The sequence below is a fragment of the Poecile atricapillus genome, chromosome 15 (genome assembly GCF_030490865.1).
Source record: "Poecile atricapillus isolate bPoeAtr1 chromosome 15, bPoeAtr1.hap1, whole genome shotgun sequence".
In the NCBI taxonomy this organism is placed as follows: domain Eukaryota; kingdom Metazoa; phylum Chordata; class Aves; order Passeriformes; family Paridae; genus Poecile; species Poecile atricapillus.
The window spans coordinates 5,409,363-5,466,719 of NC_081263.1; the positions used below are offsets into that span (position 1 = coordinate 5,409,363).

Genomic DNA, 57,357 nt, shown 5'->3' on the forward strand with positions numbered 1-57,357 from the left:
ATTCTGCTTTTGGGAAAAAAAAACACCAAAGATCTATTCTTCCTTCCTGGAGATTTGCTGCCTGTTTTGCAACAGGAGATGTGAACCATGGAAGTATTTATAACAGCAGTATTAGGAAATGATCATTTGGGCACCAGAAATCCATATGAGATATTATGGCTTTAAATAAATTGTTTATTGCTGTGGTAATCTAATCTTGTAAATACATGCACACTTAACTATATTAAAAATGTAAATGTTCCCAGACCTGGATTTCACATGATGAATAAATAACTCCCCTATTTTGCCTTGTCAGCTCTGTGGGTGTGGGAAAAACAAGATTTGATGGACATTGAAAAAGTTGATGTCTGCACAGATTTAGCCAAAATATTGTCACGATCATCTCATGGCCCACGTGGCTCACAGGACTGAACTTGAAGAAACCTCTTTCAACATCTGCTCATGACAGAGCGATTCCAGCTCCAGGAGTGCCTCCAGCCAGTGACTTCCCTTCCGTGGCACTGAATTTGCATTCATTAAACCCAAAGTTTTAATGATTTATGGAGATTTATAAAAAATGGCAGCCCAGAGCTGCTGACACTCCCAAAGCTTCTGACAGGAGTAGAACACATCATAAATCCATCCTGGTGTGAAATATTGAATGAAAACCGGTGCAGGCATATCTGCAAGTGTTAACATGACCCATAAAATCAGGGATTCAGGCTAACTAAAATTATCAGTACCCCAAACCTGAGGGGATAACATATAAAATAACAATAGTATAATAATTATAATGTTAGTAATAACACTACTAAGAGAGTTACCAGTCTCCTTGACATTGCTTATTATTGTCACTGCCTGGATAATTCTCAGCTCCAAGGATGGACAGAGGCACACAAGGCCCCATGTTTTGAGAAACAACCTCTGTGCTTTGGGAAACAAACTCCAGCTTCTCCTATCCCTTAATCACCTACCAAGATCTTTGGGACAAGCCTTGGGGAAGGCTCTGGAGGAGCTTTCTGCCACTCACACAGCAAGGTGTGCACTGGCTCATGCTGAGCCCCAGGGTTTGGAAAACTGGAGTTTAAACAAGCATGCCCCTGGGACAGACTCCTTTTTATTTACAAGTGAATCAGCAGAGATGACAAGACTGATTTGCAGTGCCTGCCCAGAACCTCTTAAAGATTTTAGTAGGAAACAGACTTCTTCCAGGTGACCTCTGTCCTTCCTTGCCACACCTTCCCCCTTGGAGACCTTATCACAGTTGCTATTAGCTCATGCAAATCCACAACACAAGCTCCTTATCTTTACATCTCCCTCACCCAAGAGGTAACCTACTTCGAGATGCTGAACAAAAAAAAAAAAAAAAAAAAAAAAAAAAAAAAAAAAAAAAAAAAAAAAATCACTAAAAACTAAGTGAAAAATTACTCTGCACCTCTGAGGACAATTTCAGCCAAGGCAGAATGGACCAAATACATGTGGAGAAGTGAGTTGAGCTGGGCTGAGGAGCAGGATGCATCCCTGCAGCCAGAGCCAATGATTCACTCAGCTCTGCACCGTGGAACAGGAAGCGTGGGGGGATTCCCCAGCTCGGATGCCTTTGACGCACTGCTTCACCTTTGCACATCTGTTGTCCTTTCCACCCTGTTTATTTAGAATAAAAAGGGTTGGAAACAGAGCCTTATTCATCAGTCACTGCACAGCACCAGCCAAAACAATAGCCCAGCTTTGTTGTGCAGAAAATGATTTGTATATGATAAAGCAGTATTAGTTTGTATACATGGAGCAAATGTTTCCCGGTGTTCCTGGCCACAGCCTGTTGTAAACAACAGGCTCTCCTGCACTTCATTTTACTTTAAAAGCACATTCAACAGCTCCCAATTTAACCAAACCCCACAAGAACCTCATCTACCCCCAGCTCCAAGGGAAGCAAGGATGGCACCAAGAGGCAGTGCCTTCCATCTCCGTTTTGGAGCCACAGAGGATGAGGAAGAGGCAGTGATGTGAGCAGCACATCACCACAGCCCAAGCTGAGCTTTGATGAGCTGCTGGGTCTGCTCCTGCCTCAGCCTCTGCCCCAGCTCTTGGTTCCCTGTGTGTCCCTGAGCTCTGGCAGCAGCTGTGGTGCCACGCTGCTGTCCCTGCACTGCGCAGAGAGGGGATGGCAGCTGGATGGCAGATGTCTGCCCACGTCTTTGCCCTCCTCTCTGCCTCCTGCAGAGTTAGCTGGGCTTTTCCATTAGCCAGGTTATCCTGTGCACTCCGGGAAATGGAGCACTGATTGCACTTCAGGAGCTAAACATGCAGGGCCTGAATTATTTATCTGTGAGCCTGCAGAAACGAGCCAAATCCCCGAGTGATGTGGAACGGCTCTCAGAACACAAAAGGGGGTGCAAGGGCTGCACGGGTGGGCATGAGGAGCTGCACGGTCAGAGCCACACGGGCACATCCCATCTGCTGGGACCCTTCCTGCCCAGGTGGATTGTGGACTGGAGGGTGTGGAGTGCTCTGGTGTGGGTTCTGATCCAGAGACTCTTCTGTGAAACTGCTCAAGAGCCACCTTTGCGCCTCAAATCAACCACTGTGACGGCGAGACCCTAAAAAGCAAAGAAAAACGCCCAAACAAATGTGTGAATGCAAATGCGGGGGGTTTGGGGTGTCCCACAGCTTTTCTGCTCAGTTCCCTCAACTCGGAGGGCTTGTGCATCCTCTGCAATCATTAACTCAGCCGTGCCCAGCCTGACAGTGCCCGGCACGGTACCGCACCAGATAGGGCTTCGATAGCCGTGTTTGCATCTCGGGTTCGATAATGCCCCTGCACCTGCTCCTCCACTTTCCTTTTCCTTGAGCCAGCTCAGCTCCAGCGATAGCTGGAGGAAAGACCAAAGTCCTGTCGCTGCTCTCTGCCACCCCAGACGCGGATGCAGCTCCTCCAGCACTGTTTCCCCCTCGGTCTGGCGCAGGGATGTATCCCCGAATGTCTCCGGGGGTGCAGGGAGGCTGAGATACCCCGGACGAGGGTGGGCAGCCCAAGCCTGGGGGCTGCGAGGCTGCAGGTGCGCAGGGGCCGGGAAATAGGGCGGGTTTGGTGCGGTGTCTAAGTCCTCACCCCTATCCCTACCCCTCCTCTCGCCTTACCCCCCTTCCTCTCGCTCCACCATCCCTCCCCCATTTTTCCTGCCCCCATACACGCACAGGACCCTCTCCCTGCCCATCCTCTCCCGCTCCCCAGCTCCCATCCCCGTCCCTCCCTTCGCCCGCATCCTCTGCCTCTCCCCGCTTTCACTTCGGCCTCAGTTTCCCCTCATTGGCCCGGCCGGCGGCGGCGTCCCCGACGATTGGAGGAGGTGTCGGTCTGTCAGGGCGCTGCCCGCCCCGGCCCCGGCCCCGGCTCCGGCCCCGCGCCGAGAACCGAGCGCCCAGCACCCAGCACCGAGCACCGAGCATCGCGCACCGGAGCCGGCCCCGCGCCGAGCACCGAGCACCGCGCACCGCGCACCGAGCGGAGCCGGCGGGGCGCGGGCGGCCGCGGCAGCGGGTACCGGGCGGTGGGTACCGGGTACCGGGTACCGGCTATCGGGTACCGGGCGGTGGGTACCGGGTACCGGCTATCGGGTACCTGGATGTGGGTACTGGGTATCGGGCAGTTGGTACCGGGTACCGGGCGGTGGGTACCGGGCGGTGGGTACCGACTATCGGGTACCGGGCGGTGGGTACCGGGTACCGGCTATCGGGTACCGGGCGGTGGGTACCGGCTATCGGGTACCTGGATGTGGGTACTGGGTATCGGGCAGTGGGTACCGGGTACCGGGCGGTGGGTACCGGGTATGGGGCACTGGGTACCTGGCAGCAAGTACCGGGTATCGGGTACCGGGTATCGGGCGGTGGGTACCGGGTATGGGGTACCGGGTATCGGATACCGGGCAGGGGCTGCGGGGAGGGATGCGACACCGCGGGATGCCCGGGAGAGCCTCCCCAGCCCCGGCAGGAGCTGCCGGGCGGTGCCCGCGGGGGAGCCCCGAGGGGATGCGGAGCTCACGGGGGGCTCGGCCCTGCCGTGGGGGCTTTCGGTGGCCGCAGCGCGGGGTCCGGGACGGGAACAGCCGGGTGGATGTCACGGGGGGAAAGTCACCGAAATGGCCCGAGTCGCTGAGGTTTTGTGCCTTGCGATGCTGTGCGAGGATGCTGCAAGGCTGCGTTGCTGCCTGGAACTGTGTTGGGGCTGAATCACCGCGGTTTGGGGTTTTCCTTGTAGCGTGACCGTGTCTCTGTATCGAAAATTTAAAAGATGCTGAGAAAAGACAGAAAGTAAGGAAAGGTAATAAAAGGTAATGGCAGGATCCTTACAACAAGAAGAAAAAATGTTACATTAATGCTAAAATAATCCCTGTTTCACAGGAGCAGAACTGAAGTTAGTAGCGGGCAGGATGCTGGGTGGAATCGGAGCACTTTAGTTACTTGCTCTATATTACTCTTATAACCCATTTGTTCAGATGATGCAAATCAAAAGCTGCTATAATAAAACCATGTTTTTTCAGCTCGGAGAGCCTAAAATGCACAAGTGGACCTTAACCACATGAGTTTGTTGCATTAACATTTTATTACCATTTTATAGGCTGCTTGATTTTACCAGGCAACACAATGCAAACCTGGAGTTATCCCTGCCTGGCACCTCCTTATATATATATGTTTCTGGGCTCCTACTTTCTCTAGTGCCACTTGGTAGTAAAACACACACATTAAAATAGCATTTGAGGCAGAAATGAACACAAAAGAGATCTTTAGAAAAGTGTGTCAGAGTGCTTGTAAACGTGAGAAAGGAAGAAACTGTGGGGGGAGCGGGTTACTCAAATAATGAAAAGGAAAAAAAAAATGTAGCTATTTATATGCAAAGAGGTCTGGTTTGCAAACTGCCAAAAGTGGTCGGAAACTGAAGCAGCAGCTCTGTGCACCGGGCAGGCTGGTGGGGACAGCAGAGCCACCAGGGCTCCATCAGAGCCCTGCAGTGAGTGGTGAGCGTGGTCAGGTGTCACAAGTGCCACCTGAAGCCCTGGGAAGTGGCCACTTCACTGATATTCCCTGAAATTCTCCTGCCCATGGGACAGACCTGCTCGGTGACAGTGGCAGAAACGTGAAGTGTGAGCCTGGGGTGAGAGGTGAGAGTGGGAAGCAGCGGTTCCTGCGAGGGTTGGATATTCTTGGCCAGTGAAACCAGGAGCTACCTGAGCAAGTACTTGCTCAGAAGTCTTTACAGAGATTAGAGATTTGCAGGCAAGGGGGAAGATGGGATCAACCACTAACAAAAGAAATACCCACGGGCTTAGGGAGATCAGCATCCAGCTGCTCGGTGCCTCATGACTGCAAACTCCTCCAGGCAGTTTTAATCTTTATTTTTGTGCATGTCTTTGCAGCACGGAGCATGCTGGGGAGGATCCTACCCTCCCATTTGGGGCTTTACACCCTGCACTAGCAGGGAATCATGGCTCTGTTTTATGCTGCTCATTTTGCTCAGTCCACCCCAAAAAGCATCACTGAACACTTGTTTTACTTTGCTTTATTTTAATTGGGTGTACCAAACCCAGAACGCTGCCTTTGCACAGATGAAGGTGCTCATATGCAGGACACCATTCTGCTTTACCATTTGGGATTTCTGTCTTCCTCACGTGGTTCCTTGAGGTGTTGCCTCTAAGTTGATTATTCAGAGCCTGGGACATTTGTATCTTGCATAATCACAGTGAATGGTGGAAAAGTTTTGCAAGACTCTGCAGCCACGGAACAGAGTTGGCAGCTTTTTGTTGGTGGGTGAGATGCTGGGTATAATTTCAGGGAAAATGTTCCCCCTTGGGATTTTGTTCTTAATGAACTGAGGTTGCTGTGTTGAGGCAACATGTAAGAGTTATCAACCACGCACAGGCTGTTAGGAGTGTGAGCATTGAAATGCATTGGCCTGGGTTTCTGTGGCCACCCTGAAGGTGCTGTGCTTCCCCAGCACAGTTAAAAACTCCATTGTCCTGGTCTGGTGAGGGGCTCATGGTTGTGCAGAGGAGCAGAATTTGGGATCTGTAGCAGCGCAGAGCAGGCACAGGCAGGCTCAGGGCTCTGTCCCCAGGGTGGGTGCCAGTGTGGCTCTCCTTGCACCTGTCCCCAGCTGTCCCAGCCCTCTCTAGCTGCAGGATCTCCTCTTCCTTTTCAAAACTGATTTACTGCTAGACCTCCCCACCACAGAATGAGTTTTGTTCCATCTTGGCCTTGGATGACCTCCTGGCGTGCGAGTGCGGGCGCTGAGCAGCGGGATTGGAGAACAAAGAGTTCCGGGGAAAATGCTCCGAGAGGTCAAAGACTTCATCTGGTTTATGAATCCCAGACAAAAGCATCCATCCTACTTCAGTAGATGGGATAAGTGATTGTAGACAAGTACTCAGAGAGGGCCACTAGCTTCAGTGGATTTTCTGTCAGAGCTCTCTCTAGTACAGAGAGCGTGTGATGAGGCACTGAAGTGTTTAATATTAGCAGAGTGTTGTTGTTCTAACCTTAAATCTCTCTTCAGGCTGAAGTACCCCTGAACCTGGGGTTGTGCAATGGTGCTGCTGCAAAAAAATAGTGTCATTCCACCTCTAGGTTGTAAATGAGCTTGAGCAGTGGGCATATGTTAGCACTGGGAAATATTCCCTTTATTCTGGTTCACCTCGTTCAGAAAAGTGCTGAGCTTTTCCAGCAGCTCTTGAAATTCCTGGAGTGGTGACATCCCCTTTCTTCTCTTGTGCTATTTCACTGACATCTGTAGAGTTACACTAAAACTGAATTGAATTGCTATTGTTAATGGCATATTGCTGTATGGCATCAATAATCTTCAGTCACTGGAACTCCCAGAGCTTGGCTTGGTTGCTTCAAGAAAGAAAGTGAAATGCTGACAAGCTTTTGTGGCTGATGGTTTGAAGAAGTTAGGGAGTCATTTTCATGTTGAGAAAGCAAGATCAAACACTTTTTTCCCTAAAAAAATACTTTGATTTTGTAATATTCTAGCTGAAAAAAAAAATCCAAGAAAAAGTACTTTTTGTCATTTTTATAGCTTCATTTTTGTCAGTTCAAGTGTTTGGGATATCCTCTGCGACAGGAGTTTATTTTTCTAGATGGGATTAAGAGATAAAATATATATTTAGAATTTTGATAAACGGCAGCAACCCATGACACAGAAATAAAAAGTCCCCAAAATATCTGAAGGACTTGTGCTCTTTTAGAACTTTTTCTCTCATAGCTTCTCCTTGAAAAACTGCATCAATCTTTTTAGCTTGCTGTATTCCAAATAAATCAGATTTGAAATTTTAATTCAATATTCTTTTGCTTTAAAAGCCCTGTAGGAATCAGAATCTCAGCCAGTCACAGCAGTGATGGGGCTTCTGTACCTTGCCTGGGCTGGGAGAGTTCACTCCCTGTGGAGCTGTGGAGCTTTATCTTAGCATAAAAATTCCCAGAAAAAAAAAAGGATTTCCTCCCAGTTCTTTCAGAGCTACTTCATGGTCTCCTTGCATTGCTGGAGTGAATTTAGTCGCTGAGGATTTAGATGTTTGAGCCAGATGTGTGTCTTGGTTATAGCAGAATCAGCCATTTCTGGAGTCCCCATATAACCCTGAGTAACCTGCAATATCTTTAGTGTTGCATATTCTCCTTTTATTTGGCAGTAAACCTTGGGAAGAGTTTAATTCAGAGAAACTGAATTAAAAGGAGTGAAAAGTAGGTAACCAAGCTGATAATACACTGATCACCTGTCTCAAATATTCTTTAAAATTTTAAATAACTTAAGTAATTTTAAAATAATTTAAATAATAGTTTTTAAATAACTCAAATTTTGCAATACTGCCTTTTTTCAAGAGGCAATAAAAAGAGTTTGCTTACTACCATGAACCAGCCAATTTTTGTTCCCCTGAGTTCCTCTTTTGCTTGCTTTGAGCCATCCTGAGGGCCCTGCTTGGATGCCTTGTGTGAACAAGCTCCACCCTGGTTTAGCAGCAATTGGCAGGATCAGGACCATCATTTTTTAAGGAACATGGATCAAACTGAGTCCTCAGTGACCCCCCTGAGCCCATGGCCAAGGACAAGGTTATTCTGCTGTGTCCATTCCTCCTGCTGGGGGGACTCTAGGATGTGAGCAGGTCCTTACCAAGGAAAGGGGAAAAGTTCCTGAGCCAGAAATGGAAACCACACTGCTGCTGTGTGGAGGTGGGAACCCCTTGAAGGCAATCTCCAGATTTCCAAGTAAATCCATCCTCCAGCAGCTGCTGTCTGAGGCTGTGGTTCCTGGTGCCTGAGAAAGGGGAGGGCACGAGGCAGAGCGTGGCTCCCCACTGCTCACGGACAGCAAACCCCTCCGAATCCAGCAGATGTTTGGGGTTGACAGTGAGAAAGTTACATGTCTGTTTATTCTTATATCTCAAGAATAAACACCATTTGGCACCAAGTTCCTCCCTGGTGGTTGGAATGAATTGCTGACCTGGTTGAGCACTGTCAGATGAAGGATGAGCCAGCCTGTGAGAGGGACAGCCTGCAGAACCTGTGGTGCTTGCAGGGAGTGTGCACTCACCTCTGAACACCTCCCTCTCTGTCCCTTAGTGTGGTTATTGATGTGTGTGTGTGTGGAATTGCTGTTTCATACTGAGCTGGGGTTCTCAGAGAGGTCTCTGAAGGATATGGCTCAGCATTTTTCCACCTCTCAAAAGAGTCAGTGGAGTCTCACCTCTTCTGATCAGGGGGGATTTATTATCTATTTATTTATTTAGAGGCATCCAGCCATGGGAGAAGCCAGGACAGCCAGGATGCACCTGCCCATTCACAACCCCTGTGCTTTGTGGCCACACCTGAGATTTTCAATGCTTTCTGCATGAGATGTTGCTGCACCCTCTGTTGGAACTTGCAGTACACAGAGTTGCCATTGGAATGCATCTGAGGTTTCTAAGGGAAGTAGAGTGCCAGGTTGGTTTCTTCCCCCCCATCCTTGGTGGCAGTGGTCAGCAGCCCTGCATGCTGCCACTGTGCTGATCTCATGCTCTGCCCCAATTCCCCTTTGGCCCTGAGTTCCTGCCCTTCACCTCATAGCTGCTCTCATTTTTGGTTGTGGTCCTGGTCTGGGATTTTGAGTCAGAGAACGAAGAGAAGTCATCCCCTTGAAAGTGTTCATCATTTCCTCTCGATGATACAGATAGGGATCTGCCTTCTTCAAAGAAATCCCCCAGTATACCCCAGCCTGTCAGGATCTAGGGTATTGCATGAGCAAATGCAAATTATCTGCAAGCTGACATGCTGTTCATATAAAAGTATGAAATAAAATGAAGTGTGATGCATGTTTAGCTCATCTTTAGGGGATGGATGGGGAGTATTTGGTATCAGGAAACTTAGAGGCTGCAAATGCTGTGTCAGAAGTCTTACAGCCATGTGAGCCTGTGCCAGTGCTGGACCAAATTTCCTGTGCTACACAGGTTTGTGCTGAATGGGTTAATTTTGCACCATCTGGCTTTGTGCTAGATCAAATATTGTTTCTGTTGTGGTAGCCAACATGAGGCCAGAATAAGCTCAGAGTAATATCCTCAGCTAATCCAACAGAAATACGATTATGTACCTGTTCTTTCTCCAGATCATATCTGCAATAATGGGTGATTTAGCAACACAAAATCATCCTTGTGGAGCCAGGGGAGAAGACTGAGGGTGGAGCACTCCTGCTGGGAATACAGGCTCTGACAGCTGGGGTTGTTCAGCCTGGAGAAAATATATCTCTGGGGAGACTTTAGAGCCCCTTCCAGCACCTAAAGGAAGCTGGAGAAGGAATTTTTACAGGGCCATGGAGTGACAGGACAAGTGGGGAATTGCTTCAAAATAAAAAAAAAGTGGTTTTAGGTTAGATGTAAAGAAGGAATTCTTCCCTGTGAGGGTGGGGAGGCCCTGGCACAGGTCACCCAGTCTCTGTGGCTGCCCCATCCCTGGAAGTGTCCAAGGCCAGGCTGGACAGGGCTTGGAGCAACCTGGGATAGTGGAAGGTGTCCCTGCCCATGGGCAGGAACTGGATGGTCTCTGAGGTCCCTTCCAACCCAAACCATTCTGTGATTCTGTGACTTGAGGGCTCTGGGTATCCTGAATGTGATGATCTCCTTGCACTTGGCAACAGAGACACAGTAGGAATGTCTAACTCAGATTAGGTACTTAGCTTTAAACAAGTCATTATGAGACAAAAATTTGCAGTCCTAGTCCAGAATGGCTTCCTAGGGAATCACCTGAGACACAGAAATGGAGGTGATTTAACTTTGCATTTTGCACGCTGCAGTGACCTCCAAGGTGTTAATCTGAGGTTAACCAAAGCAGAACAGCTGGAGTTCTACTGCATTTTGAAGTCCTGCACATTTCAAGCAGTGAGTTCATTTAAGTGCTGTCTGGGAGGCTCTGCTGTTCCCCTGCTTGGCAGGAATCTCAATACTAATACCTAAGAGGATTAGGGAGCATCGCTGGATGTTAAACAAGATCCAGGCTAAGCGGTGTGCACCGGTGAGCTCGTGCTCCTGGGGCTGTTTGGGGAAGCTGTTACTTGCTGATCTAGAAAAAACAAGTGGATTTGTGGGGAAATACCCTTCCCTCAGCTGAATCCTTGGTGTGTGTCTCATGCTCTCACCTGGCTCCGTGTTTCCTCCACCTGCCCATCTCCTGTTGTCCTGTGCTCACTGCAGTGGTGAGTGTTGCAGGAGATGCCGATGAACAGCAAGTTTCTTTTTCTGTGATGATTTTAGCTCTTCTAATGTGCTCCACTGAGCTCTGGGTAGCCTGGTTGGTCATGAATGAGTGGGCATCCAGCCCACCAACACAGGGCTGAGCTGGAGAGCTTGTCATAGAAAGCTCAAGCTAAAGTCTGTCCTTGGCTGGTAGAGCAAAATGACCTTGTGGTGCGTGATTTTCCCCAGAAAGTGCCCTCAGTGCAGAGAAGAGGCGTTGGAAGGCAGTTGTTTCTCAGGTAAAAGTGAAGCTTTAGGTAGTTTTATGGTAACATTCCATCTGTTTTTCCTTTTTGTTTCCACCTTCATATTGATCAAACCATAAGGATTAAAAAGTGTAAGTGGCTGTAAACCATGGTAGATGTCAATATTATTGAAATGCATCTGTTCTGAACACAGCATCCTCGGGTTGTGTAACGCAGGATGTTGCATTTTTTGCATTTTAGTGCTTCTATCTTTAGAAACACCAGAGAATCACATGCCTCACATTCTTTATTTGGGTTTTGCTCATTTTGTTTAATTTCTTACATCATAAAGGATTTGCCTGAGTCTGCATCTTCTGCTTGGAAACAAAGAGGAGACAGCTGTAGGAACTAACTGGTAATCCTTGGGAAGAGCTGACCAGCAGCTCATGCAGAAAGAGTGTGCTGAATACAGAACATTCTTTAATGGGTTGTAAGAATCCAAATGGTGGAAAATAACACCATGCAAGGCTAGGGGCTGGGAAAATGCTGGTGGTGTGCCTGGAAACACCCAGCTCCATTGGCACTGACAGGGATGGAGAGCACAGTGCTGTGCCAGCATGGAAACCTTCCCAGCAATGGCCAAATGTATGGGTAGGAAAAAGACATTAAAGCAAGAGTGACATTAGGGAGAGAGAGTTAGGAATTATGGCATAAAAGACTCTTTTGTCTGGTTAATCTGTGCTATGGCAAAAAGCAGTGCCCAGGTTAAATCTGCTCTGTACGTTGGCACTGCAAGTTTTTAAAGATGGTCTGAGGCAGCTGCAGCCAATTGTATTTGCACAGATAAGCTGGAACAAGTAAATAGACTCAGAAAATCTGGTTAAATTTATCTTCAAAGCATTTTCAAGCAGCTAATTGAAAATTATCCAAACCACCTTCCTGATTTCTTGCATATTATTGCAATTATTTCCCAACAAATGGAAAGCACTTGGAAAACATACATAGGGTTTGTGACTGCTAAGCTCTACTATTTGGAATTTATGTAATTATAAATATGTCCTTGCTCATGTGATAGTTCAAAGCCAGTTTCTGCTGCTCTCTTCCATGCTTCAGATTCCAGTAGGGCTAATCATGTAAAAGCAGGTCCCTGACATGAGGGGTGGCTCAGGGTATTCCTATTGCCCCCCATTCCTAGGACATCCCCCCTCATCCTCTGTCCCTGCAGCACTGCTGGTGAGCACAGCATTCAGTACACAGTCAGCTGGTTGCTCTCTGGGTGTGTTTCTCACTCCTGAAACTTTTCCATGTGTGCAGGACCCACAGGAACTGCTTATCAAAGGCTCCAGTCCGGTCCTGGTGCCAATCCCACAATAGCAGCATCCTCTTTATTGCTGATCCAAAGGGATGCTTTTTAAAAGTGAGCTAAAAATGTCAGGTTTACACTTGGTGTGAGCTGGGTGAAGTTCCTCTGCTGCCAGGAAAACAGTTCAGTGTTACTCAGAACAACTCGCTCGTCCCATACTTGCTTTTATCTGCCTTGCACTGAAGCAGTGCCCTAAGGACAAGCCCTGTTCACAGGACTGGGATGTGGATTTATCTCACTTCTGGGAGGCTTCCCCACTCCTAAAGCAGCCAGTGGATTACCCTTGATCCATATGGTGTTTATCAGCCATGACAGAAGGAGTGCTGCTAATCCTCTGAAGCCAAACTCTCCAAGGAAAATTCAGTGTGTGTTACCAAGAGAAGTTAAATGGACAAACCCAGATGAATTTATCCCTTGCTGCAGCAATATGAGCTCGGTACTTGGATGTGGACTTTCCCAGATTCTAGATACTTGTTACTTGTCAGTAAGTCCAGGCTCACTCACACATTGAGGAAAACAAAAATAGAGGAAGCCCAGAGGAAAATAAAGGAGACCAATCACAGCTACAGAAGCATCGCCTGGGGCTGCTCCTCTCCTGTTTGCAGTACACTTCCTGGTCATTTTTAATCCCTTACCCCTGTTCATTAGGAAATATCTCCGTGTATGCAATAGAATTGAAAAAATGCTAAGTCTACTCATAAACTGTACTCAGCTGTGGAAAGCAGAAATTATGTATAGATGTTATTTGCCACAATAATACCATATAAAAGTCAAAAACCGTAATGTGGAAGGGAAGATTAACTATTATTGGCCATGTTTCAGCAAATGGGATTATTTTGCATGTCAGTTATGAGTTAATTTGCAACATTAATCTCATCACAATCCTTGGCAGAAATACAAAATGTTTTTAATTGGTCCTGTGACTTTTTAAATGATCACCTGATGAAAAGCTTGTAAGTTTTACTATTGACTTAATGCTAAATATTATGTGGTGGGGGGGGGAAGTCTTTACAGATTTCATCAGGAAATACAAATCATATGCTTTCATTGCCTTGCTGCTTCTGCTGTGTTGACTCGATAATGTTGGCACTCTGGAACCAGCTGTACAGTGGAAAAAAAAAGGAGAAATCTTGCAGCAAAATGAGGAAATCTATGGCAGAGAGATAATAGCATTGGGTCTGATTCAGTGTAAGCAAGAAATCACCCGCTGAGTCATTAAAAACAGAGATGAATGGGAGGCAATAAATGGATGGCTCGGAAGAATATGAATGATTAGGAAGTGCATGAAGTTGCTTGGGTTTTTTTCCCTTGAAGATTATATTTTGTCCTCTAAAGTGGCATATGGCTCCCATGAAAGCTGATAGCCACAGTGAATGTGTCTCAGGCAGTTTATAAATACTTCAAGAGATGCCAAGCAGCTCGGGGGACAGCACAGAGCAGGAGTGGGCTCCCTGCCCACGGCACCTGGGCACGAGTCATTAGCCCAGGTCCACTGGGATGTGTACAGGAGGGGGATGTTGAGGCTGAGAAGCCTTCTGGGTGGGGGGAAACATCTGCTGCCTGGAGGAAAGGCTGGCTGCTTTCTTGGAAATGTTTCACCCTGTTTGCTGTTAACTCGCACTGACAGTGGCAGGAGTTGGAGGGGGGATGATGTGGTCACCTGGGTCTGGTGGCTCAGACTGGGAAATAAAAGCTTTGATGAAGAGCTGTAATCTCTTTCCTGATTTATGAAATACCAAAATATCAATATAAATTCATGAGGTATCAGAGGAGAGATCCCAGTGTTTAAGGGAGTCTTTCCTCCAGGGTGAAAGTTTGGGAGCTCGCGGCTCCTGCTTGCATATCAGGTAAGAACAGAGATGTGCTTTTTTTGTCTGCTGAAATCAGTGAGAGCAAAATCAATCCCCAGCCAAGAAACCTTCTTTACAAGTGCAGTCAAGTGTAACATCAGACATGAGTCTGATACAAGTTTGATAGGAGGAGGGTGCAGCTGCAGTCCTGGCTGCTGTGCAAGGAGGCGTTTGATTTACATGAGTATGAACCATTCCGCCCCTTAGAGCCTGATTCAGCGCCTAATAATCACTTCTGACTTTAACAGAGTGCTAAAGCAGGCTTATTTATTGCTTCCAATATTGCATCCAAAGATGAGAAGCAGATTTAGAGCTATAAGAGTCATAAGAACACTGGAGAGGCAAAAAAAGTGGAAAAAATAGAGCCTTGCACCAAGGCATAATTTTTTTTTTGTGCCAGCACATTACAACAGTCTGTCTCTGCAGCAAAATTTCAACCCCTGCACTCAGTTTTTTCATTTACACTTTACACATCAAAGTTACCTGGCTGTACTTGGCCAGCTAAGGTAGGAGTTACCTGGAGGAGTCCAGCGTGGAGCTGCAAAGCAGTGCCCTCCTGCCCACCAGGCTCACCTGCCCTGCACTGTCATCAAATCCCTGCTGGAATCTGGACCTTGGAATAGGAAATAGTCCATGCACTCTGCTCCCCAGACAGGGTAATTAAGATAAAATCATTTGCAAATGAAAGTTGGACCTCATTTGTTTAACCTACTTTGAGGACCAGACGTGTTGTAGCAGTACTGACGTGAATGTTTAGGATTTGGTAGCACACGTGGGATGTCCTCTGCCCTTCTGGGGTGGGAGCAGCACCTTCTGCTCACTCCTGCCTCAGTGCCTGCAAGACCTGCTGGTGCAGAGAATCACATCTGTTTAACAAATGTCAATCATTTTTTTATAGCAACACACAGATAAGTATTAAAGTCTTCACCAAAGGCTGCAATATTCCCAGGTTACAGACATCTGAACATAGCTCATTTTATCAGGGAAAAAAAATTCCCTTTTTCCCTCTTCCATACTGATGAGGCTGTCATCTCAGGGGGAACATTTTTGTGGGAACCTCTCAAACAGATATTGGCAAAATTATTGAGAAATACAAGATGCTTTCTAATAAAAGAGTTCTCGCCTAGCATTTGTTGCACATTTAAGACCAGTGTTCAAGGGAGAACCTTATTATTTTCATCATTTATAGTTCAGCCAAGGCATTTAAGGAAAAATACTCTTGGTTGCTGGCACGGTCAGGTGCTGCAATGCACAGGAACAGGGTGAAAGAAGGCAGTCTGCATCAGTAATCAGGTTAGAGTCAGCTGCCTCTGCCCTCCAGCCTGCTCTGAAATGGCATGTAGTCTAATTAGTTATAGAAAGGATTTTACTGAATAGTTGTAAACAGATCTGAGGGCTTGGAATAAAATCAATCTGACTGTGGAAACTTTTCAGGATAATTATAAACTGTTACTGGCAGAAAGAGAGACCAAAGGACTTCTAGCAGTGGGAAACTTGTAGCTGTGTGGGCTGTTCTCTGCCACACAGGGGGGAAGAAGGGGGGATGGAGGTGGTGGGGGTGTCACCAGGTTTTTATCAGAGGAGGGATAAGGGGCTTCAGTCAGTGAGGACACTGCCTTAGAGGTGCTCTTCTTTTAAGGCTCTTGAATTTCTTTTCTATGATGTTAGTGATGTCCTGACACCTGAATTACCAACACATCCCAAGGTGGAAAGCACATGACCAGGGGAACTGCACAGTGAAATGCTTATACTTGTTTACAGAAAAAAAAAAAAAAGAATATTTGAGGGGCTTGAGCATGGTTTTATATAAAGGCATGTAAAAATTCTCTTTGCACAGATCAGAATGGTCTTGGCTCAGACCTTCACCATCTCCCTACTGAAGTAAGTGCTGAAAATTGCATCTCCTGGACAGGCTGGTCCTCGCTGCCCCACAGAGCCACCCTGGCCACCAGCCCCCCTCAATCTACCGCTGGACTCCGCATTCCCATTCATGGCAATGCCCCAGAACTCCACCAGAGAAAATGGCTTTTGTTTCGCTCAGCCCCTCGACTTCTCCTGCCCGTGCCCCGGCCCTGGCGAGGCCGGCCGGCCGCTGGCTGCAGCTGCTGGCAGGGATGGCCACAGCACGGCCCTGAGCAATGGCATCACCTCCTCGGGGGCTGCCAGCCCCTCTGAATCCTGCTCCCAGCCCCTCTGCTCGCCCGCCCCGGCCGAGGAGGAGACGCCGCTGGAAGAAGGGATTAAATACGTGTCTGCCGAAGGGGAGGAACTGGCCTGCGGCTGGGGAGGCTTCACCCCCGCCTGCTTGCAGCTCTGCAACACGTCCAAAGGGGTCTTGTTCTTCCTCTGCGTGGCCTCTTTCCTGCAGGGCATGACGGTGAACGGCTTCATCAACACCGTCATCACCTCCATCGAGCGCCGCTTCGACCTGCGCAGTTACCAGAGCGGGCTGATCGCCAGCTCCTACGACATCGCGGCCTGCATCTGCCTGACCTTCGTCAGCTACTTCGGGGGGAACGGCCACAAGCCCCGCTGGCTGGGCTGGGGGGTGCTGCTCATGGGCCTGGGCTCCCTGCTCTTCGCCCTGCCCCACTTCACCACGGGGCAGTACGAGGCACGGTCAGCCGCCCAGGTGGGCGTCTGTGGGGACAACCAGAGCCTGCCCTGCTCCCAGGCTGCCTCCAGCCTCTCCGGCTACAGGTTTGTCTTCATGCTGGGGCAGTTCCTACACGGGATGGGCGCCACGCCGCTCTACACGCTCGGCGTCACCTACTTAGATGAGAACGTCAAGACCAACTACTCCCCTGTGTACATTGGTGAGTGGGGCTGAAGGGGCGGCTGCAGGGTGGTGGCACGGGGAGAGGTGATGGTCCCTCTGCCTTGGCCAGCCCACACTGGGAGCACCTCTCCCAACACTGCTCAGCCTTTTGTTCCTTTTGTGGGGAGAGGTGGAAATCAGGCAGCTGTGGATTAATTTTTATTTTTTTTTAATAGTTGTTTTGATTATTTACCAGGAGGAAAAGTGTGAGCTCTGTGAGTTGGGTGTAGATGGGGAGTGCCTCCTGCTCCTGGCACGGCACCAGCCCATTAGCATCACTGGCAGACAGCCATGAGGCCATACCCCCATCCCTGCAAGGGGGCATAGGATCACAGCGTGATTTGGGTGCAAAAGGACCTTTAAAGGTCATCTAGTCCAATGAGAAGGGACATTTGCAACTCGATCAGGTAGCTCAGAGACCCATCCAATCCAACCTTGAATGTTTCAAGGGATGGAACATCCACCACCTGTTTGGGCAGCCTATGCCAGTGTTCCATCACCATAATTTAACCCAGATCTTTAGATCATCATCCCTTCAGGCCTCAGCACGGCAGGGGTGGTCACTGGGATGCTGAACTGCTGCTGGTGGAAAGCACAGCCAAGAGAAGAGACTCGGCTCACTCCTCCGTGTCCCTGGTCACACAGCAGCTGCCAAACGCTCACAGTCCTCTTGGTGAAAGTGCCCAAAGGGTGATCTTTCAGCAGTTTGAAAATGTATCAGTCTGTCCAGGCTGTATCGGAAGGCTGTGTAGTGTGGGATGGAGATCACAGGAGATCATCAGCAAGTTGATGGTTTAAACAGCAAACTGAAATAAGTGCCAGTGGTGCTGTGTTTGGTGTAGACAGTCGTGTTGTCAGTGGGGAGGGAATCCTGCTGCTCACTGCTGTGGCTCAGGATGTGGCAGTGGGATCAGCTGCATCACTGCTAAATATGGTTTATTTCTGAACCAATTTTGCCTGCCCCATACTATAAAACTTTCCAGGTTGGAAGCAAAAGCTTCCCTAGAACAGAAGCATGAGAGGAAAATTCGTTGGAAGGATCTGGGTTTGTGTCTTGGTAGTTTAGGAGGAAGGGTGTGAGGCAGCCAGAGGCTGAGCATCCTGCATCCAGGAGGGAATCGGGCTGGGGATCCCTGGCTGATGTGTTGCTGGTTGTCTGACATGACTTGTTTTCCCTTTCAGCTGTTTTCTACACTGCTGCAATCCTTGGGCCTGCAGCGGGTTATCTGGTAGGAGGAATGTTTCTAAATATTTATACTGAAATTGGCAGAGAGTAAGTCGTTAAAAAATAATCTTGTTCCTTTTCCTTTCTGCTCTGTGTTTCCTTTGGGGTAGAAAAAAATAATAACAATGATCTGGAGCAATGAGCTGGTGGCTGGGTGGAACGGTGCCTGGGGTGTTGGGTGGTGTGTCTGCAGGAGGGGGAGGCTGGGAGGGTGGTTTGCATTAGTGCTGCTGCTGGAGGGAAATTGCTGACAAACCTGTCAGCTTAAATCCCTCCTCACGCTGCACTGCCTGTGCTAATGAGGCTGTGAGCAGCAGGTGAATTTTTTGAATGAGTTCCCTGATGAAGTAGTGCTCCCAGCAGTGCTGCTTGCCCTCCCAGTCATCCCACCAGGATGCTTTGTAATATTTGTAATTTATTCTTTACGCGCTCTTTGGTAGATCATAGAATCACAGAGTGCTTTGGGTTAGAAGGGACCTTAATGATCATCTAGTTCCAACCCCTCTGCCACAGGCAGGGACACCATTTACTAGACCAGATGAATGGATTAAAAAGGGGGAATGGCTTTCCAGGGGAAGAAATTGGTTATTTCCTCCACTTTTCTTGCAAAGGGTGTTTTTGGGGTGGAGCAAGGGTCTTGGAAACCCTCAAAGCACGGCTGAAAAGGAGTGAGGTGAATGTGCAAACCTGAGATTAAATGGGAATGAAATGCTGTGATTTCCTGGGCCTGTGTTGTGCTCCGGTGAGGCAGTGCTGTGCTGTGGCAGGAAGGATGGAGGACGTGGCATCCATCAGATCACTCAGTTTCCTCCACTGTCACCTGCCCATGTCCTCCTGTCCCCTGCCAGCCTCGGGCAGAGGCACACGGAGCTGCCCCGCTCCGTCTCCAACCTCCTCCTCTCTCCCTTGTGTCCCTTTGGCTTCGCTCCTTGCAGGATCGACATCGCCCCCGAGAACACGCTGTGGGTGGGGGCCTGGTGGATCGGTTTCCTGGGGGCTGGAGCCGCCTCCCTGCTCATCTCCATCCCCATCCTGGGCTACCCCCAGCGCCTCCCAGGTACGGAGCTGCTCCGCTCGGGGCTTGGGGCTGGGGCTGCGCCGTGCTCCCGCTGGCCCCGGGGCTTCCAGCCTCATGCACGTGTGGAGCAAAGGAAGAGCTTCCTGTGTTTTTAAATTGTAATTCCTAAATGGGTTTCACCCCTTTGGCTTTCCGTCTGCCTGTGTTACTGCTCCTCCCTCGCAGCTGTTGGTGGAAGGAGGATGTCACGTTGCGCTTTCCCCCTGCAAACCCACGGCTTCGGGAGCATCCCCATCCTGTGTCTGACAGGCTCCTCGTTCCCTTTGCCTCTCATTTTCAGGATCCCAGCGCTACATCGTTATGAGGGTGTCAGAGGCTCATCAGCTGAAAGATGGGAGCCACAAAAAAGCTTCGGATCCGGATTTTGGGAAAACAGTGAAAGATCTGCCTCGGTGAGAAAACCACCCCACACAGAGATTAGGGAGCCCTCTGAAGAGGAGAGAGGAATGAGCCCAAGCTGAGCTTCCCTTCAGCCCTGCCAGCTCAAAGGTTTTGCCCTTCCTCAATCAATGACCCTTTCTTGCAGAGGTATCGAGGTACCTGGTCCTGTCACGGTCGGGGAGCTCTTGGCAGAGAGGCTGAACAGAGCTGGTGCTGGGGAGCCCATGGGGGAGCAGGGGACACGTGGCAGGTCCCATCTGGGTTTTCAGAAGCTCGTGTCCACCTGCAGTGCTGTGCCACACACTGAGTTTCGCTGAGAGTGGGTTGATGCCAAGCTTTAGGTGATGGGAGATGCCCAGGCATTGCCAACTCCCTCCCTCTCCCCAGCAGCATTATTTCTGCCTGCCTGCTTCTGCCTGGCCTCACCTGGCCCAATTGCGTGTTTCCAGCAGCTCCTGCTCCCCAGCCCCTCGGGGCTCTATTCCTTTCCTCTATTTTTACTTGTCTTAGATGCCTGTGTTGTCATTTTTAATGAGATACGAGATTAAACAGGCCCTGTGATTCTCACAGCTCCATTCCAAACCCAGGGAACAAGATACAGCACACTGTAACTTTCAGTTCCCTCACTCTTTTATTCTTGGCTTCCTTTTTTTCTTTTTGCCTTCACATCTTCCAGCCACCTTTTATGTTTCACTACTTCTTATCTCTCCAGCAAGTCAGTGACACAGCAACTTGCTTAATCCTGAGCTGCTGCTCAGCTCTGTGGTGGGAACAAAGCAGGGGCAAAAATAAAATGTGATCTTTCAACCACAGATTTTTGTTATGGATTTTTAAAATATTTTATGATTTTATTTTGTTGTGTTGAGTTGTAGTTGAATGGAGGGCAGGGGGAGAGGTGCTGCTTTATTTATTGCTTGGGGTTAGCTGGCATGGAGGCTCTGGACGTTGTGGAAATACCTGGATATCGATTCCTTTTTGAGCTTGAAGTCAATAAGGGCATCTTCCTTTTTTCTTTTTTTATTATTTCTCCCAGGACCGTTTTTAGGGAGGAGATTTTATCCATGTGTGGTGGCTGCTCCCTGCAAAGGCAAACGGTGTTGCTAAATCCCAATTTCTGCCAGCAGTCACTTCTGAGCTTTAGTTGTGGTCTTTGTTGTGCTGGCAGGGGAGGATAGAAGCAGGTGCTCAGAACAGGAATTTTCAGCACCAGTTGAGCTGTGTTGTGTCAACACGACGACTCACACCCATCTGAAATTCTTGAAGGCTTCCTAGGAAGTTTACCAGGGGTTAAGACAGTTTTATGAAGAATATTACATTGAACAGATTTCAATGCTGTTATTAAATGGCATTCTTGACTGGGTGCCATTTTCCGAGGTCATGGCTTGTTCTCCTCACGGAAATTGAATTCAAAACCTGCATTTAAATAACGATAAGGCTGTGACTAAAACCAACACAAACAGGGCAGCAGAGAGGGATGAAATTCAGTGGTTGATGCTTTTCTTGCTTGTCTGGAACAAAGCTCCCACTGTTTCTGCTGTCTGGCAGCAGGAACAGAGACAATCCTCCTCCAGGAGCATCTTGCACACCTCGTTCCTGAATAACAAATACCCAGAGGTGGGAACTTGTATCAGACAATTCAGACCAATCCAGACCTCAGTGTGGTTTGAAAGCAGGAACCAAACAAACTCTTGTGGTTCCTGGTTTTGATTAATAAAAGGGAAGTGCCTTCAAGGCTTTCTGCTCTGGAAACTTGCATTAAAGAGGAGATCCCATCTGTGCAGGCAGCTCTTGAGGACACGTGTACCAGGCTGGAGAGTGAGGCCAAAGGACACTCACTGTTCCTTTTGTGCTAGCCAGGGATCGTGTGCCACACATTTTCTCACAGTATGGGCAGTAACAGTCTCACAAAGATAAGCAGAAATGCTGATGAAATAAAATACTGTTCCGTGCCATCAGGTCCTTTCTCAGTGTGGTTAATGAATTGCTGCATTCACAGCACTGCCTGAGAGCAGCAGGAGCTTACAGGAATGCAGCCCATACAGCCTAATCCTCTGCCCTGGAGACACTTCTGTCTTAACTCTTGGGTTGAAAAGGCCTGCTAAAATAGCATTTTCCTTTCTCTGCTTCCATATGATTGCTCTCTTGGAGTAACCCCTCCTGCCAGAGCAGAGACTCAAAGGGAGGGCGTGTAGAGCTGTACCAAGAGGAGGCTTTGTCCCTGCAAGCTGCAGCGTGGAGTTTGTGAGGATCACTCCCTGGCCTGGCAAGCTGTGGTCAGTATTTCACTGACCACTCCTGGATTTGTTTCATTTCATGGTTTTTCTGCAGCTTCCCCACATTGCAAAGGGAGGTTGGTTTATGTTCCTGTGGGATGCACGTGGTGCCCTCTGTTCCCTTGGTGCTGGCGACAGTGGGTGTTTTTTTGTGCTGGAAAAGCCCCCATTCCCATGCTGTGAAATTGTAGAAATATCCATATTAATGCCTCATTAGCTTGTGTCTGTACTCTGGTGTTGCAGCCTGCAACCTCAGGATCTTGTCCAGGGAAGCAGCAGGGTTCTGGGGACCAGCATGAAACACCAACGAGACGGGCTCCCGTTCATGAAACCATTTATTCAGCATGAGAACAAACTCAGGTCCAGAACAGAGAGCCCCGAACAGAGGCACAGCAGGGGTTTTTGAGGGACAGAACCGAGGGTTTACACCTTTGAGGGTGGAGTTCAGGGTCAGGGACCATTAGAAACACACCAAGGGAGAACCCCCCAGGGACTCAAACCCAATCAGAACTCCTGGGCCGCCCTTCACAAGGGGTTTGGGGTGGGACAATGTAACTCTTTGTCTCCCTGAGGCCGCTGCAACATCTGCTCCTTTTTTATTTTTTTTTTATTTTTTTTTTTTTTCTTTCAAATTTTAATTAGGAGCTTAAAACGTTTCCAAACATACACCTTAAAATCTCACCTCTTCCACAGAGCACCCACTTTGCTTTGTGGGACACCAATAGCTCAATAACAAAACACATTAAGCAAACAGAAAAAACAAAATTGAAAACAAACACTTAAATCTCGGACTACGCCGGGCAAATTAAACGGTGATGGTACTTAATGCAAACATAATTTTTTTTTTTTGTTCAGTCTCTTCCACTTTAGGATTCTCTGTTAGGAAGGGTGCAGCTCTTAGATCTCCTCTCACGAGGGGCAGAATTCTTCGATCTCCAGCTTCGGCTCCGGCTCCCATGTGGGCGTCGCCTCTTTAGATGATCTGGGTGAAACACTGGCTTTCGGAGCTCGGTTACAGTTTCGATTTCCCCAGAGGAGGTGTTGCCCACCATGGAACAGGCACAGCCCCCAGGGGTGGAGCACCGAACAAAGGGGTGGGAGTGAAGCAGGAGTTACTGGGAGGTTTGGGAAGGTTTGGGACCGGAAAAGAAGGAGCAAGGCGGGAAACAAGGGATCCCAGACCGCGTGGCCGGCGCCATCTTGGGATGGGGGGGGAGGCCGGGACAGGCTTTCCCGGACAGGGAACGGGGAATATGGAGAGACAGGGGGTGAAGGAGGACACGGAACGGCGGGCAGACGGCAGCAACCCCGAGCCATCTTAGCTTTTTTCACCCTTTGTCCTGCCCTTAGGAACAGAGGAAAGGGGAAGGTACAGGGAGGTATACACCAAAAAAAAAAAAGGAACTTCACAGAAGACAGAAACAGTCCACCGGAAGAGCCATACCGTCCATAATCGTCCATAATGTTAATATAATCGTCCATAATGTTGATATCGTCCATAATCGTCCATAGTGTTAATAGAATCGTCCATAATACGTCTCGTTGGGTGATGTTAGGTGCTTGTCCCAGCGTCTGGTCTCGGCTCCCCCACCTCCGTAATCCCTTTTCTTCCCCCATGCCCGAGGCACTCTCAACCCAGTCTCCCTGCCAGGTACTCTCGAGTCCTCCTTTCCAAGGCGGGGGTCTCGCCGGCTCTCAAGCCATCAGCCGGGGACTTACGAGGTGTCCATGGAGCCGCTCCTGCTGTTCTCCTGGATGCCACGCATTCTCTCACCATTTGTTGCAGCCTGCAACCTCAGGATCTTGTCCAGGGAAGCAGCAGGGTTCTGGGGACCAGCATGAAACACCAACGAGACGGGCTCCCGTTCATGAAACCATTTATTCAGCATGAGAACAAACTCAGGTCCAGAACAGAGAGCCCCGAACAGAGGCACAGCAGGGGTTTTTGAGGGACAGAACCGAGGGTTTACACCTTTGAGGGTGGAGTTCAGGGTCAGGGACCATTAGAAACACACCAAGGGAGAACCCCCCAGGGACTCAAACCCAATCAGAACTCCTGGGCCGCCCTTCACAAGGGGTTTGGGGTGGGACAATGTAACTCTTTGTCTCCCTGAGGCCGCTGCAACACTCTGGTACAGTCAGGGGTGTCCTGGGCATGCCAGTGTTTCTCAGAGGAGCAGGCTCTGATCATGCAGGTGGTCCCAACCTACTCAGATTATGTGAGAAAGAGTTCCTGTATGTGCCCATATCAGTAAAGCCTTGGAGGATCAGCTTTTTTAGGTGGTGGGATTCTTCTCTGTGCAGTGCTGGACCTGCTGAAATCCCTTTGGCAGAAAGAACTGAGCACTGCCAAGACTATTCAATAGTTAGGTGATTTCTGGCTGTGTTTAAAGTCCTACTGATGTAATAAAAAGGTTTGTGTTGTCTTTGGTAAGGTTTTTTTGTGCCATAGCTCCTCACAACTACATCTTACATCTTCAGACAGATTAAATTGAGTAAATCCTTATTCTTAGTACTGAAAGGAGTTCCCTTGCATTTTCCTGCTGGCAAGTCCAGGTTGTAACTTTTGGGCAGAGGGCACAAAGTCACACTAGTGCCAGGGAGCAACTCTTCTCCATAAAAAGGTGAAGGCACTGTCCATTTTCTGCCTCAGCCACAAGATCTACGAGTGCTTTCTCACTAAAATGTTAGGCTTTATGCTTCCAAATTAAGCACAGTCCAAAAGATCTGGAAAATAAAATAGTACATTAAACTAATCCCAAGAGTTAGGCAGTGTAAAGCCCTCTGTAATCAAAGTGTAGGAATGTGTGGTATTTCTGTCTTTCAGCTTCTTTGTTCTTTTGATGTAGTGAAATTCTCCATGTGAGTAAAGTTGCATAAAGCTGACTCTGAGCCTCAGCACGTCTCTCCCCTGCTTGTACCAAGGCAGGTTTTCTCTGATCTCACATCTCCTCCAGAGCAGGAGGTGGTGACTGTGCCCTCCTGCTCGGTGACCACCCCATGGCATCACCCTTGCAGGATTTGTGCCCATCCCAGAAATGGAATAACCCATGGCCCTGGCCTGGGCTTGGCTGGGGGAAGTCATGGGGCAGCATTTGAAGCTCGTTACAAAACATCCCCTGCAAAGCAATGTCAGTCCTCTCAGGCCAATATCCGAGATAGTGAGAGATAATTGAGACCATTCCCTGTGCCCGAGGGCCTTTCTGCATCTCAGGGATGGAATTGTTGCTGGATCTGCATGTAAATGACACATGGCAATTTTTCAGTCATATCTGCAGCTCTCTCCTGAATCCCAGCGGGTCGAAATAAAATGGAGTTACTCAATTTATACGTTAAGCTTCAAGTAAAACTGGGCTTAGATTGTGGCAGAAAGATTGCTTTCTGTTTCTCAGGTGTCTTGGAGGTGTTTCCTCCTTACAGAAAGGTTTGCTTGGTATTTCCCCTGAGTTACAAAACATCCATGGTTATCAGAGGTTGTTATTGTTCTGAGAGTGTGACTGCACAAGTAATGTGTGTTTGTGAGGATGTAGCACAAGTTGCTCTTGGTTGAGCCAGGAGTCCCAAGATATTTGCCAACAGGCACTAATAAAACCTTGAAATGATGGAGGTCAATGTCCTTTCTGTATTGCCCTGTTTAAAAAGAGGAAGTACTCAGCCTGACCCTAAATGTTGGAAAATTACTGCTGGAATCATCCATGTAGAAGTCCTGGGTGCCCTTACTGATTCACACACATACATTGTTTGTGTCACTGACTGGAAAAGCTCTTCCAATCCCTAATTAGCTTCCTTTTGGTGTTTTTCCTGTCAAAGAGTTGCAGGATGATGGGATGCTGCCTTGTCTTACATGTGATCCTTCTGACTTAGAAGGCCTGAAATCAAAATGTGCCTGAAATCAGTGATTCAATTCCAGTCTATTTGTCCTTCCCAGGTCAGTGCTGCTACTTCTGAAGAACCCCACCTTCATCTTCCTCTGCTTAGCAGGAGCAACCGAGGCGACCCTGATTGCTGGGATGTCCACGTTTGGACCCAAATTCCTGGAGTCTCAGTTCAGTTTAAGTGCCTCTGAAGCTGCCACTTTTTTTGGTAAGGAAACCATGTTTTTGCAATGTTTTCCCATTTTGCCAATAAATAGAAGAGCACTTTTAGCTCGTTTAGAGTGGAGACAGATGCTTTGCAGTTTAATTTATGGACTGGTTATCCTCTTCAGCTGTTAGATTTCCTATCAGCACACCTACACCCAGTGCATTTCCAGAGCTGCATCTACTGACATCAGGAGAAAACATGTCACTTCTGTAGCCATCTGTTACCCTCTAGAGGAAGGCAAAATAATTGTAATTCCTGCTAGTGTACCCCCAGGAAACACTGGCTAAACATTTCCTCTGAGGAGGGATGTCAGAGCTGCCGGGGATATTTTGTCAGCATCCCAAAACTGGGAGGATCCTCACCTAAGTGCCATAACATAGACCAAAGAATGGTGCCCAAGAAGCATCAGGACTCACAATGTGATCCTTCAAGAGTCAGTTTTAATATCTCTGGGTAGGAAAAGCTGCTGTACCAGCCTGATACCCTGGGCTGTTACAGAGGACCACCCACTACAGCAACATCCACTGAACTCCCACCAAGAAGCCACACAGAAAACAAGGGGTCATTTATATGCAAAATACATTGCAATTAATGTGCTCAAACCTGAAATCTCCTTGCTGACATTACTAAACTCACTTGTGGGTTTTTTCCTCTTGTTTTTCAGGTTATCTGGTCGTACCAGCCGGAGGGGGAGGCACATTCCTGGGAGGATTCCTCGTGAATAAATTTAAACTGCGCTGTTCAGGAATCATCAAGTTGTGTTTGCTTTGCACAGTGTCGAGTCTGCTGGCCATATTCATATTTTTTATCCACTGCCCTAACATGCCCATGGCAGGAGTAACCCAGATGTACGATGGAAGGTGACAACAACCACCCCGTCTGTCTGTCCTGAGGGGCTCTGGTCAGAATAGGATAGCTCAAGCACACAGTGCTGGTGCCAGTCATGTGTGGATGTGTTGGGGGAGAAAGTTGGTGTCTGATCAGTCCTACAGGCAGACACCGAGGGTGAGACACAGAAAATAGATGTCCTAAGTTTTTCAGTGAGATGGAGTTTATGGAAGAGATTCCCTAGTTAGTAAAAGAGGGAGGATCAGCAGCACCAGGACGGGAGATGCTCCACTCTACAGCTGCCTTTGCAGCAGCCCCCATCTCCATCCAGTGGCATAAACTGGACCAAAAGTGGGAATGTCCTCTTTGAATGGAAGTGTCACCCTAAGAGCTGGTCACTTAAAGTCTCTTGGTGGCTGTGGGAGAGACAGCTCCAGGGCATGGTTACAATTTGGTGGGATGAAAGCCTTCCCAAGCCTGGCTTTATGCTCCTTGGGGATCCATCACAACTCCCACTGTCCCCTCCTCTCCCCATTTCCTCCTGTAAAGTGCTGCTCACTGACTGCTCCTGTGTTTCCCTCAGTGCTTTGCCAGGAGGGCACCTCAACCTGACAGCAGCCTGCAATGCCCAGTGTGGCTGCTTGCAGGAGACCTACAGCCCTGTCTGTGGCACTGACCACATCATGTACTACTCTCCCTGCCATGCTGGCTGCAAAAGGGTGGCTGAAAACCTCAGGAATGGCAAGAAGGTAGGTCTGAAAGCACTGTGGATGAACATCTCTGGAGTGATTTGGCTAGCTCTGCAAAAGGTTTGAGCTTTGCTGCAAATCAGTGTAAAATCAGCCAGGGCTGGGTGGATGCTCCCAGGTACCACGTGAGATGAAGGCAAAAGGTGCTCTGAGGTCACCCTGCTTTGCTTCTCTCGTTGTATCCAATCCTCTTTGCCTCATTCTGGGACAAACTGCTGAAATCCATGGAGAAATCACCCAGGAAGGCAGGGAGCTTGGTAAGCACCTGATTTCTGTCCTGGTGCTCATTTTGGGTTTTGAATGAACATGATGCATCTCCTCATCCTTCCAGCATGTTGCTCATGGAGTCAGGCACAGGCTTAGGAAGGGTAGAGGTGATACTCAGCTGCCTGGCAGAGTTAATTTCCCTTCCTTGATTGACCTGTTTGGAAACAGAGGTGTGTCAAAAATGCAGCTTGATTTCCACTTCGTTCTGGGAGTCCAACCAGCTGCTTTCTGCCCTCCCTGAATTTCTTATTTTTAAAGCCTTGATGTCACCACGCTCTCCTCAGCAGAGCCCCCACCAGCCTTTCTTTCCCAGGTCTACCACGAGTGTAGCTGTGTTGACAAAGCCCTCCTGCCTGGCTCTGGCAAAGCTGAGGCAGGGAAATGCACCTCCTCCTGTGCAAAAAAGCCCTTGCTCCTTTGCTTCATGTTCGTGGTCATCCTCTTCACCTTCCTGAGCAGCATTCCTGCCCTGACTGCCACCCTGAGGTAAGCATGGGATGGCCTCGTCCTCTGCCAGCACTGCAGGAAGCCTCAATATCCTCCTCTCTGCTTTATCCATTGGATCAGGCATGGGAAAGGTGTGATGGGAACCACTGAGTTAGCGGCAGCCTGGAGACATCAGGACTAATTCCTGTCCCAGTCTTGCTGGGGAAGGAAATTCCAGCGTTAGAAGCTTTGTCCTGTGACAAGGGGTACACACATTTACAACAGGGGTGGAGGGAATTGCACTGGGGTGATCCTAAATCTCCAGCGGGAATGGAGGTCCCAGGCATGCTGGACTCAAGGACCTGGAAGCAGGGGGTGCAGCATTTTTAAACAAACCCCTTTTTTTCCCCAGGTGTGTCTCTGACAGACAAAGGTCCTTTGCACTCGGGATCCAGTGGATTGTGGTACGAACACTAGGTATGGAACAGAGGGAATTTGCACTCCAGAATGATCTGGTGGTTCTGGGAGGCGTGTGCCAAGCTGACACACTGGGTTGGAAAAGAAGGGAGTAGGACACACACTGCTGAAAAGGAAGATGCTTTCTTTTATTTGCTGTCATCCAGGACAACCAATTCCCTTTGCAGATTTGCAAACTGAATGGAGGGTTCTGTAAAACATCACAGGTGACAAAGGTTCAATGTCCTGCCAGTGTGCCCTTATTTTAAGGAAAAAAGAGGAGTTAACAGAGTCAACAGAGGTGTTGAAGCTCCTGTGAGTGTCTTTTGGCTCTTGTGCAACATGTAGGTCAGGATGGCCAAAAGACCTGCTGGGCTCTCAGATCTTGAAATTCAGCACATTTTTTGATACCTGGTGGCTCTGGATGCTGCAGGATGAGTTCTCTTAATCATGGTATCAGCAGAACCTGGTGCTTTTCTGCAAGGGCCGGTGTGTAGGTGCTGCCCAAACTGAAGGTGTCCTCTCTCTGCCCACAGGAGGCATCCCTGGCCCCATTGCCTTTGGATCCATGATTGATAAATCCTGCCTGCTCTGGCAGGACCAGTGTGGCGAGCAGGGCTCCTGCTACATTTACCAGAACTCAGCCATGAGCCGATACACCCTCATCGCTGGACTGGTCTACAAGGTGATGCTGCTGCTTCACTCCACTCCCTGATAAAGCAATCGGGTCTTTAGGGGACAACATTTTGCTCTGGGAAAGAATTTTACAAAATTGCATTACCCTGATCTGTCCCACCCCCAGATGAAATTAAATTTTCACACAAGAAATGTCTCAGGGAAGGCAAAAGCCCTGTTTGCTTCTCATCAGGTAATGGTGCTCCAGACACCAGCATTCTGTTAAATTCCCATTATTTTCTAGGCTTACAGCTTCTGTTGCACCATATGAAATACCTCCTTCCAACAGCAACCAAAGTGATTTTTGCTAGAAATGGAGTAAAATATCTAAGTGCAGTGTATTAGTGAGAGTGAGGGATGGCATTGTGGGCAGGCTGTAAATAACCATTCCCCAGCCACTGCTAGAAAATAAGAGAGCTTAGAGCTGTGGGTTTTATTTATTAGCAGAAAACCAGCATTTTAACTGCTCCCAAATAAGCACTTGCCCTAGATAGTAGTGTTTAGCAGCTGCTGTGATAAAGAGGTTTTCAAAAGCCTTCCAGCAAAAGGCTGAGGCAGTGTTGGCTCATGCAGCTCTGTGCTCCAGGTGTCTGTGTGGGGCTGAACTTTTCCAAATTCCCATTGCTATGGGGCTGGCTAAATTCAGATTTTTACCCCCTCTGTGTACTGCTCTGCTTCCCAGGCTGGCCAACATCTCCTCCTCCCCAAAGCTTGGTCAGCAGAGATGTGGGGTGGGCACCTGGATTTGGGGGAGAGCAGACAGTAATGGGGTGTCTCCATGGCTGCAGGTCCTCGGGACAACCTTCTTTATAGTGGCCTGTTTCCTCTACAAGCCCCCACCCCCAGAGTCAGCCCCAGGCAGCTCGGATGCATCCGAAAATGGCACCAGTGACCTCCAGGAGCACAAGCCTTCACTGCCAGCTGAAGAGGATTTATAGTGCTGTCCACATGCAAGCGACTTCCTCAGCCTCAGAAATACCACGAGAAGACATTATACAGTCTCCCAAGGGGTTTTTAAATCAACAGTAATATTTTAAATTTTTATTCTTTTTTTAGTTGGAGATAAATAATTTAATTAACCACTGGTGTGCTTTGCTATTTTCTTAACGGCAGAAGCACATTTAAAGTTGTGCGCCGGTGCCACGTGCAGTTATTTAATTTTATTTAAAGAAAGGGCTACTGTAGCTTTATTCTGTGTCTGTGACAAGCCAGGACCATGTTCTCCACTTGTGGAAGTAATCACTGGTAACTCCAATGGAGCATGTGGGGTTTAAAACACCAGAGGATCTGGGCCAACTGTATTGAATATCTCAATTGTAAAGCCAACTGTAGCAAAACTCCTGTTGGGACTCGCCAAGCCTGGGAGGAGCACTGCTGTCCTGCAGCCTGCACTGCAAAGGGATCAGCTGGCCCTTGAACTGCTGCATGCAAAGCACACAGCCCTGGCAGTGTCCTCCTCCTTCCTGTGATACACAGGATCACTCTGTTCAGGAGCAGCTTCTCTCGTTATGCAAGTTCCTATTGCTGGGAGAGGAGATTTGATTAGCAAATCCATCAGTACACTACGAGCAGCCATCCCCAGAGCTGCCTAGCACTGTACACTCACTGCCTCACTCATTGCAGGGTTTACACCGTGCTGACACTTCATTTTTTTTATTTGTGTTGTTTAAAAGTGATGCCTTTTGTAATGTACTGTGCAAAACTTGAACTTCTTGCTGTTTGCTGGGCATGGGAAGATGTGAGATACAGATCTATGCAATGTTTCTCTTGGGTTGTTCTGTAAAGACAGTGGGTTTGGGTAAATGGAAAGGTTGAAGTGAATTTAGTTTGTCTCTAGAGCAGTAGCCTGAGGGATGGTTCTGCCTTGTGGAAGGGGGATGCTGGCTTGTAAATGCCATGCTTGCAAGGAGAGAGGGCAGCGCTCCCAAAAGGACATTTGAATGTGCTCTTGCAGTATTGATCAGGGGGCAGAGCTGGAATGGGGGCACGTGTGATTCTGGCTTCCCTCAGAGTGCAGAGCAGGCCAGGTTAGTGCTTGGTGTGGCAGAGTTTGCACAGCCCCAGGGGAGGCTGTGGCCAGCCCTTGGCACCCTGCACTGCGGGCACAGGGCACGGGACCTTCATCCCTGAGCTGCAGAACTGGCACTGCCTGGGTGCCAGCTCCCACTCAGAATTACTTTGTAGATGTTTTTGTATATTTTGTGTATTTATGCTTTCACTAATGGACACAGGATGGGCATTTGCTTCCTTCATTAGGAAAGGAGTGACTCTCAGAGTGTTCCCGTTGCAGATGGGCATGGTGCTGCTGGGAGTGTGGTGGATATTCAGGTCATGGAGGAAAGCAGCTTCATCCATTCACAGATCCCCTTCCACCAAAGCCACGTGGTGACCTTCCTGCTTCCAAGGCCCTTGTTTCCCATCCCCTGTCGAGTGCTGGGACAGACTGTGCATCCCCTGCCCCATCCCTGGAAGTGCTCAGTGCCAGGCTGGGTGGGGTTTGGAGCAAAACTGTCCAGCTGAGGATATCTCTGCCAACAGCAGGGGATTGAAACAAAATGATCTTTAATGTCCCTCCTAACCCAACCCATTCCATGGTTCTGTTTCACTCTCTAGTAACTGCTGGAAAACCTAAAAGTGATAAGGGTGAGATGGATGGTGGCTTTTGGCTGCTTGTGGATGGGCAGCTGGTGCAGCTTTGATGGGGCACAGTGTGCAGGACAGCCCTGTTTTTCTAGGGAGGCAGGATTAGACCCACTGATTCAGGATTTAACCCCAACACCTTCAGCTGGGTTTGGATCCACCTGCAAACACAAACCTGTGTCCAGGCCTTGCCCCTCCCAGCTTAGACACTTTGGGTACAAGCAGGGATCTTAGATGGGGAAATGCATGAATGTATTTTGGGAGCATATTTTATGTATGATGTATTTATGAAAGTTGGAAGTTTATATATATATATATATATATATATATATATATGTATATGTGTATATACATATATATATATATGGATATTGCAATGCAATTTTAGTGTTTATAAAATGAGCTTTATCTGAGTGTGTCATTTCCAGAGATAAATAAAAGCTCATGGGATTCTGGGCATTTATTATGTTGCTGTGGGACTGGCAACTCAAGGATTTTAGTAAGCAGCAACATGGCATTCCTGTTCCATAAACAGGCTGTTTAGGTGTACAGGTAACTTAAAATACTTGGAAGTACGTTTCCCAGTCTGATATGAAGTATTTTATTGCTATAAAAGCATAGAAATATAAGCACTCTTTCACAGGTCCTTGTGTGTGTGTTTTTCCTCGGTTGTCACCCTTTCCCAGCTGCAGTTCTTGCCAGGGGTGTATCCATGGTGCCATTTGTTGCAAGGTCATCGTGGGATCTCCGAGGAGGAAGGTTGGAACTCAGGTTTGTGTGTAATTTGTGGCATTAATAAAGCCCCTCATGGCTACAGGAGCTTCAGGCATCAGGTGACATCGAGGCCCTGTGGGTTGGTGGCTCCTGCTGATTTACCCTCTCCTCCTGAGACAGAGGGTTGTTGCTTTGGAGGGCAAAAAGAGCTTTGTGGTGGCTGGGGAAGAAGAATTTCCCTTCTTCATTCACAGACCGACCCTGCTAAAGCCCTGGAGTGTCTGCCAGCCCTGCTCTGGGTAAAGAAGGACAGAGTTTTTGTCACCTGTGGTTTGCTCAGGGCGATTCACACTGCTGGGGACTGCGGGGAGTGAAACACAGGAGCGCCCAGAGGGAGGGCAGGCAGGAGGAACTGGATGTTGTTTATTGTGGGCAACATCCCAGGCAGTCCATGAGCTGTTTCTCTCTGCCGAGGAGTTTGTTTGGAAGCTTCCTGGAGGTTTTAAAATGCCAGTAAATAAAAGCTTTGAGCGACACGCAGATGGTTCTGCAGAGCTTCCCACCCTCCTCCTGCTGCCGCGGTCTCTCCTGTGCCTGGGTGTGCAGAAGAGCCTGGATTCCTCCCTGTCCCAGCAGCTGCAGCCCTTGGCTTCCCCTGCCCCATCCCTGCAGCCCTCTGCCTTGGTGCCAGAGACAGGACTGGCAGCAAACACCGACATTTCACTTTTTATACTCGGCTTCGTGTAACGCAGGAAGGGAAATACCCACCAACCAAACAGAACGTGACTGGCGTGATGTGATGTGAAGAGGAAGAACCCCCCTCTTTTTCCAAGGGTCAGGGTTGTGTGGGTCAGGGTTTTGTGCAGGCCCAGCTGGGACTGGGAAGGTGCCACTCGACTGGGGAAGGTGCCACTCGACTGGGAAGGTGCCACTAGATGGCAATGGAGCACGGTGCCATGGCCAGCACCTCCGTGTGCTGCTGGCAGCGGCCTCCTGATGCTTTAGGGAAATCAAATCAGTGCACTGGATTGCACCTTTGCAACGGCAAAACCACAAATAACGTTTTATGACATCCAAATAAGGTCCAAAATTAAAATTTTGGTGTCTAGTGATACATTATTTTGGGGAAAATACACAATTTGTAAGCAGAAAGCTGTGCAACAGGTAAGTGTTCAAACAGAGCAGCTTTATGATTTCTACAAAAGCTGGTAAATTCTTATTTGAAGTGTTCCCTTCCCAAGCAAGGATGGAGGGCTCTGATCTGTCATTCAAAGGGCAGTTTTTATATTTTGACTTTCTTTCTTCAGATGTTATAATTTGGGCTGCTGTTAACCTGATCCTTTCGCCTCACTCTGGGACAAGCCTGCCTGTATTCTCCTGGAGTTAAAAGGATGTTTGGTTTGGAGCACAGAAATAATCCCAGGTGCTCTGGCCCAGGTGGAACTCCATACTGAGCCCATTGGTCTCTAGGCCAGTCTCATAATTAATAATATATCTAACTTGCTTTAAAATCAAACAGAGGAAGAGGAGTGATAGGTTAAGGGAGATGTGTGTGTTTTACCAGCCAGGGCAGCCTAAACTCAGCAAATGTGAGGGTGCCAGGAGGTGTGAGGGGTGGCTGTGGCTCTGCAGTGGGAGCAGAGCTGGGTTTCCATCACAGTTGCAGGGGATTTGAGGAAGCATAATGTGCTGGCATTTTCTGTGGCCAGATAACTTTCTCCAGATCAGAATGAATGCCAGAATTTTCTTGTCTTCCTTCAAGTTTTCATATTGACCTGCAAGCAGCAATTTTAGAAGAGGAAAATGAGACCATTCTGCTCCTTCTAATGAGGTGCTCTATGTCTTCTCCAGCCAGGGACCTGCCATCCACTTTCTTAGAGATGCACAGAAGAACGAATCTCACATTAAATTTGAATTTTCTGTGGTGTTACATCTCGCCTGCTTCATTATCAAGTAACACTCTGTCAGCTAAGAGAGTCCTGAGAAACCTCCTGTAAGTGTGTAGAAAGGGATGAACCCACCACAAATTCTGTTACAAAACCTCTCTTTCTAGTAAGGGGGAAGCAGAGCTGCTGTAAAATGAATATTGCAGTAGTTCAGTGAAACACTGATGCACAAGTAACTATAGAAACTGTAGCTCCAGACATGAGTGTTCAACATACTAATGTGCCCTGCTTCAAACTAATGTGCAAAATGTGATCTCTTACTATTCTGGCTTTCTGATTTAAAAATACAAAATCTGTTCCAAGTGGAGCAATGCTCTGAAAGTTGATGAAATCACAGAAGCCTTGCACCTCAGCAAGGGGAAGAATTGAAAATCCTGAGCTACTCCAGCCTCTGTGGCATTGCAGATAAAATCTGCTCTGTAGTTCATAGAATCATGGAACCATCAAATGGTTTGGGTTTGAAGGGACCTCAAGGCTCATCTCATTCCACTCCTCTGCCATGGGCAGGGACAACTTCCACTGTCCCAGGCTGCTCCAAGCCCCATCCAGCCTGGTCTTGGACACTTCCAGGAATGGGACAGCCACAGCTGCTCTGGGCACCCTGTGCCAATTCCAACTGTGCACTTACCACCTAAACAGTAGCAATAAAAGGATTTTTAATAGAAAAAGTAAAGTACTTGTTGTCTCTGGATGCCTTCATTCCTAAGGATGGATTGGCAGAGGACTTGTCTTGGGAGATGCAGACACTAAGTTTTGTTTTTCTCTGTGATGAAGAAAAAAATCAGTAAGGTTGAGCTTGACACACCAAAAAAAAAGATAGATTTTTGTTTTTTTAACATCGAGGATTGTCCATCTAACTTTCCAGAAACTCCCATGCTTCTCCTGAGAGAGCCCAAGCTGCTGCAGAAAGCCATTCAGGGGCCTTCTGAGGTGTGGTTCATCCTTCTTTAACGAGATCTTAAAATCTTATTTTCATCTTTTTTTTTTTTTTTTTCAATTTTCTTTTTTAGATGTGGTAATTCCCAATTCCCCACCAGCAATCTGGGAAGATCATTTGTGCAATCCTTTTAACACTTCATTTGGATCTGCTCTAAGAATATTCCCCTCATTAAGACACTGCAGTGCCTTTCATTTTCTCTGTGCTGGGAGCTGGGCCCTCAGCAGTGTGCTACCTGCATCTGCATAAATCAGATAACTGGGAGGAAAAGTGATGAAGACCCAGTTTATCAGTGTTTTTCAGGGATCTCACACGTTGTGGGTCAGTGGAACTGTGAGTGCTCCTGGCACCTTATCTGCTTCTCGTCTTGCTCTAAATCTTATCTTGGAGATAAGGCTCCTCTCATTCTTCCACAGCTCGCTTATTTTGCTGTCCTGGAGATGCCAGGAGCTCCACGTGGGGTGGCTCCTGGGAGCTCCCAGTTGGGTTTGACATTCCTGGTGCATCCTGCGACCGCTGGAGAACATCTGCTCCTCCCTGAGCTCCGCTGGCACTCCAGCTGCATGGGTTGTGCTGCTCGGGGACCTGCTGAACCTCTGCCTTCGGCCCCAGGCACTTAAAAGCTGGAGGAAGAGCAGGAAATCTTCCCATTCTGCTCTCCTGCCCGTCCCCAGGGTGGGCACAAGGGCAGTGGATACAGGGGCTGTGGATACAGGAGAAGTGGGGACAGGAGCTGTGGGTACAGGAGCTGTGGATACAGGAGCTGTGGGTACAGGAGCTGTGGGTACAGGAGCTGTGGGTACAGGAGCTGTGGGTACAGGGACTGTGGGTGCGGGAGCTGTGGGTACAGGAGCAGTGGGCACAGGAGCAGTGGGTACAGGGACTGTGGATACAGGAGCTGTGGGTACAGGAGCAGTGGGTACAGGAGCAGTGGGTACAGGAGCAGTGGGTACAGGAGCAGTGGGTACAGGGGCTGCGGGTACAGGAGCTGTGGGTACAGGAGCAGTGGGTACAGGGGATGTGGATACAGGAGCTGTGGGTACAGGGGATGTGGGTACAGGGGCTGTGGGTACAGGGACTGTGGATACAGGAGCTGTGGGCACAGGAGCTGTGGGTACAGGAGCTGTGGATACAGGAGCAGTGGGCACAGGGGCTGTGGGTACAGGAGCAGTGGGTACAGGGGCTGCGGGTACAGGAGCTGTGGGTACAGGAGCAGTGGGTACAGGGGCTGTGGGTACAGGAGCTGTGGGTACAGGGGATGTGGTACAGGAGCTGTGGGCACAGGCTCCCGGCTCCGGGGAATCCGCTCCCTCCGGAGCATCCCGCGGCCAGATGGGCGCTGATCCCACAGCACAAACTGGAGAGCTGCAGGGGAGAAACCCAAGTGGCTGTGCTCGTGTTTTGCTAATCTAATTAGGCAAAAGAACATCATTAATACTCTGTGTGTCTAATTGATTAACATTCCCGCTCGGCGCAAGGCTGCTCTCATTAGCGGAGTTTGGGAGCCGCGAACGCCTCTTTGCCCGAAGTTGCCAATGTGTTGTGTTATCTCGAAGGCAGCGTCTCCTCTCTGCCTTTGTGAAGTACTTTGCATTTTTACAGGGCTATTAGTGATGAGGGGAAAGGGAGGAGATGCAGGAAAACCCCCGGGTACAGAACGGCAGAGGGTTTTGCACAATGAAGGTTTGTTATCTTTTGTGCCTCATTAACAGTGGAAGGCAGAAACATTCTTATTTTTTTTCAATCTTGTAACAATAACATCGTTTTTTTCTATCCCAAAACGTGACAACAAGATTTTACATTCTGCACAGGAAAACCTGGAACTGTTCTACTTGTTTCCATCGGAATGAATCAGACCTCTAAATTTTAATTTTGCAGATCTTCTTTCCTTCCCCCCCCCCCTTCTTTTTTTCCCTTTAGTTTCATAAATATCTGTATATCAGTGTTTGTTTACACCAGGAATTTTCAGTTTCTAAAAGGAGAAATGTGAGATGATTTATGTCTCTTGCCAGACACACACTGACCAGAGGGATTTCCCAGGCTCCAGCAGCTGATCTGGGTGTAGGAACAGAATTAAATTTCGACCATCAAATTATTCCTTTTGCAAGCAACTAAATGAAAATTCTGGTCGTGTTTTCCCTTTTTCTTATACTACTAGAGAGATAAAAGAAGTTATAAAAATATTAAGAGCTCCAGACTTTCTTAGGGAACTTACCAAGAGGCTGTTTTTTCAGACAGCTTTGCCCCTTTCCCAGAGGAAAAACTCTTTCCCGGGTTATTTTTCTCAGTTTTATTTACCTGGCCCAATTTTCCCCACCAGCAGAAATCAGTCTACAAGTTACAAACTGGTCCATCTGAGCCCATCCAGGGCAAACAAAAGCCCAGGGTGAGGCCAGTGCTACAAAACCTAAATGTGGATGGGCCTCTGCATTCCCTGGTCTCATTCTCCAGAGCGGTGACAAATCCCGTGTGAATCTGGGTCACACCAGGACAGTGACAAAGGAGCAGCACAGGCTGTGTGTGCTGCAGCTTCTGCTCAAGGACAGCCCCGCTCCAGCTGGGAAAAAATTGGTTTATTCTTTAGGAATGCACATTTAAAAAAAATTAAAAAAAAAAAATTGCAAAGCAGATTAATGCAACCAATTGAGTTTCGTGCTCATTTCCTATAGACTCATTGTGAAATTTTATTTCTGTTTGTTTCAGGGGAGAAAAAGGCACTTCCAAGAAGCAAATAATTGTATTTACAGAATTATTTTTATGTTCATGAGCTCTTGGGGGGAAGCAGTGGGAATGAGCTGGGCACGTTGTGATCTGACTCACAGATAAACTGCTCAATGGACCCACTTCCCAGACTGCTGCTGCTAATTTAGGTTGGCATTTGTTTATTATTTTCCTTTCATGTTGCTCGTTTCCTCTCCAACGCCCGCCCGCCTGGCATCGCCCACACTTCTCATTTCAGCAGGACAAAGCATCCAAAGGCTCAAGATATAAAGGGAAGGTCCCATCACAAATGCTCCCCTGTGCCAGGAGGCAGCTGCAGGTTATTAAGGTTTATTCTTGTATTTTTCTGGCTTCTTATTTCCAAAGTGACGCAGCTCAGGGAACCCAGACCCAGGGAAACAGCTTTCCTGTCTGGATAAGGAATCCTGTTAGTGCAGTGGGAGATGGGGCAGAGGGGCAGCAGCTTTGGGAGGTGATTTATTAACCCTCCTGCTCCACACAGCTGCCCTGGGAGTCTCTCCCATCCACATCCCCTCCTGTCACCTCTCCATAGCCACAATGCAAGGAAGTGATCCCACATTTATTAAAATAACCTCCTTTTATGTCTCTGTAGCTCAGGAAAAAGCACCCATCCTATACCTGGAGCCCCGTTCTTTCAAAACACAGATTTTTGCATGTGTATAACCTAAAATAGGGCTTCTGTGGATTTGGGGGATTTTACCCACCTCCATGCCAGATTAGGTTTTGAAGGAAATAACATCTTAGCTTATTCCACCCAGGATCACAGCAAATCCTCTACCTCTTGAGAGCTTTAGTTATCAGATTTCGTAGAATTCTTACACAAATCCTGTCAGTAGATTAAAGGCAGATCTGAGGATTTTGTACCCTCCAGAGCTGCAGGGCCAGGGCCCCTGGGTCCCCTGGTGGCCCAAAATGGGGGACAACCCTCTCCAGGCACACTGCAAAGGCTAAAAGCTCTTTCCCTCATCTCCTCAAAATTCCTGAACAAAATAAGCCAGAGAAGAGGTTTTCACCATCCCCTGGATCGTCTCAACATCAGCAATAATTGCTGTGACACTCTGATTTTCTGTCTGCTCTATTAACCCAACCTTGGGGACCACGGTCCCCACGAGGATGTGACCTCCCAGAGCTTTCCTGTCACATCTTCCAGCCCTTCTGGGGATGCCTCAGCTTCCATGGGGGGTTCCAAAGCAGCACATGACGTGTGTTCAGGCACCTGAATCCTTCCTCAAATGTCAGCCTCCTTTGGAAGTTTCACAGAAATTCACCTCACTTTCCCTCTGGCATTAGGTTACACTGTGCACTGCAAGAGCCGTGAGCAGGAATATGCATACACAGGGCTAGAGGAAGAAAGAAATGAAAGATCAGGTTATGAATTAAAGATAAAGGAAATGTGATTACTGCAGAAACCAACTGAGAGCAGGCAAATGCTGAGGTGGATTAAGGAGGAAGCGCTCACTGAGCGTTGCCACATTTGCTTCCGTAATATTCTGTTTATAGAGATAAAACCAAAGACAATATGTAGGTTGAAAGGAGCAACATTTAATCTCCCCTGTGCCAAGGGCTTTGATTTAGGCTTCTCTTGATGTGCCAGATGTAATTAAAACTCCTAAACAGCCGTGGAAATAGTGGAAATCCATCCTTTCCTACCTGCAGCCAGTTGAAGGGTGTCATTGGAAGCAGGTGGTTAAGAAGGCACCGGGGAGAGATCATTCCTGGTAACCTTTTGTCTGACAAGTGTAATGTTAGGGGCTTCCCTTCCCTCTCTCTGCTCCACAGCATTCCCACCTCACTGCCTGGAGCTGTTTCCCTTCTCTCCCACACAGGCAAGAAGTGAGAGTGTGCAGCCGTGGGTGTCTGTGGGGAAATTCACCCTGCGCAGCCTCCTGACAATACACAGAGTCCAGAGCTCCATCCTCCTGCTGTCCTGCTGCCTAATTAGGCTTTACATACCTGGGTAATGACATTAAATGGACACAGACTGGAAAGTATCTTGGAAAAGACAAAAAAAGTTAAATTTTGACTCAATGTAACATGGTGGCCATGGTGCATTAGCTTAAAACTCTGTACCAGACCCAAGTGCTGCTAAACCTTGACAGGTTCAGTCTTGAATTCAGATAAGATCATGTAAACTTTGGTGCAAACACTGAATTTTAGGAGCTTTAGGTCTGAGTTAAAACCCAAGGAGTGTTGGCTCTTTTATCTTCTTGTTCAGCGCCTGAGCAATCCAGGTGACTTCAACCCCTGCAGGGTCTTGGTGCTCAGCCCCACCTCTGGCCTGCTCCTAAACTGAAATTTCTGCACAAATCTAAGAAGAACTAAGAAGTTTTACTTGACATTTTAGAAAATCACTCGGGGGAGATGGAGTTAACACAAATCATACCTCCCAGCCAACAGTACATGCTTGGAAAATAGGCTTCATTTCACTGACTCAGGTTTTTTTAAGCTCTATCCCTGCTGGAGAAGATGGCAGACAGCAAAAGACACATGGTGGAACCAGGAGCTGAGAAAGAAATGTTCTTATCTCAAACTTACTCATTTATACCCTTAAGTTCTTATTTATCCCATGTCCACCATCTGCTTTTCTCCTAATTAATCCCCTTTGGAGGGTAAACCTTCCTCCCACTGCCTTCCCCACACACGAGCTCTTCACAGGTGCTCTAAGATGCAAAAAGATTGTGGTCCACAAGGGCTAAATAAACAAAGAATCACCTCTTGGGGGGATCCTGTAGCTGCAGGGAGCAGAGGGGCTCCCCAAACCCCAAACCCCAAACCCCAAACCCTGTGTGTCTTCTCCTCCTGCCTGGGACAGCATCTTGCCAGATCTCAATGGCATTTGTCTCATTGCCATCACACCTGGTCCTGAAAAGGTTTTCTGTGTGCTGTGCTCTCAGCTGTTAATTTGGGTAATAGCATCACTGTAATTAGAAGTGGGAAAAAAAGCACAGAAAGAAAAGAAGTCCTGGGGTGTGTAGGGAAAACAATGAGGTTTGTTTGAGATTCCTCACTGCTTTCTTGATCTGATCAGTGGCTGCAGTAAATACACACACACATACATAAATCCACACAGTCTAGCTTTTTCCACAGCTTACTCTGCACAGACAGAATGTAAAAACCATCATCATTTGATACTATAAAACTACTTGACATTTTTCATCGTGGAATATCAAGATTGTTTTCTTGCCACTGCAAATCCCTGAGGATGCGTTATGCCCGGTTATCTCAGCTCAACATATTTCACAGGGGGACATGTTATAAGAGTGGCAAGATTGACAAAAATAAAAATTCACTTGAATGTGGAAGGCAAATCTCTTTCATGTTTGGCAGGCTCTGGCAACTGGTGCTTAAACAGCTCCTCATGCCTTTGGGATGCACTCACAGCACTTGGGCAGAGAAATCGCTGCCTCCCAGTCTGGAGGAGAGACAGGCACTTTGCACCACCCGTCTGATCGTGGATCATCAGAGCTAAAGCTGCACAAAAGCTGCTGCTTAAGTGTCTTTCAGCCTGGGGAATTCAGAGCTGCCTTTGTAAAGCATTTTGTTTGTATCAAAGCGAATTGGTTTAAGCATCGCCCTTATCCGGGCCAGAGCGGAGCGAGGGGTGGTGGAGTTCCTGCTCAGCTAAGCAAAACAAATGGACATTTTGCACCACTTCTGGATGCAAATTCCCTCCACTAGGAATCGAGGCTGGGAGAGTTAAACCCATTGCAGGACTCAAAATATTTTAAAGTATCCAGCACTTTGTGTCCAGCACTTCATTCTGGTGGAGAGTTGCCTTCAGTAGAAAATAAAATCCTAACAGGAGCTGGATAAGAAAAAAGAGCTGGTGGGACAGGCTGAATGATTCCAGGGAAGCTGGTGGGATTTTGATTTTGTATTCTCCCTGTGCACTTCACCAGCCAGCTCATCTCCTGAGCTGGCCACGATGCCCAGAGATGTGGGAGCAAAGGTTGGGGTCCCAATCCGTGGCCTGATGTAGGTGGGAGCCAGCTGTGGGTGGCAGCTCACCAACTGTTATCCAGATTCATGGAAAATGGGCAGGAGACCCGGCTGGCTCCCCTGGGTCTGGTGAGCAACAATCCTAACACTGAGTGAATCGCAGGAACAGAGTGTGTCTCATTAGAAGAGCTCCTCATAAGTTATTCATTGTTATTTAGACTCAATACCAGACAGCAAAATTTAATCAGCCAGCATTGTGAAATAGCAGTGAGGGAAAACTGGTGAGCAGCTCCACATTTCCAGAGGCATTATGAAATGGTCCCTGTGGCTTTAGCTACTCATTTTGCCATGTTTGTTTGCAGTCCTGCTCCTCCTGTGTTATTCCTGCTAAGCAGAGGCAGTCGGTTTTGCTCCTCCACTGTGCTCCCCAGCAGCTGGGAAAGGATCCTTGCTCACCTCTGTGACTTGTCTTCGTGGGTGAGACCCTGTGGTTGGTGGCACATGGGCAGGAGAAGACTACCAGAGAGTCTTTGGTGAAGGATGCACTGACTAAACTGTGTTCACACTCATGGCCAGCTCACCTGGTCCTTGAGTATTTAAATAGAGAATGGCTTTCAAAGTGATCTGCCCCAAAACCACAGTTACATGGATTATAATGCAGGAACATTACCAGTCTTCCCTCCTTTTGATCATGCCCCTTCAACCAGCAGCAGAACTTGATTGCCATGAAGAAGATGTAGCTTTCCTCTTTTTCTATTTGCATTTCAAGTCTGTAAACCTGTTCTTAAAGCTTCACTCACTTGACAATAACGTTGTATTAAGATCTCCATCCACAGCTCCTCAGGTTTTTCCTTTCCCTCAGTGCTGCTGTCCTGGGTGAACCAGAGAGTTCTTTAAACTGAAATGGTGATTGCCATCATTGCAAAGAGATGCTAAATTTCCCAGTTGTGACTTGATGGTTAATTTGGTTTGTGAGCGGAGCAGAAAGGACCCCTGGGCTCTGAGTGGAGTTTGAAAGGTGACCTTTTAATTAAAGTTAGAGGCACCAAAGAGGATTAGCCTGTCTGCAGTGGCAGCTCTGAAGGGTGAGCACAGCAGATGAATGGGCAGGAGGATCAGCACAAGATCACTGCTAAGCTGGGGCACAGAGGGAGGGAGACGCTCAAGCTGCCCCCCAAAGAAAGGCTCGGCAGCCACACCTTGCCTGCTGCAATCCTTTCTTGAAAAAAACTAGGAGAAATCATTGAATCTCCTCCAAGAGGGAAAGGGAAAACATTCCAGTAATTGCTATCATTGGCTTGTGGCTATTTACAGCACCTTGAGGGGCAGCATGCCCTGTCAGAGAGCTTTGTGATCCTTTACCTGAGTCCTCTCTTCAGTTAAAATTGGAGATGTTCCCTTCATTTCCCTGACGTCCTTGGCAGGCAGCAGGCCATATGCTTTTAATACCTGTTGGTAACAGAATTTCCAAGTGCCCCAGAAGTCTGATATATTTCTGTGTGCCTTTTTAAAATGGAGGGACACATTAACTAATTAATTCCAGGACCCAGGAGAAACTCTTTGCTTCCCAGCTACACATTCTCAGTGCTGGTTCCCAGTATCCATGGCAAACCACGCTGCATCTCCGTGAGACAAGGAAAAGGAGGGTAGCAAATCCCCCCGAGCCTGAAAGGCTGATGCATCAGCTTATTGCCTCTCCTACCCTCACTAAGGCCATAATCTGATGGAATTAGGAGAGATGGTCCAAAAACCAGGAGAGTGGAACGATTCCCTCCAAAGCCGTAGGTACCCGTGGACCGCTCCCGCACGCGCCCGTCTTTGCTGGATCTCGTGTGAGCAGGGAGGCAGCGCTACCCCAGCAGATGTGGAGCAGCAGAGCCATATGTTGGAGTGGTTTATGGCTCCCGGGGGGGCTGCTGCAATCACTGTCCTGTGGACAGCAGCCCTTGCTGGGCAGGATAACACAGAGGCAGAGCGTGTCTCGACAGGAGATGATTTCACAGATGTAAGAAAGGGGTGTTTGAGGGCTCTGTGGGTGCCTGGAAGAGGTGACAGGGTTTTCTCACCGGCTTGGCCCATCTTCCCTTCTCCTATCAGCACTTGGAGGGGCTCCATCCTGCAGCTTCATCTGCTTGGCTTCCTTCAGCACTGCTTGTTCACAGCCAGCCTTCTGCTCTGCTTGCTGCTAATGAAGTAATCCAGCGTCTCTGCCAGCCACCTGGTGCCTTTGTTAAACGGGGAGGGAGCAGCAAACTGTTCTCATCTCATTTCTAAGCTGACAACTTTTCTCATGTGTAGAGTCATAAATATGTAGGAAATTCAGCGACCACATCAAATGCCTGATCCTAACTTAAACCTGACTCTCAAAGAAAGCCACAGCTGCTCAGAAATCATCCGTCCTGCACTTTGACTGTTGAGCAGTGCCTGCTCTCTCCCGTGATCTTTACTGTGTCCCACTTGGGCTCCCACTAAATGAATAAATTCATACCTGTTCGTGAAAATTGGGTAGGGAACCCTGTAGCAAAAGGAGGAGAGATTTTGTGAATATTTAATCAGATGGAAGAACAATGGAAAGTCCCAAGGCATGCAGTGTTTCAAGCAGGAGGTGATGGAAAGTGGGTGTGAGAGGCTCTGCTGGTGGCTGGATTTGGCTTGGCACAGGGATTCCATGATGGGCCACGTGCAATGCAATGGTCTGGCAGGGAAATAATTGCTGGAGAACAGAGCTGGACCACTCCATCCATCAGGATTCAGAGGCAATTTTATGTGCTACGAGTCTCATGCATGCTCATGTTGATTTCCCACATACCTTGTGTTATTTATGGCTTGAAGCTATAACTCTTTGACTGAGGAAAAGACTCTGGATGGGTCCAGATCTTTTTCCCAGCCTACAGATAATGGTGTTCCTCCATTGTCTCCACCTGAGTAAGAGAGATCTGAATGTGAACAGTACATTTTGCATGCTGGAACAACATCGACTTATGGAGCCTGCCAAAGGTCACATAATGATGGAATTGGGAAATTATAGGGGTGCTGGGAAAACATTAGGTGATATCACAATTACAGGCCACAGAGCTCTTAAAAGATTACCGCAAGCCATGACAGCACTGGCTGTGCTTTGTGATTCATTGACTTTAGGGGGAAATATTTTGCCTTAAAACCTCTTGAACCAGAAGGACTTGCATTAAAACACAAAGGAGCTCCAGCATTATCAGAGCTTTCCTTTTTCTTCTTTCAGGAGCTTCTTCAGAGTCTAAGATGGTATTTTTAGGTCTAGCTGGAATTTGGGAATTATTAAATAAAGATAAAGAAACCAAAAGGAAATGAGTTACTAAGTGCATTACACAGCCAGGGTAGCCCTTTGTACCAGAAGTGTAAGGAAAGTGGGTGAGTATGGATTAATTAGACTCGATCTTCTGGTTGCCAAAGAAATATAAATTTGCCACTCTTTTTTTTTTTTCTTAGTTTTTATTTTCATTTGCCTGTAACAGAGTTTTAAATACTGATTCCAAATGTAATATGCTTCCAAAGCAGCATTAGTGCTGAGTCTAAACCAAACATTATCTGATTAAATCTTGACCCAGATGAGTTTGTCTACTTTCTGTGCTTCTAAATACATATTTACCATATGCTGCCTCATATGCTGCTTTTATTTTTTACTAATTCTTGGGTCCAAATGCTGTAATAATCATATGTTCCTTTTAGTTGTAAGTCAAACAAAGTTTCAAGTTTGAAAGTCTGAAAACTAAAGGCCATCAACATCCATGGCCAATCAACACCCTGGTCAATCCTGATGCTGTCACATCTTCCCAGCTCCAGAATTGGTGGCCAAAGCATCAGTGGATGTGGATTTTTCCCTGCTGAGGTTGCCCAAGCACACAGCACCTTGCAGCCTCCTCAGGAGCCCTTGATGCTGCAAAGTCCTGTATTGGTTAAATTTATCTAATTTTCAAATGGGAAGCAGTCCTTGGTGCCTGTGGGAAGTGGTGATGCCTGCTCCTGCCCTAGATATCTCCCCCATGAGAGATCTCTTTCAGCCACAGGAAGGGCAGGGACAAAGCTGAGCAGCTCCTGAGGGCTGGAGAACACAGGTCAGGAGACCCCCACGGGCAGCCAGCACTCTCCAGCTGGGCAGCCTCAACATCACAAGTCTTTTAGCAGCTGCTGAGCCTCCAGCCCCAGGTCACACTTGAACTGTCAGATGAATCAGCACAGAAATGTGTCAGATTGGACTGAGGGCTTTGGTTGGACCTGGCTGGTCCCTGGCTCCTCTTCTCCAGCATCTTGTAAGAAAAACAGGAAAATATGTTCTGTCTGCTGGGGAGGGCTGTGTTCTCCCACCTCTGCTTCAGCACAGGTTATAACCCCATGCACACTCCCATGCAGCTTCTCTTTTTTGTCCAAATTTCCAGAGCAATCATGAGGAGGCTGTATGGATCCCATTTTTAGTCTGCTGCTTAAAAATATATTGCTTTTTGGGCTGGGCACAAGGCTTACTAAGCTGCATATTTATACAGAGTATTCAAACTTCTTCATCAACTTGAATCAAATTTGACAGTGCCTATAAAACCTCTGAGTATCTAGAAAATCTAAATCTTTTTTTAATGTGTTTAAGTATTTGCACTGTTGAAATGACAGTGAACATAAATGCTGGTTTAATATTTATCCCGTTTGTTCATGGATTTTATTTTCAGGGTTCTGTGACAGTAACATAAATGTAAGTTATTGCTGATACATATTCACACTTAATTCCTCTCTCCCAAACCTCTTTATACTCATGCTACTTATTCTTGCTTGAGCTGTCTCTTTTTTTACCTGTTTCCTAGCAAATTATAGCTAGAGGTGAAGCCTTTACTAGTTCAAACCAATTTCTAGAATTATTCAAGCGTTTAATTTAAGGAAAAGTATGCAATTATAGCAAAGTACTTTGAAAAAATTTAATCCTTAACTAAGAAGCTTGGAGTTTCTGGGATGCACATCCCCTCATCACAGGCTGAACTGGGAGCCCACAACAAAACCCACGAGACAATATTCTCCAGCTTCAGCCCTGTGCTTGTGTTGTAGCAGACTCAGCATTGATTTTGGCTGCTGCAAAGCTGGTCCCATTAAACACACCTACGAGAAAGCCTCCCAGGAGAGTGGGTTTCTGTCTGAACAGCAGAAGTTGCTGTGTTTAATTTAAACATTTAACATCGAACATCCTCTCACTCCACGCTCAGAATTGATTATAAACCTCGGGATTTATGTCTTCTTTCTGTGAAGGAAAGGCTGCTGCTCCTCTCGTGGGCTCAAATCCACATGTGCTGGCCAAACCCCATTATGTACAATTTTTACACATATTCTGTATGCCATCCCTAATCTGCCTTCTTGCACTGCAGGTGCTCAGCCTGGCTGCAGGAGTGGCAGCTCTGAGCAGTAATAGCAGGTTTCCTGCAGCTTTATTGCAACCTGCACCACCAGCCCTCGCCTTGATTTACTCCAAAACAAAAGCATTTCTCTGGATATCATCACACAAATGTAATTTCATTCATCTGTGCCAGGTTAGAAATTACACCTGTGAATGGGGTTTGCTGTTGGAGTACTGGAAAAACCACTTAATGTCATTTAAGCCATATAGGACCAAACCTCACTGTCATGACACCCTGGAGAACAAATCCATGGGCTGCAGGAACCAGGGGGTTTCAAGGGAGGTTTGTCTGAGATGTTTGCTCAGTGCCAAAACCAAGCATGAGGATTTGCTGCTATTTTATAGGTTGGCAAAAAGATCCACATAAACACAAGCTGTAATAATTAGCTGGAGCCAGTAAGACACAAGTGCACTGAGTTAGAGGAAGGGAGTGGATTTTGACTCTGTTGTTTCTCCACTCCTTTTGATTTAGATGGTGGCACAGAATCATGGAATCATTAAGGTCAGTAAAAATCTCCAGGACTATCAAGACCAATCTTAATGGAAATATGAAAACACATTGGTGGTGATAGCTGAACCCAGCCTGTTATTTAGCTCCCAGTCAGCAGGGACATGACAAAAGTCAGGAACTCCTGAATTCTGGTGCAGGTCTGGGCAGTCAGGAAGGCAGGATTTGGCTCAGATGTGGAGCTCTGCCACTGATTCCAGATTCTGGGCAGAAAAGAAGCCCACTGAGGCTGTGTCTCCATCCTCTCTCCACAAACTGGCAACATTCAAACCTAATTTGCCTTGTAATGATTCTCATCTAATATTTTTTTTCAGAAACAACAGCAAAACGTGTGATTTCATGAAGAGAAAATCAAAGATGCTGACAGGGGGTTCCTGTTATTATCGTCACATTTTGGGCTCTGTCTGTGTGATCAAGCAATGAGAATGAGGATGATTATTGTTGTCACTTGCAGTTCCTCTCCAGCATAACCTGCCCAGGATCAATACCAGTGGTTCTGGATAACCATGTTCCTGCTGAGCCCAGGCCAGCCCATCCCCTGGGACAGTGGGAAAAGGTGCTGCAGCAGGTCTGGATCTGCTCCTGCTTCCTCCTCCTGATGAAACACAGCACAGGAGAGACCCTGCAGACTGCTGTGCTTTGATTTTGCATTGCTGTGCATTGACTTTAGCAGAGAATGGGGGACAGGAGTGCTGTGAGCACCAGACACTGGAGGGAAGCCCTCATTTTGGGGAGAATCTCCTCCTGATCCAGCTGGAGGTGGCTTAAGCAGGGCCACTTCTTCTCATGGGGAAAACTTCATAAACCAGAACCATGACCTCCAATCACCCTGCATGGGTGGATCTCCAGGAACTTGGGGTGGCATTTATTTGTTTCCATCTTTATCAGCTCCCTGGAGCCAGCAGGACCATTCCCTGTGCTCCCTGTGCTCCCTTTTGAAGCCCCATCTGTGAGGATTCCCTGGCTGGAAGGGTCACCTCCAGCAGCAGCTGCTGTTTGCCATGGAGCTGAGCAGGGTGGCTCCCCACCAGGCAGCAGAGGAAGAAAAGGATTGTTTCCATGAAATAACTGTCTCCTGGAGGAGTTATAATAGTAGGCTATCACCTGGTGAGTCTGGTGGGAAGGTGGGCAGAGCCCTGTCAGTGAAGAGTGATTCACTGGATAACTGTTTTACAGGAGAACTCGCAGCACTAATCACAACTTCTCAGTTGCTAATGGCTGAGAAGAGTTAAATGAAGAGTAAAAATAGCTTCATGTCTTCTGAATCCTCCATGAGCATGGCACTTGTGAGGAAGTCTGCAATTAGGCAAACTGAGAATCTATAGAGAAATGGATTCGACTTACCTGCTTGACTTTCAGCACTTGAAGAAATTCAGCCTGTCTGGAGCTGAACATGAGACTATTGCACCTCTCCTGGATTAGGAGCATCACCTTCTCCCAGATCCTCTGTGATTAGGTTCAAAAGCCAAACAGGATCAGGACTCACTCCTCAAGCAACAGAGCCCACTTGGACTCCCTGTCTCCAGCTCTCTCCTCCCTTTCTTTGAGGCTGGAGCCAGCCAAAGAGCTGAGAGGTGCCGTGGCTTCAGCAGAGGGATGTGCTGAGTGCCCTGGGTCAGTTCCCACCATGGGGGGCAGGAAGGAAGGGACCAGCTGCCACAAGACCCTGCAGTTGGGTTTGCTGTGGGTTGGTTGGATGGTGAGGGTGAGATTGTCACATTTTCTGTCTCTATTTGCTGTCAAAATCTGCTCTAAACCAATTTTGCTTAAATTTGCAAAATTGCTTCTTCACATCATCCCTTTAACATCTTGAAGCAAGTGTGCATTTGATCAAAATCTTTCTTTTTATACTTCGAGCTCAGCCTGTGACATGTCACGCAGCTAATTCAATACCTACACATGCCCTTTTATTCCAATAAAAGACGAACAGATAAAGTGATCTCCTCATATTGCAACACAAGATGGATTTTATTTCTTGCAAGTTTGCCCTTTTTCAAGCATATCTCAGATCTCTTTATATGGCAGACTATCAATTTCTCCTTCTAGCTGGCATATTAGGCTCATAATAAAATGTGTTTGCATACTTATCAAGGAAAGCAGACAGTCTCACAGAGGACAGGGGTTTATTTCTGAGCTCCTTGGAGGGGCTGCTGGGAAGTGAAGATCTCCATTAAGGTACAGATATGAGCAGGTGAGAATTACACATTTTCCTAATGCATCCAAAGCTTAGTCCTCACTAAGATGAATTTAGGACTTGCTGCTTGCTCAGCTTGTTTGCCAGTGGTTTCAGAGGCTCATCGGTGCTATTAATTTGTTATTCTCACAATTATGATCCACTGAGGTGTCTCAGGTGCTTCTCTATCTCCAGGGAGACACTCAAATGAGATACCCCTTAAGAAAAGATTGTTTGGGGACAACACCTGAAGAACTCCCAAAAGTCTTTAAAAATAACTCCTGGTATTTATGGTCAAAAATCCACTTTTTTTTTCATAAGCCCCATATTGTTATAGGCTCCAAATATTGCAAAAGCATTTCCAAGCATTGGCCTTGTTGTGCAAATTAAGCTGTAGAGGTGACATAAAGTGTTGCCTGGGGACTTCTGCCCTCTACAAGTATTACTTATGAAAACAAAATCCAGGCAGATCCTGCCACCCTGACTTCAGCTTGACTTTTGCCTTTTAATTCTTGAATTTCAAAGCTCTGTTTCTCCTTGTGCCTCCCTGACAGAGGATTATTTCTCTTTGCACTGAGGTCAACCTGCTCATCTTGCCAGCATAGCTCCAGGTAAGACAAGGGCTTCGAGTGTCTGAACCTCACACAGTATCAGAGCCAAGCTGACCTGTGGCTGCAAAATTTGCTGAAGGATCAGAGCAAATTCTGGAGAATCAAGTCATTTAAAGAAATGATTTTGTTAACTGAACTCTGTCCAGATGCCTGCCAGTTCATCTCACAGCTGATGTTGTGAAAGTTTCTGTCATTGTGACTTCTCTTTGCCACCTGGTGAAATTAGACTTTCTCTGATGAGATGATCATTACTGAGGAAGAAGGACTCCATCTAATTTTTCTAACCTATTTCACATCCTTGTCACCAGTGTGTCTTTGCTGATGTTTAGCAATTTCTTGTATGAATGCATCTTTCTACCCAAATCATTCTCCAGACGTTTTTCCTCAGGCATTCAGGCCTGGGTTCAAGGCTGGGTGGGCAACGTTTTCTGCTTTGCTGTAAAATCGTGTACTGCACTAAAAGTGAACTTGTTTTGGTTTCAACATCTGTACACATGGGCTTTGTAAACAAAAGAGAAAAACTGTAGCCTGAACTTGGGAAAAGAGAAAGCTCTGGAGTGACCTAATTGTGGCCTTCCAGTTCCTGAGGGAGCTCCAAGAGAAATGGAGAGAGACTATGAGCATGGAGTGACTGAACAAGGGGGAATGGCTTCAGACTGACAGACAGCTTGTAGAGCTTAGACATGGGGAAAAAAGTATTTCTTGTGAGGGTGCTGAGACCCTGGCACAGGGTGCCCAGAGAAGCTGTGGCTGCTTCCCTGGAAGTCCAAGGCCAGGCTGGAGGGGGCTCTGAGCAGCCTGGGAGAGTGGAAGGTGTCCTTGTACATGGCAGGGTTTGGAACACAATCTTTAAAGTCCCTTCCAACCCAAACCATTCTATGATTCCAATTCAGCAGAGTTTCCTAAGGAGCTAATTACCAATTCTAGCACAGACACCACAGCATCACCCCTTTGCTTTGGCACAAGGCTTTGGAATGATATTCACAGGTTAGGCAAGACAAGAAGCAGAGCAGGGAAGTCTCTAGAAACAAAAATGAAAATATGCTGCAAGAGCACACATTGTTTTTCATTGTAGGATGAAAAAACCCAACTTATTTTTTAACAGTGAAACAGTTGAAAATATTTTCCCTTGGAGTCCAAACAGTTTGTCTGTGATTTATGAGAATCTTTAGAAAGATAGCTATTGTCCAGAGAATTCCCCTTCTCAGTAAACATCTTTCCACTAAATCAACCAAAGATTTATTTCACACAATCTGGGCCCATTTTTTTTTTTGCCCCTACATTTCTTCAGTACCTGCAGCTCCCCAAACACCACTGATGAGACTTAAAGAAAAAAAAGATGTCATGCACTGAATGCAGCCCCAGTTATCACTGAAAGGCACTGAATGAGCTCTCTCTCTAACACAGGATGAAAGGAATTAACTTCCCTGGCCTTTTGTTTTTGTAGATATTTTTTTTTGTTTATCTCCTGCTTCCTTTGGTTGTTTTCTTACAGTTTAATTTAGAGCAGTCCCAGGGCTGCTCTACATTATAGAGCCTCTGGATTTGGGGCTTTTACCTGAATATGGGAGCCTTTTCCCTTGGGTTGGGTACAACAACATCTGAGCCATAATTGAAGAAGGAAAAGAAAATCCCTCTCCAGAGACTCTCTGCTCACTCTAAGGGGGTTAATAATGGTTTTGTCATCTCTGGTCTGAGATACTTGAGCTAAGATATTGTCTGGGTAAATCTGGCCAAGGGAAAGAAGGAAATCAGCACAGCCTGAGGTGTGAGATGTGGCTGGGAGGCATCAGGGTGGCCACAGGGCTGGGAGCTGGTGCCTCTGCAGATCTGCTGGGATCAGTGGGACAGCGCCTGCCTCCGAAACAAAGGACCCCAGGAAATCCCACAAAGTGATCCCGACAGTTTCCTGGCCACAGGAGCGTGAATAAACCCTTCCTCTGAGTCTCACATTCACCAACAGAGCCCAGGTCCTGCAGCGACATCAGTGAGAAAACAGCAGGATGGAAACTGGGATTCTCCAGGCAGGGCAGGGATGGAGCTCAGCAGCTTCAGCAGCCTCTTCTTCCTCCTCTGGTGATGATCAGGAGGGACCTTGTCATACCCTCAGAGGCTGCAGGGCACTGTCAGCACCCTCTCCTCACACAGGGACAGGGATGCCAACATGGCTTTGGGAGCAGCCCAGGCTCAGGGTGTCAGTGCTTGAAAAAATAGGAGGATGTGGGCTCTTAAAGGGAAGAATAGCAGGAACGAGCCAGATTACAGAGAACCAATAAAAAGCATTTGCAGAGGTCACAGCATGCTTTGGAAGACGTGACAAGTTTTTGAGTTTGAAATGTCACAGAGTGACTCAAAGCCAGCGTAGGGGGTCCCAGGAAAGTTTCCACTGGGAATCATTCTAGAGCTGACCCTGCTGCATCCCTCAGTGCTGGTCTCCTGGGAAAAGGAAAGGGACTTTCTGGGCGCAAGGGACGGGGGTGAAGGGTGTCTGAACACATCCTGTTGTTTGGTGACATAGAGCCAAGGAAAAAGCTCTTCCAGCCCCTTGCATTTCCAGCATTTAACAAAAAAGCTTCACACCAGGAAAGAGCACAAAGCATGCCTGGTGCTTTGTGTGTTTCCTGAAATCCAAGGCATTAAATCAGGATCTGGGAGTGTTTCAAACACATGGGAAAAGACAGTAAAGAGTGTTTGGCTGCCAGGGATTTTTTCAGTGCTGCTTTTTCCTTTGCATTTTACAATTACCAGGCCCACCGAAATTTTGGAAAACGGCATCAACTATTTGGAGGAGGGCTGAGAAAATGAGGTTAATCTGCGAATTGAGTCCTGAAACTTCCTGAAAGATGCTGATGTGCTGTGTGAGGAGCAGGGACGGCTCTGGGCTGGAGCTGGAGCATTCCTGGCAGCCAGGGCTGTGCTCCGAGCCGGCACCGCTGCGCGGAGCTGTTGGAAGCACAGCTGGCAGAGCCAGGGCTGCAAAAGCAGATTAAACCCCTGGGGAAAAGAGGAACAGCCCATCTGCATGTGCCGTGCTTGGGGCTGTGATGGAGGGTCCCAGCCAGTGCAAACTTTCCATTTAGACTCCTCTGTTAATTTTTGCATTTGTTCCTGGAATAAACCGCAGAATTTCCAAGAAGAAACCCTGCGTGCAGCACGACTGTCTGTGTGGTGAGCACTCGTACTGCATATATAAAGACAAAATGCATTTATTGCCACGAGGAATCAGATTTGGGCTTGTTGCAGTACCAGCCCAAGGGACCCCAAACCCCTTTATCTCTGAGCTAAAGCAGTTGATATCTCCTGTGTGTGTCCAGTTAATCCATCAGTCTTGGATGTTTGTGACAAACACTACAGGGTCTGTCAGCCAGTTTATTCATTATCTTTCAAGGAGTTTTGCCTGAGTAAAGGGCTGAATTTGACCATGCAGTGCACAGAATACAGCAAAAGGTGCCAGAACACTGATTTTCCAGCTCTTCCTTCCCAGAGACTGATCCTTCTTCAGAGTGATTATCTCACCAATAGCACCACACACACCACAGCGTGTTCTGGGTTTTGGGATGCTTTTTTCTTTCTTAAAGCTGTGCAAGAACACACATGCTGTGGTGTGTGATCATTGCTCTGCTCTGGGCATGTCTGTCCACTTTGCCAACCCACACACCGACCTGTTCACACTGCAGAGCCTCAGCGGGTGAATCTGCCATGAAAACCAGAGTCAATAAATTTCCTGTGTATCAACTGGTTTGATTTAAAATACCCTTCTGAAATCAGTTCAGCCAAAGGCAGTAAATATTGTTTATTGCTCAGCCAAACCAACACTTTATTTTGCAATAAGTTGAGTTTAGGAGTGCCTGTAAGTAATGATCCAGTCAATATTGCCACCAACAATGCTGATCGATGCCCCTTTTTCTATCACCCCTTTCTCCCCCACTTCCTTGCTTTTCAGGCACAGCATGCCCCCCCCAAAAAATCCCTGTACACTCCAGGATTTTACTTTCCTAACCTATCCTAACCTATCTCAGACACTCCCGACTTTTAGGGGGGAGCCTGCCTACAGTGAGCCCACTGGGAAGTGATTTTAAAGGCTTCAATCAGTGCAGCATCCCCTGCCTCGTGAACCTGCTCTGACAGGGGTTTGGGGCTGGGTGCTCCATGGGAAAAAGGTTGATGCTGTCTCATAGCACCAACCTCTTGCAGAGCTTTCCCTTTGCTGCTTCCCGTGCCCTTCAGAAAAATCCCACCCGATGAAATCAGGCAGGAATAAATTCCTACTGACTGGAATCACCGGGAAAAAGAAAAGATGAAAAACACTTGAGTCTACATAAAGGGGAGTGAGGCTTCACCTCTGAGGCACAGTGGGACCCTCTGCTCGAAAGTCCAGGCAGTTTAAATAGATGAGGTCTTTGGGTGACATTTTCCAGCAAGATTTTAAGTAAATGCCCTGCTGTAACATTTGAGATCAGGCGTTTCTTGGTTTCCAGGATTCTCTTCCTTTTTTTAAGCCGCTGACACACACACACAAAATATATTAAAACGAGCCCAGATTAGCTAAAAGGTCGGCTGGTTCCGAAACAAACAGTGGGGATTTATGGTGGAGGCTTTGGAGCAGCAGAAGGAAGTGGTTCATCCCTGCCTCTGCTTCGGCTGGAAAGGGAACGTGGATTCAAACCTTGCTGGGAGCAGAAGTGAAGGTGAGAAGAGATGCTTTTGTCATTCATTTTGTAGAAAGGGAATTCACAAATCCCCCAGGGCGTGAGCTGGCAGCGGGGAAAGAAAAGAGGCGCTACACAGAGAGGCAGGAAAGGGGTGGGATGGGAAAGGGGTGGATATCTTGGATGTCTTCCTTTGGCAGGCTCAGCCTCTGCCCGCTCCGACACCAGGGCTGAGTCTCGGGCTGGAGCAGCCGCAGGTGCCCAGCCCTGTGAAAGAGAGGTGAGGACAGAACGGACAACCTGCCTGGGGAAAAACTTTCTGGAATTCTTAGAATTTACTACATTAATTAGCTCATAGAAACGTGCTGCTGAGGCCTTTCCTGATGGGAACACTCAGCCCATTTTTGGGGTGGTCCCTACCAACTTTTGGGGTCATAGGTTCCCTGTGCATTTTTAGGGAAAGGAGAGATTTGGCTGGTACAAACTGCACCAGCCTGTTGAAATGTTGATTGTAGATCATCAGCCACATTATTTCCAGGTACCTGCTATTTCAGTTTGCAATTAGAATGATTTTTAAACTATATTTTTTTGATATTCCTTGCCAGTACTTGGCATGGAGGGAAAGTGGAGGAGGCAGCACATGGAGCACTCAGGAAGAGTCACTGGGGTAATTCTCTCCTTGTTGTCAGCCGTGCCTGAGCATCGTCTGTGTGTAGAAACATGAGGCAGCAAAACCCAAACCAGAGCATTTCTGCAGACAGCTATTGATATAAACGTGCACATTCACACTGCAAAATTAGACCAGCAGATGGGTATCTTGTTTGTGGGAATAGCAACTGCTTTTCACAAGGCCAAAACGAAGTTATAGCACCAGAAGGGACAATAACTCTTTATTACAGATAAAGATCCCAAAGGAACTCACTCGCTGCATCTATGGGAGAGCTGGTTTAGTCCATAATTGTGGGTTTGTGCTTAAATCATGGGGCTCTGAACTCCCCCCAGCTTGGGGGTTGAGGGCTGGGGACAGTGGGCAGGAGAAGGTTTGCATCCCAGCTGCCACTCTCCTTCAGACATCAGCACACACCACCAACTTACCTCATGTTCTGCTTTCCTTTTCCAGGATAAATACTCTTGATCTATCCCAAGACCTTGTCCAGGGGTCAGGAGCAATGGGGGAGAACAGCTGGGAACAGCAACTCTGACAAACTGCTCCCAACTAATAGAAATTTCCTAACAGAAGAGCTTAAATGGAAGGAACATTGGTGTTAAGAGATTATTAGTCATTCTCTAAAGTAGAGTGGGATGAGTGCTGGAAAATATAAACTGGTATGAATAACATGACTAAATAAATCTGGTTTTGGTTATTCTTTCATGGAGTGGGATGGATGGATGGATGGATGGATGGATGGATGGATGGATGGATGGATGGATGGATGATGGATGGATGATGGATGATGGATGGATGATGGATGGATGGATGGATGGATGGATGGATGGATGGATGGATGGATGGATGGATGGATGGAGAACAAAACTGGGGGGAATATTGACTCTTGGTGGATGGCTGGGGAAAGTTTGCTGTTTGTAGTCAAGAGATTATTTCATTGACTGAAGAATTAAGCGTCTTTCATCAGCTGGGTAAGCTGTCTGGTGAACACAGAGCCCACTGGCTGTTGGAAACAAGGTACATCTGCTAAGGAACAGGAA

The 57,357-nt window shown here is 47.5% G+C and overlaps 1 protein-coding gene across 4 annotated transcripts; it reads left to right on the forward strand.

Annotated features, from left to right (window-relative positions):
• The first annotated feature begins 3,386 nt into the window (after positions 1 to 3,386).
• SLCO4A1 (solute carrier organic anion transporter family member 4A1) lies at positions 3,387 to 30,463 on the forward strand. Of its 4 annotated transcripts, none has more exons than XM_058850925.1 (12): positions 3,387 to 3,527; positions 15,963 to 16,941; positions 18,126 to 18,216; positions 19,104 to 19,225; positions 19,527 to 19,638; positions 25,829 to 25,983; positions 26,648 to 26,843; positions 27,395 to 27,560; positions 28,141 to 28,313; positions 28,666 to 28,730; positions 29,246 to 29,394; positions 30,173 to 30,463. In XM_058850925.1, exons 2-12 carry the CDS (start codon positions 16,116 to 16,118, stop codon positions 30,320 to 30,322), a joined length of 2,205 nt encoding a protein of 734 aa, XP_058706908.1. In that variant the 5' UTR covers positions 3,387 to 3,527; positions 15,963 to 16,115; the 3' UTR covers positions 30,323 to 30,463. The 4 variants fall into 4 exon arrangements, with proteins under 4 accessions (XP_058706908.1, XP_058706910.1, XP_058706909.1 ...); XM_058850927.1 differs by lacking the exon at positions 3,387 to 3,527 and adding an exon at positions 3,694 to 3,723; XM_058850926.1 differs by lacking the exon at positions 3,387 to 3,527 and adding an exon at positions 3,775 to 3,793.
• Positions 30,464 to 57,357: the final 26,894 nt, after the last annotated feature.

Excerpts from the sequence above, each read along its gene's own strand:
- SLCO4A1 (XM_058850925.1), top strand. The coding sequence starts at position 16,116 with ATGGCAATGCCCCAGAACTCCACCAGAGAAAATGGCTTTTGTTTCGCT. Across the intron at positions 18,217-19,103 it reads TATACTGAAATTGGCAGAGA|GATCGACATCGCCCCCGAGA; the intron begins GTAAGTCGTTAA and ends CGCTCCTTGCAG. Across the intron at positions 28,314-28,665 it reads GCCCTGACTGCCACCCTGAG|GTGTGTCTCTGACAGACAAA; the intron begins GTAAGCATGGGA and ends TTTTTTCCCCAG.